We start from the raw sequence: 72,089 nt of genomic DNA, 5'->3' as shown, positions 1-72,089 counted from the left end.
GCTCTAGCCAACTGAGCTACCTGGCCAGGACCTCATCAGACTTTTTGAAATAATTTTTTTGTGCTGGAAAAAAATAGAGCAACATTTAACATACTGAAAGAGTACAATGTGTAAGCCATGTATTTTATATCCATTAAATATTGTTAAATATTAAGGGCAGAGGCAAATTTTTATCAGCATGCAAGAACTCGGGGAATTTTGTTCTTATTTTGTTTCCTCAGGAATCTGCAGCAGAATGCACTGTCAGTCACCAAATGAGTGGAGAATCGTCAGCACGAGCACTGACGTCAGTTGCAGAACTGATACTACGGGAGGAATAAAGGAAGGGAGTAGAGTATATAATGCCTTTATATTCAAACAAGGCAGTGAAGTTATAAAGAATCGGGCATAATGTATAGAACATATTAAAAATACTTTATCATTTCTCAATATTTAACCCTGGTGGGTTTAGTATGATTATTTTAAGACAATTCTGTTTGTAACATTGGATAAAGTAATACAGCAATTATGAGAAATTCTAATTTTATTATCTCCTGTATTTGTGAGAACTGGGATCCTTGATGTGGAAATTCTGGTTACAGTTTAAGTGAAAACAAACAAATATAACCCACACCTATTGTATGTGAGTGTATGCAGATAGTATTCATATGTATGTACACGCATATGTAAATGTCCTCCCTTCTCCAATCCTTCCCACAAGGATACTGGTTATATTGTCCTGACAAGAAATCACAGGATCCAATTGTACATAACTGCTTGTGGAGGACAAATATCCAGGCTCCTTTCCACTACCCACAGTTATCCCCTCATATGAAGTGACAATCGGGCTTTTCATTCCTCAGTGATAACACAGTCTCTGCTCCCCACCTCCTGTGAAGAAATTCTTGGGTGGGGAGCATCTACACATCTCCCGAAAACAGTATGTTTCAGACTTTATGCAGTCTATATTTAGGAAGAAAAAAAATGTCAAACTGCAAAGACAGAGTTCAACTAACACATAAAAGTTATATTACTAGATGAAGTGATTAAGGCCTCAATCTGAAGGCACTGTATCTTGGCTCCTTGACTGGATTTCAGTGCTTCTTTAAGAATAATGGGAAACTCCTGGAGTGAAAGGGAAGATCTGACACAAAGGCAAATAAATTCCTGTGTTACCACTGGAAGATTGAGAATCACGACTCCCCAAATGAAAAGTTTTCCAATTTCACTACATTGAGATCCAGAATATATTGACCACTCCATGTTTCAGAATAAAGCAACCCTTAAACAAATACAATTTGGCAGGTTTGCCAAACTGCCATGTGGCTTTTGAGTTCATAATACCTCAAATGTCCCCAAGCGAATTTTTAGAACACAAGTTATTCCTTCAAAATGCCAAGATTTCATGGGTCATTATCCTCTATTTCAAAAACACAGTTTAAAGCTATTCAAAAATAGAATATCCATCGGTCAGTGCTGAAACTGTAGGAAGACTGAGACTATTGCCTGCCTGTAGAAACCTGTGCCATTCCAGAACGCAAGGGCTGTGGAGCCAGATTCACAGTTCGCGGAAACGTGATAGAGTTGGAAGCTCTTCGGCGGAGACAGACATCAGAGGTCCCTCTGAGACCCAGGCTTGCAGTAAAACTGTCATACTGAAGCATGCTCCTATGTCCCTCTGTCCCTCTAACTGTCCAACGGAACAAAAGAGTTCAGAGCACTGACTTGTTAATTACCTAATTTACTCTTTACTAAATTATTCTGATTAGTAGCATTATTCTTGTTCAATAAAGGAGGAAAAAGTAATTTCTTTAGTCCTGCCTGTCATTTCTCCATCTTCCCATTTCACAAACTCAGTTCAGTTCTGAGAATGCCCTGAATAGGGAGATGTCCGTGGAAGTGTCGTAAAATGAAAACTAAAAATTCTTTTCCCACTTAGTTTTCTATTAGGAAAATTCCCAACCAAAGGAAGAGTGTTTATAGAGTGAACTTCTGGGAACAACAAATATGGAAGATAAAGTTCAGCCTCTTTTCAATTTAAGCTAGAATCAGCCTGTTTTTATTCTGAAGGTAGGTTCAGAAACAGAAACTACTTTGCTGGGTATTGCATGTGTGGAAATGCCGTATAGATTTTGTCTTAACAAATCCTCATGATGGCATTAATATCCCCATTTTACATATGACAATAAAGAACATGCCTACATCCACATACCTGGAATGTGAAAGTACACAAATCAAACCCAGAACTATAGGTTATAATATTTATTTATTTATTTATTTATTTATTTATTTATTTATTTATTTATTTTTTTTTATCCTCACCCGAGGATATTTTTCCATTTTTTGTACAGATAGAGTGGGAGGGAGAGAGAGGAAGGGAGCGAGAGAGAGAAACATCAATGTGAAGGGACACATCGAGTGCCACCCGCACGACCAACCAGGGTCGGGGACAAACTGCAACCGAAGTATGTACCCTTAGCCGGAACCGAACCCGGGTCTCTCCGGACAGCAGGCCGACGCTCTAGCCGCTGAGCCAAACTGGCCAGGGCTATAGGTTATAATTTTTAAAGATAATTGTATCTCACTGATAAAACCTTTGTTCTCTGATCTGTAGGAATATCCTGGGTAGCTGAAGAAGTCCTTAAAATTTCCCTTTTCTGCTGCAGCTAAAGTCAGATCAACTAATCACTTCAAGCTATTGAAAACGGTCCAGATAATCCTCATTAACTAAAAATACAATGAACCAAAACCTCATCTATTTCAAGCTATTTTTCCAAGTGACTTGAATTTTGAGTGTGAATGTTTGGTTTAAAACAGACTCATCAAGCCAAGTTTAAAGAAGTATGTCCAAGAAGCTTTTTGATTCAGCACAATTACAGGTTTGGTTTTTTATTTAATCATTAGAAGGTTTTCATAGATAGTTTTAAGTAATAAAAAAAAAAGTTACACAAAAAATTGTTGCTTCCCAAGCTGAAACATGGTCTTGTGAATCCAGGAGAGTTGAACAAAAAAATTATTCTTGGAGAAAAATATCTGGGAAAGAAAATATGACACATTAAGTCAAATGAGTAAGAAAGGTGAGAATTAAGTGGAATAGAAACCAGGGTCTAAAGACTCACTTCACCTCTGGGTAACCTCACTCCCTCATTTTTAATGGAGTCATGCCTAAGATGTAACAAGGGTTACTTATGACAGGTGTACCACAAACCCAAAGGAGGCTTCTCTCTCTCTCTCTCTCTCTTCAGATGACACACAGAGAGAGTTTTACATACTCTTTTTATTGTTATAATCCAAGATAATATTTTATTATTTACTAAAATCATTTGTTACTTAGGGATATTCCAACTCCCACATAAGATATTATTTCCAGACTTTCAAGGTGGCAGCAGAGTAGTTGGATCTTGCACTCACCTCCTCCCAGGACCAAACCGGAAATACAACAAAATTAAGGAAGAATCACCTCGAATAACCAACTGGGGACTAGCTGAAGAGGAGTCTTATAACCAAGAATTTGCAGAAGCCATGTTGGGACTGCACCTGCATAGCAACTTGCATGTTGTGGTCAAGGCTGAGCCTCACAGTCAGCCAGTCTGAGGGTCAATCCCATGCACAAATGAGCCAACAGCGCCCTGGCCGGTTTGGCTCAGCGGATAGAGCATCGACCTACGGTCCAGGGAGACCCGGGTTGGGTTCCCGCTAAGGGCATGTACCTTGGTTGCAGTTTGTCCCCGGCCCCGGTTGGTCGTGCGGGTGGCAGCCACTCGATGTGTCCCTTTCACGTCGATGTTTCTCTCTCTCTCTCTTCTTCTCTCTCTCTCTCTCCCTCCTTCCCTCTCTCTCTCCCTCCCACTCTATCTGAACAAAAAATGGAAAAATGTCCTCGGGTGAGGATAAAAAAATAAAATAAAATAAAAACAAATGAGCCAATAGCAATCAAGACTCAATTACAAAAGGTAAGCTCACATAACCCACACAAAGGTCATTCCTAGAACACCCACCTCAGGAGATCAAGGAGACCACACCACTGGGTCTCACAGGACACCTACTACATAAGACCAGCCCATAAAGACTGGGAGTCATAGATGATCTAGCTGATACATAGAAACAAATACAAAGAGATAGCCAAATGGGGAGACAAGAAACAGGACCCATATAAAAGAAGAGGAGGAATTTCCCACCCCCAAAAGAGCTAAATGAAATGGAGGCAAATAATTTATCTGCTAGAGAATTCAAAGTAATGGTTATAAGGATGCTCAAGAAACTTAGTGAGAACTTCACAACATGAAAAAAGACATAGAAAACATGAAAAAGGATATAGAAACCATGAAAAAGAACCAGTTAGAAATGAAGGATACCATATCTGACATCAAGAATATACTTGAAAGAATAAAAAGTAAGTTGCATGCTGCAGAGAATCAAATCAGTAATTTAGAAGACACCATAGTAGGGAAAAAAAACCCACGAAAAACAGAATTTAAACAATGAGGATAGTTTAAGGGGCCTATGGGACAACATGAAGTGTAACAACATCTGAATCTTAGGGGTAGCAGAAGGAGAAGAGAGAAAGCAAGATATAGAGACCCTACCTGAAGAAATAATGACTGAAAACTTTCTTAACATGAGGAAGGAACAGGACATATAAGTCCAGGAAGCACAGAGAGTACCATGTAAGATAAACCCAAGAGGCCCACACCAAACCACATCATAACTAAAATGGCAAAGTTTAAAGACAAAGTGAAAATCTTAAAAGCAGCAAGAGAAAAGTAGTTAATTACCTACAAGGGAGCTCCCCTAAAACTGACAGCTGATCTCTCAACAGAAACATTTTAGGCTAGAAGGGATTGGCATAAAATTTTCAAAGTGATGAAAAACAAGGAGCCACAACCAAGGCTACCTTACTCAGCAAGGATAGCATTTCAAATAGAAGGAGAAATAAAGAGCTTCCCAGACATAAAAAAATGAAAGTAGTTTGTTATCACCAAACCAGTATTAGAAGAAATGGTAAAGGGCCTGTTTTAAGAAGTAGGATAAAAAGAAAAAACAAGCAAACAAAAGGAACAAAGTTAAAAGAATAAAATATCAATAAATACGTACCTATCAATAACCACTTTAAATGGAAATAACTGAAATGCTTCAATCAAAAGACATAGGGTAGACAAGTAAATAAGAAAGCATGACCCATACATATTCTGTCTACAAGAGACCCACCGCAGAATGAAAGATACATACAGACTAAGAGTAAAGGGAAGGAAAAAGCTATTTTATGCAGATAGAAATTTTTTAAAAGCTGGGGTAACAATACTTATATCTGACAAAATAGATTTCATTTATTTATTTATTGACAAAATAGATTTTAAAACAAAAGCTGTAGTAAGAGACAAAGAAAATTACTACATGATGATAAAAGGAGCAATATAACAAAGGGATATAACTCTGGCAAACATTTATGCACCTAATATAGGAGCACCTAACTATATAAAGCAAATCATGATGCACATAAAAGGAGAGAGTGACAATAATACAGTCATAGTAGGGGATTTTAACATCCCATTGACATCAATGGATAGATCTTCCAGCCAGAAAATCAACAAGGAGATGGTGGCCTTAAATGACACACTAGATCAGATAGATTTAATTGATAGCTTCAAAGCATTTCACCCCAAAGCAGCAGAATATGCATTCTTTTCAAGCACACATGGAACATTTTCTGGGATAGACCACATGTTAGGTCACAAAACAAGTCTCAATAAATTTAAGAAGATTGAAATCATATCAGGTATCTTCTCTCACCATAATGGTATGAAACTAGAAACCAACCACAGGGAAAAAGCTGAAAAATACACAAAGTCATGGAGGCTAAACAACACGTTACTAAATAGTGAATGGATTAACAATAAGATCAAAGAAGAAATAAAAAGTTACCTTGGAAAAAGTGAAAATGAGAACACAACAACCCAATACCTATGGAACAGAGTGAAAACAGTCTTAAGAGAGAAATTTGTAGCATTATAGGCCTATCTCAGGAAATAAGAAATAACTCAAATAAACAATCTAATTTTACACTTAAAGGAACTAAAAAACAAACAAACAAACAAACAAACAAACAAAGCCTAAAGTGAGTAGAAGGAATAAAATAATAAAAATCAAAGCAGAAATAAACAAAATAGAATTTACAAAACAATACAAAGATCAATGAAACCAAGAACTGTTTCTTTGAAAAGATAAACAAAATTGACAAACCTTTAACCAGGCTCATTAATAAAAAAAAGAGAGAGGACCCAAAAAATCAAATCATAAATGAAAGAGAAGAAGTAACAACTGGACACCAAAGAAATACAAAGGATTATAAGAAAATATTACAGATAACTATGTGCTGAAAAATTGCACAATCAAGAGGAAATGGATGAATTCTTAGAAACATTCAATCTTCTAAAACTGAATCAGGAAGAATCAGAGAATCTGAGTAGATAGATTATAACTAGTGAAACTAAAGCAGTAATAAAAAATAAAGTCTCAACAAATAAAAGTCCTGGACCAAATGGCTTGACAGATGAATTTTACCAAACATTCAAAGAACTAACATCTGTCCTTCTCAAACTATTCCAAAAAATTCAAGAGCAGGGATAACCCTCAAGCTCATCTTATAAGGCCAGTATTATCCTAATTCAAAAACCAGGTAAAGACATTACAAAATAAAAAAATAGGCCAATATCCCTGAGGAACATATATGCTAAAATCCTCAACAAAATATTTGCAAACTGGATTCAGCAGTAAGTTAAAAAGATCATACACCGTAATCAAGTGGGATTTATTCCAGTGATGTGAGGTTGATGCAATATCTGTAAATCAATAAACATGGTACTCCACATACAAAAATTGAAGGATAAAAACCACATGAGCATATCAATAGATGCAGAAAAAGCATTTGACAAAATTCAGCACCCATTTATGATAAAATCTCTCAGTCAAGTGGGATAGAGGCACCATACTTCATCTTAATAAAGGTCATATATGACAAATCCACAGTCAACATCATACTTAATGAACAAAAAGTGAAAGTGTTTTCCTTAAGATCAGAAACAAGACAAGGATGTCTGCTTTCACCACTCTTATTCAGTATAGTACTGAAAGTCCTAGCCACAGCAATTAAACAAGAAGAAGAAATGAAAGGCATTCAAATTGGAAAGGAGGAAGTAAAACTATATTTGTACATGACATGATATTGTACATAGAAAACCCTAAAGACTCCACCAAAAAGCTACTAGATCTAATATATGAATTTAGCAAAGTAGTAGGATACAAAATTAATATTCAGAAATCAATGGCATTGTTACACATCAATAATGAACTATCAGAAAGAGAAACAAAGGAAACAATCCCACTGACTATTGCAACAACAACAAAAAATAAAGTACCTAAAAGGAAATTTAACCAAGGAGGTAAAAGACCTGTACTCAGAAAACTATAGGACATCAGGAAAAGAACTGAGGAAGATACAAACAAGTGGAAGCACATACCTTGTTCATGGATTTCAAGAATTGACATCATTAAAATGTCCACACTACCCAAAGCAACTAGATTGAATTCAAATCCTATTAAAATGCCAATGATATAGTTCACAGATCAAGAACAAATATTCCAAAAATTATATGGAACCAAAAAAGACCCCAAATAGCCTCAGCAATCTTGAGAAAAAAAAAACAAAGTTGGAGGTATCACAATAACTTATAGCAAACTATACTTTAAGACCACTGTAATCAAAACAGGCTGGTACTAGCATAAGAACAGATGTATAGATCAATGAAACAGAACAGAGAGGCCAGAAATCAATCCATGGTCAATTAATATTTGACAAAGGAGGCAAGAGCATACAATGGGTAAAGACAGTCTCTTCAATAAATGGTATTGGGATAATTGAACAGGTACATGCAAATAAATGAAACTAGACCACCAACTCAAAGTGGATAAACTCAAAATGAATAAAATACTTGAATGTAATTTGTGAAACCATAAAAATCCTAGAAGAAAACATAGGTAGTAAAATCTGACATCTCTCATAGCAATATTTTTGCCAATATGTCTCCTAGAGCAAGGGAAATAAACGACAAAATAAGTGGGACTACATCAAACCAAAAAACTTCTGTACAGCAAAGGAAACCATCAACAAAATGAAATGGGAACCCACTGTATGGGAGAACATATTCACCAGTGGTACATCTGGTAAGGGGTTAATTTCCCCTTACAGTCCAAGTGCCCATCAGTAGATGAGTAAAAAAAAGCTGTGGTACATTTACACAGTGGAATACTACGTGGCCTTAAAAAAAAAAAAAGAGGAAATCTTACCTCTTGCAACAGCGTGGATGAACCTAAAAATTATTATGCTAAGTGAAATAAGCCATTCAGAGAAAACCAAATACCATATGATATTACTTATATGTGGAATCTAATGAACAAAATAAACAAAATAGAAACAGAGGCATGGATACATGGAACAGACAGACAGCTGTCAGAGGGGAAGGATGAGGGGAGGACTGGATGAAGAAAGGTGAAGGGATTAGCCAAAAAACATATCGGCATAATCTATAGACATGTGGTGATAGTCGTGGTGACAGTCGAAGTGAACGAAGGCCAGGGGCTGCATTGAGGCAGGCAAAGGGTGGGGGAGGAAATGGGGGACATCTATAACAGTGTCAACAATAGAAATAAAGAAAAAAAGATTATATTATTTCCCTTGCTTTCCCTAAGGTACACATTTCCACACTTTCTCTGGGGAACTATGACTCTAGCATGCTGACTTGTCATAGAAAATACAGTAGAAAGTTTTTAGCTACCATTTGTAACTTAGTTGTATTGATTCATTTCTAGAATAATATTAGGCAGGAGAATGAGGAAAAGGAGGAGGAGGAGGTAGAGGAGGAGGAAAAGGCGGGAGAAGCTGGAGGAAGAAGTGGATGCATGAATTATTACTGCCATCTGGTGGCAAAGATAAAAACTACAAGAATTACACAAATTAGCAATAGTTTGGGAAATTGTTTTATAGAATGTCAAGAAAATATTTAATTCCAGAATGATTACCAGATGTTTTATGTTACTTATTTAACCCAGAACAGTCAAAATTTTAGCTGTTCTAACACATTTTTCCCTCAATGTCCAGAAACATAAAGGTGTTACCATTTTTTAGGTCTATGGACCACAGAAATAGTCTAGTAATTATTGCATCCAATTCACCTCCTCATGGGACACAGCCCCCAAAACTTTTTTTTTTTAATTTTCGTTTTTCTTTGTTGATTTTAGAGAGAGAGAAAGGAAGAGGGACAGAGAGAGAGAAACAGCGATGTGAGAGAGACACATCGAGTGGTTGCCACCCTCACGACCCCAACGGGGGCTGGGGACAAACTGTAACCGAGGTACGTGCCCTTAGCGGGAACCGAACCTGGGTCTCTCTGGTCTGTGGGCCAACTCTCTATCCACTGAGCAAAACACACCAAAACTCTTGATCAGACCTAAAAGTCGACAGTAAGCCTTCAAAGGGAACACCTCATCACCTATTTGCATCTATCAGGATCTTGTGGTGTTTCCCAGGAAGTCGTCAACATGATAAAATCAGGTAAAATTCAGGAGACCATTGTTTAAACAGTGCAGACTTGTAAAGTGACTGATTATAACTGTAGAGAAATTACACTGTCCTATCATATCTAAACATACCATTGTACCAAAGCTTCTATTACACACTAAGCACTATCATCTCCCATTAAGCATGCTAATCAAACTTTCTTCCATTGTACACAGGCACAGAAAATAATTAAAATGTTATTTTTAAGGAAAAGAGCAATTATCCTTCATCTTAGGAAATGACAAGAATTTTCCCAGATTACTGTTTTAAAGGGTAATAACTATAAAATTAGCCCTGGACGGTTTGGCTCAGCCCTGGCCAGTTTGGCTCAGCGGTTAGAGCGTCGGCCCGCGGTCCAGAGAGACCTGGTTCGGTTTCCGCTGAGGGCACGTAGGTTGGTTGCAGTTTGTCCCCGGCCCGGTTGGGGTCGTGCGGGAGGCGGGCACTCAATGTGTCCCTTCCACGTCGATGTTTCTCTCTCTCTCTCTCTCTTCCTCCCACTCTATCTGAACAAAAATGGAAAAATGTCCTCCAGTGAGGATAAAAAAAAAAAAAAAGCTTAAAAAGGGGGGAATCAGTGGGGGAAAAAAAGGAGAAACATCTGTAACAAAAATTAATCAATAAAAATAAAAATAAATAAAATAAAATAATATGTAATGTGTGTGTGTGTGCATGTGTGTGTGTTCCAAGGTGTTATTATTTTCTTAAACACTGCCCCGCTGCAGTGGGCAATGAGGCCCTGAGAACCCCATCCTTGCCATGACCAGGGCAAGGGTTACACACCTCAAAGACCACCCATTAATATTAGAAAAATAAATAAATACAAAATTCTTTAACTTTTAATCCAGCAATCCTACATCTAGGAATCAATCCCAGAGGTACACTAGCAAAAACAAAAAATACACTTTCTCAAGATTATTCATTACAACAGTATTTATAATATCAAAAAGGCTAGAAAAAACTCTAATGTCTATCAAAATAAAACTAATTGGTTAAATAATACATCTTTATATATTCTATAGAGTTTTTTAAAAAGTGAGAAATATCTCCATGTGTTTCTATGGATTATGCAGAATATATTATTGGTAAGAACAATCAAAGTAGAGAAAATTTTCTAGCATATGCTGTTATTTATCAAAAAACAGGATATATATACATGTATATATATTATATGTATATATGGGTCTATACACTTGATATATATACTTATAGTAAACATCAACAGAAGAATAAATCAAAAAGATTTTTAAATATTTACCAGTAGGCTAAGAGGAAATACAGAGTAGAAGGAACAGAGATAAAAGTTAGTCTTCTTAAAATATAGTTTATTTTATAACTTTGTTTTGGGAATAACATGAATACTTTCAATTTTATACATACATAAAATATTTTATATTAGTTATATAAACACGTACCAGTAACTCTGAGACACAGTACTCTTTCTGCAATCCTTAATGGCCTATAATCTAAGGACAAAGAAAAACCTTTGGGGAAAAAACTGTTTCAATAATTTATATTGTTGATGCCTCTTAAATTAAGTGTACAAAATCTGTCAAGTCTTCTTGCCTAAAAAAATTAAACCCAAATCTCATCAAGACACTAAATCTAACTACCGATTTACTGAAATTACAGAAATACATAAAATGATCCCGCAGAGATGCAATCATCAGAATCCAATTTTTTCAAAAAGTAAATTACAAGGCGGGTAAGGGAGGGATAGAATGAGGCCCTGGAGACTAAAAATAATTTGAGTAGCATAAAAGCCAGTTGCGGTGTAAGATTCTTATTTAGAACCTGATTTAAAACAGAAACACATTTGAAATAAGTTGAGACCATGGGAAAAGTTGAACATCAACAAAATAGTTGATAATATTACGAAATAATTGTTAATATTTTAGATGTGATCATGGTATTGTGGCTGGGTTAAGAAAAGTTCCTGTCTTTCATTGATACTGAAGAGCTTGTAAACAACACTGTGTCTGGATATCGACATAAAAGGATGTGGTGCGCTGGAGGACAGTAGGGGCGTAAAAGAAAAAGGTTTAAGCATGAATTGGTACTTGAAACTGGTGATGGGTCTACAACAGACAGTTATGCAGTTCTCTCTAGTTTTGTATACATTTGAAATTTTCCATAAGAAAAAGTAAAACCAAAATTCAAATTCGTACCGTTAGCCAAAGCAGGACTTGTATAACCTGGTCCTACCTCATCACTCTCCACTCAGTCTTTTGTGCCAGCGACCCTGGCTTGCTTTCTTTTCTGTGACTGAACCGAGCTCCTTGTCTGGAGAGAATGTAGCCAAAGAAAGTTTTGAAGCTATAATGGCCCCAAATTTCTCAAAAATTATAAAAGACATTAAACATAGACATGACCGGTTTGGTTCAGCGGTTGGAGCGTTGGCCTGCGGTCCTGAGAGACCCGGGTTCGGTTCCCGCTAAGGGCACGTACCTCGGTTGCACTTTGTCCCCGGCCCTGGTCGGTTGTGCGGGTGGCAGCCACTCGATGTGTCCCTTCACATCGATGTTTCTCTCTCTCTCTGTTCCTCTCTCTCCCTCCCACTCTACCTGAACAAAAAATGGAAAAATGTCCTCGCGTGAGGATAAAAAAAAAACAACAAAAAAAAACATAGACATGAGAAGCTAAAGAAAGCAGTAACTTTCTATCTGTCCTTTTTTTCTACGAATTCTAGATTTCTAAGCTTGTTACAGGCACACTATAGTGTGGATATCGCACACCCCAAGGCCATCCTAAAACTACGGCTGAGCACCTGGTTGGGTTTCAACTGAGGAAATCTCCTCAGTTTCACCCTGACCTATGTTTGCCTCCTCTGAGGGACCCCAGTCCCCAGCATTAATGAGCCCCAGGTTTGAAATTTATAGCAATTGTAGGTTCTGTGTGATGCCTCTAAGGTGCGTGGTGTTGTAGGAAGAATCGCTCTTTCTCATATAATTTAATGTGAAAATGAGAATGGAATATAATGCCATCAACAAACTGTTAGAGATCTGAAGCCACGGTCTTCCCCCAAGGTTTTCACAGCAAGGCATCTGGTCTGAGGGAGATGGCAGGGGACGCTGGCTTCGTCGGGAACAGGGACTGAACAGTGGCCAGCTGAGACACTTCAGGGTGCAGAAGTAAACGTGCTTACACCAAGTAGGAAAGGACAGACAATGAGAAGGGAGAAGGTAATAACCGTGATTTTAAAACGTCGTTTGTCCCTAAGGATTCCTTTATAAGAACACAAAGCCAAGGCTACTTCTGTGTTCAGGGCCAGCTGTAGGAATCTGGCATAAAATAGACAGGATCAGACAGAGGGCACATGGCAACAGGAAGGCAGATGAACGCAGGTACTTATGCAATTTTGCAGCAGCTCCACACACCTTGGCAAGAACTGTTAGTTCCAAAACCCAAGAATAGACTCATGTGTGCTCTTGGCTGGGAAGGGAGAATGTACCTGCCGTGCCAGGGGAGAGCAGGCCCAGAAAAGTGATGAGCAAGGAAATCATTTTCCCTGCCACAGTGGGTCAGAGAACCTTAAAGCGAAGACATTTACGGATTCTGGGGGTACAGCCTAAAGAATATCGTCAATAACACTGTAAACTATGTATGGTGCCAGGTGGGTACTAGATTTATCGAGATGATCACGTAGCAAGTTATATACATGTATAATTACTATATTGTATAACTGGAATGAATATAATAATATATATCAACTGTAATTGAAAAAAATGTTTTAGGCAGAGCTTCTGCAATTTTTAGAACAAAAAAAAAAAAAAATGGGGGGGGGGATTTGAGTATTTGGAAATCAGTCATGACCACCACTGTGCTGTTTTTTTAAAAGACGGGGGCTGTTAACACCATACACTATTCATCCCAGTTATCCAAAACAAATCCCGTTCTTTGAACACACTGTTTCCCAAGCCCTGAGCTAGACACAGGGAATGCAACATGGAACAAAGCAGGTGTGCTTTCTGAGGATAGACAGAGAATCTCTTCCTTCTGTCTCAGCAAGTTGGTCACCAGAGATATTTATCCAGAAGCCAGGAGGACTTGCCAGGCTCACCCCTTCTTGCGTGTTGCACCTGAAATCCCTCCCCTGCAGCCCCCGTGAACCATATTTTAAAGTTGGCTGAGTCGCCCTGGCCAGTTTGGCTCAGCGGTTAGAGCGTCGGCCTGCGGTCCAGAGAGACCCCGGTTCGGTTCCCGCTAAGGGCATGTACCTCGGTTGCAGTTTGTCCCTGGCCCTGGTTGGGTCATGCGGGTGGCAGCCACTCGATGTGTCCCTTTCACTTCGATGTTTCTCTCTCTCTCTCTCTCCCTCCCACTCTATCTGAAAAAAAAAGGAAAAATGTGAGGATTAAAAAAAATCTTTAAAGTTGGCAGAGTCCAGAAGAAATTAGTCCACAGGATCAAAGGGTATGAAGCAAAGTCCTCCAGAAGCCAGAACTCTTTACTCTGCAGAATTTGTGACAGATGACAATGAAAAAAACTAAATACCCAAAAATGCAGTTCTCCAAACAGAACAAAATAGCTAAGTAAAACTCTCCACTTTACTATCACACAGTAGTCACTCTTATTCGAAAATAGACAAGTCAAGGCTGGTATTACCTGTTTCTATCCTGTCTAGGGTAGAAGATAATTGGCACTGTGAAAACAATGTCAGCACCAAAGAAATGAATTAAATCTGCTTTTCCATGTACAGGGGTGGGCAGAAGTAGGTTTACAGTTGTAATACAATAATTAATAAACAACAACACAAGGATAAACTGTGTTTCCCATGCTCACAGCTGTAAAGGTACTGTTGTCCATCCCTGTACATAAAGTAATTTGACTTATAGGAACTGAGAAACTTTTGTCCATGTAAAACTGGCATCAAAATTAAAGGAACTTCTAGACAAAATAGCCACAATATGCAGGTAAAATGAAATAATCAGATTATGGCCATTATTCCAGAACAGATACAAAAATAATTTTTTAAAAAGTAATGAGTATTTAAAATATTAAAACAGAAAAGAGACTTCAAAGATACTTTGAATGATTCTGTTATAAAAATGTGTGATTATTTATGCATGTACTTTTCTTGTATAGCATAACTACTTTAGTTTATTTTTGAACAGATAATAAACATATTTGATTAAAATAAAGTGAACAGCCCTGGCCAGTTGGGCTCAGCGGTACAGCATCGGCCTCCGATCGATAAGTTGCGGGTTTGATTCCGGTCGAGAGCACGGACTTCGGTTGCGGTTTGTCTCTGGACATGGTCGGGGTCGTGCAGGAGGAACCCAGTGAATGTGTCCCTCTCACGTGGGTGTTTCTCTCTCTTTCTCTCTCTCCCTCCCGCTCTATATCTGAAGATAAATATCCTCGGGGGAGGATAATAAATAAATAAATTAATTAATTAATGAAATAAAGTGGACAGTAGAAAACTGGATGTCTTCCTCACTTCTTGTCCCCGAGGTCCCATCCCCAGGGACAACCACTCCAACCGGTTGCCTGAGTGTCTGCGGGAAACAGTGCGGGACAAGCAGCCCTGACGGCAGCATCGGTGTTCATGCTGCTGCCCTACTGGCTGCTGGATCCAGCACCTGTTCTGATTGGTCAGCGAGCATTGTCTTGGCGCAGCATGTGCACGTTACACGTGTTGACCTTGTTTCACAAATACAGCACCGGTCGTATCGATTTCTTTGTTGACTGGATTTATGTGTGATTTTCTACGTGCATTCATGCAGAGCTACCTTGCCCTTTGATGGCCGAATGCTACTCATTAGGTGGCAGGTAATTTTTTATTCACCCAGTCCTCTAGTGATGCACTCCTTGGTTGTGTCTGAATTTTTGCACAATCTGTGCACATACTAGACGTGGAAATGCTGTCTCAAGTGATTCTCACATTTTGCACTTGTGCCAGGATTGCCAACTTGCCCTCCAAAGATGCCGAGCCAACGTCCCCTCCGGTCAGTCATCAGTCCACCTCGATCGCTTTGCCAACACACTGCAGTATCAAAACTTTTAGTATTTTTCATTACAAGATGTGAAACGCACCACTTCATTGAACCTTTCATTTTACTTTCTCTTTCTATGAGCGTATCTGGCATTTAAAAAGGAATATCAGTAAGAGTTTACAACCATAAAATGTTGTCGTCGTCAATTTCCTTGAAACTGTGTCAATCAGAGAGCTGTTTAATCTTAGTCTGGGCCTTTGCCTGAGAGATGACTTAGGGAAACCTCCTTGCTGAGCAGATGAAGCAAACAAGGTACAGCCAGGTGCCGGGGCTGGCCTGGCAGAGACAGGCTGTCGCTGGTCTTTACTCCTTGTTTTACATCATCGCTGCCAAGGAACTAAGTGCCAACACATAATTTTCCGATCATTTTACTATAAAGATCTGAATTATAAGGAAAGAAATAGAATGCCTTTATTACAGTTATGTCCCTCAGAGTCAAATCAAGAAGAAACTTTTTTTTTTTTTTTTTTAAGTGAACTTTAAATCCTGTTTTTCCCATTTCAAAATTCACCCTAACTCCATGTCTCTGTCAGGACTCACTGTATTCTAGATTTTGTTACATCATTGAACAGGCAAAACTAAACCACCAAAGATCAATCATTTCTAATATTCCTGTTTCACCCCATGATAGAAAGTCAAATATGTCTCTGTATAAAATCAGGGTGAGAAATAATTTTAAATATTCAGACTGTTAACACAGACTACTCTCCTAGGAACATGAATACAATGGAGAGTCTATAGTCAAGCAAGTTCGCTGGTACATCTGTGCTGTAATCATTTTCCACTGTCCCCTCATAGGCTATGGTTAGAACGAGGGGGAACGAGGCGGTGCAGGGTCTCCGGAAGTGCAGGTTTATTGGGAATCAGCCTGCTGGACTGCCTCTAAGGAGAGAGTAGCAACTGGCTTGTACAGACCAGGGATTTTTCAATTAAGGGCTTGGGGTGGGGGTGGGGGGGGGGAATCGTTCAGCCGAGGAGACATGGTTGTCTTTGATTGGTCGGGTCTGAGGTCTCCCAAGTTCATGATTGGTTGGGGGCTGGGGCCTCCTGAAACTTGTTTTTCTTGTCGAGCGACCGTTTGCAGTTTGGGGTGGGTTAGGGTGGTTCCATCATTGGGTTTTAGTTTTCTGGAATGAGAGGCTTAGGGAAAGGTTAAATGATAAGAGTGATGGGTTTGGTTTCTTGGAATGAGAGGTTTAGGGCAAGGTTGAATGGTTAAGAGTGATGGGTTTTGGTTTCTTTTGGTTTCTCGGAATGAGAGGTTTAGGGCAGTAATATGGAAGTTAAGAGCTAACAGCTATATTTACCAGAGAGGAGATTTTAAAACCAAATAAGAGACTTCACAATCTACAGAGGGCATTTCCTTACACAATCTAATGTATTCTTGCAATAAGTCTGGGAGGTCCTAGTGGTCATTCCATTTTCCTATGAGAAAACTGGGCACTCCAGAAATGTCCACCAAATGGCAATGGCAAAATCGCATAAAAAACCTGGACAACCAAAAAAGCAATTCCAGCTAAAGTATATTTTCGTCCTGAAAAAAAAAAAAAAAAGTAACCAGGGACAAACTGCCATTTCATACGGCATTTAATTTAAACTCCCACCTCACAGTTTTCAGCTTTTTACCATCTCTCTCTACATACCTTCCTATTTTTTTCCTTCCTATGAATTCAAGCCAGCCCCTCCTGATGACCAATCTGTTTGCTAAACACTGCAATTTTTTCTAAATCTAATCTTCAGTACTCGTGCCATTTCCTCTGCAGGTAAAATGACTATGTTTATTATCTTCCTCGAGGTGGTTAATATGGGTGGACTTTTTCAGTTACCTACAAACTAATGACACTGATTTTCAGAGTCAATCTACCTCACCCTCTTCATGAATGAAGTTAGTCTGTTATCAGCAGCCATCACCCATTTGCAGGAGCCAGAGGCTGTAACACAATCTTTGCATTGTTACAATTGTGTATTTTCTTAGAGAGATGATCATTAAAGTCCGTCTTTTCAGAACAATTTTGATCCTTGAATCCTTCTAGTATTTGGAGTCAGTTATGGACTTTAAAATGGGGCAATAATGATGAAGATTACTATATAAAAATATACTTTGCATCCAGAGCTGATGGCCAAGCATGGTCAGGCTGGTCAAGTAGTCCTGAGGTTCTCAGAACATACGAGGGTGGGGGGGGAGGGGGACAGAATCCCCTCTGTAACTATGATAGCAAATGTGCTAACCAACATCTTAGTTCCTGAAAGCCCGAATGCCTGTAGTATGACTGTTCCTGCAGCTGTGGCCTCCTCTTTGAGCCTGTACCTGCCTCAGACAAACCATCTATTATGCCTGTGATCAGATGAGCATTCCATAGGCAATGGATGGTAGGAGGTTTAGATTGTACAGACTGAGAACCTGAGCACGGCTAGTGTGCAAAAGTGAAACTGAAGGGCTTAAAGGACATTCACTCTGCTGATAGAGTAAACATCCCCTTGTAGAAACTGAGAAGCAGGAATGTGGATAAACATTCTCAATACCCACACCCTGTAGTTTCTGGTTTGTTGGTTTGGTTTGTTTTTTGACATTGAGATTGGGGAAGGGGGTAGAAGTTGGTATTTAAATATATCACTTAATCATTCCCTTGCATATACAAGGAACAGAAAACACAATTCTCTCTTGTATCAGCAGTTGAGTGTTCTCTGAACACAGAGTGAAGAAAAGTCCTCTTTTTGCCCTGAACGAAATGTTGCCTGTGTTCCCTGCCTGTATCTGGTTACTAGAAAAGAAGTCACCCGAAGGTCTTTGCCTGGCACTAGCAGCAGGCTTCTTGCACATCATAACTGCTTCCCAGCGGCTTCTTCAGGGCTTTCTCCTTGGTGCTCGCCAGTCAGGGTGCCCTTTCATGACTGTGCATTGGCCTTGCAGAAGCTATTTTTCTTAGAAGTCAACAATCTAAGGAACCTGGACTAGAATCTCAAGTGCATTCCTCAACATAGCTGTTATAAACCTCCAAACCATTGTCCTTACATAAATTATCATCACAGTTTCTATAAATAACTATAATCTGTTATAGGCATACTATACAAGAGCATTTTACATGGGTTAGCTCTAATGTTCAGAATGTTCCAATTTATAGATGAGTGAACTAAGGTTTAGAAAAATTGAGAAATTCATCTAAAACCACAAAATTAGCAAGTAGCAGAGATCTAGTTAAACCAGGTCTGTCTCAGTCCAAAACTCAGCCTCTTAATAACTCTAAAGAGACTATAAGAAAAACATGAACAATTTTCAATTTATTAAGAGTGACAAGCCCTGGCTGGTCTGGCTCAGCGTTTGGAGCGTCCTCCCGCGTACCAGAGAGTCCCGGGTTTGGTTGCCGCTAAGGGCACATACCCGGCTCCAGTTGGGGGTCCTGTGGGCGGTGGCCACTTGATGTGTCTCTCTCATATCGATGTTTCTCTCTCTCTTCCTTTCTCCCTCTGCTCTATCTGAAGAAAAATGCAAAAATGTCCTCGAATGAGGATTAAAAAAAAAAAGAGTGACAGTAAATAAAGCATAAATTAACAGAAAAATACAAATTGTCAGCATTACTGTTACATTTTCCTATTCCCTTAGCTTCTAGTCATGGCTTATTTGAGGAAAAGGATCGAAAGAGATGAATGAGGTCAGAATGAATGAAATACAGCAAATACTGGGAGTTCTACTTTCATGTTGTGCAAAGCATTTCCAAAGACTTTCCAGTAGGTGGCAGTGTTGAAGAACATTCCTGAGAGCCACAAGTTAACGCCCCTTTTGCTGCTTGAGATTGGGTGTCAAACAAGTCTTTAAACCAGCGGTTCTCAACCTCTGGGTTGCTACAGGGGTCGCCAAAGACCATCGGAAAACACATATTTCCTATGGCAATTCATAACAGTAGCAAAATTACAGTTATGAAGTAACAACAAAAATAATTTTATGATTAAGGGTCACCACAACATGAGAAACTGTACTAAAGGGTTGCGGCAGTAGGAAGGTTGAGAACCACTGCAGGTTTAAACACTGGCCCACATTTGCAACTACAATTATTTCATTTGTTGTCCTTGAAAAGATTCAAGAGCTAAAGCATTACGATTTCCAGATAATTGTTTAATTTGGGCTTCCCACTTCAACATGCATATACAGAACATTGGTTTTTAAGCATTACAGTAAATTTGGTGGATCTTATTTTGGGAGTCCTTCAAATTGTTCCAAATATCAATTCCATCTTGGAAATTTTATGGGCCACACTACAGAGCTGTATTTAAATGGCTATTATGTTGTATTGTGTCTCAAATTGCCAGGCAATGTGTGAAACACAGGGTCAGGTTCTGTTGACTTTGCACAGGAGTAATTAAAAGTGCTTACACTTTGCCTGGACACAAAAAGCTGTCACATCTCCCTAACAGCTAAGGCCTTTTACAAACTGCTCCACAGTCATCATTTCTTTGCAACACCTCGCCCAACCCCACCACCCAGTCTAACAAACCATTTGCCTTTCTGTGAACATCTTTGTGGTTCCCATCTCCATACTTTACAAGCATTCTCCCAGTTAACAAATGTCCTGTGTCATTCTTTCTCGGTCCATGTTTCTACCTTGCTTCAAATGCTGTCCCAAAGCATTCTCCGGGCATCACTTCTCAACTAATTCTATGTTCCTCTTTTGCGTCTTTGCTGTGCATGTTCTCAAAACTTATAAAACCAACTTTGCATAGTCTGTATTTTTATATATGTTTATCCTGCCATTTTTCTTTTTTTTTTTTTTAATCCTCACCCGAGGACATTTTTTTTTGTTCAGATAGAGCGGGAGGGAGAGAGAGGAAGAGAGAGAGAGAGAAACATCGACGTGAAGGGACACATCGAGTGGCTGCCACCCGCACGACCAACCAGGGCCGGGGACAAACTGCAACCGAGGTACGTGCCCCCAGCGGGAACCGAACCCAGGTCTCTCTGTACCGCAGGCCGACGCTCCAACCGCTGAGCCAAACCGGCCAGGGCGATCCTGCCATTTTTCAATGTAATAATTATTCAATACACATAGACAACTTAGTTCTGAGATTACTATACAGAGTCATCTGCAGCCATTTCCATTTCTCATGTTAAATACCTCTAGAATTTGCATTTCTTTCAGAATTGGAATTTCTTCCTAGGAGAGGAATTTACAAGGCACTTTGAATGAAATGTGCATAATATTCACATCCTTTTTTTCTTTTTTTGCTGGTTTTGTGCATGCATCACTATGATATAATATACACACTAAAGAGGGTGCAAATCTCACAGTTGATGAATTCTCACAAAGTAAACACACCTGTGTAGCCAAAACCTAGATCCAGAGATTAAAGATGATCAGAGCCAGCAGCCCCCATCAAGACTCCTTCCAGCCACAATCCCCATCACCACTATCTTGACTTCTAACACCCTAGATTCACATCCTAGTTTAAAATGTATAAATCAGCCCAGCTGGTGTGGCTCAGCAGATTGAGTGTTGTCGCATGGACTGAGAGGTCCTAGTTTGACTGATCGGTCCAGGTTTGATTTCCCATCAGGGCACATATCCAGGTTGTGGGCTTGATCCCCAGTAGGGGGTTTGCAGGAGGCAGCCGTCTTTCTCACATGAAGTCTCTCTCGACTTCCTCTCTCTCTAAAATAATCAATAAAAACATATATTTTTTAAAAAGTATAAATCACCTGCATACTGTTAATAGATGGAAACAGAAAACTGTGTAGAATAAACATAACTAATGATTGTAATTCATCCCCGTTTATTTATGTAATCCTCACAACAACCCTATGAGTTTCATCCTCCCATTTCCCTAATTTTCAGATAAGAGAAACTGAATACTGGGATAAAAAAACATTTTCTTGAGGCCACACAGACAGTTAAAGCCAAAATTGAGATTTAAAATGCGATCTCTCCTACTCTAGCAAGCCAGTTCTTAATCACTGTATTCCACATAAAGGAAAAAACCATTTCAAAAATCAATATAATTAATAAAATGACTTTATTCTTGGGGTTCTTTGGAGGAGGAAAGAAATTAGATTAATAGTAAGATGTGTGTCATAAATATGGGCAAGCAAGGAGGAAATGAAGCTTTTACCAAAGAAAAGAAAGTGTTGGTTAATGAAGATGAAGTTTGTAATATTTTCCCTGTTATATATGGTGTCTTTTAAAATTAAACCTATTGATTATATTATTTTCTTTCTGTCATTTTTATTGCAAGACAAACAGAATCATAATTAAATTGAAGTGTTCTGACATAATTAACTGGCTGAGTAAAGGAAGAACATGAGAATCAATTAATTGCAGAAATAATTATCCTCGCTGTTTCTCTTAGATAACACATTCTCATTTCTCCTTCCCTGTAGGTACACCACGTCAGGAAGAAAAATACAAATTTCCATTAGAAATGGTTCTGTAATTTCTTCTTCAAACTAACAACAAAAAGACTTAAAAAATAGCATTGTAAGAAACTAGGTTTAATCTAGACAGGAAGAAAAATAATTCCTGACCTAATTCATGTATTAGAGTTCTACAAGATTACTTATTTGCTTTTTAAAAATTCTATATATTATTTAATTTATCTTTATTGTTGAAAGTATTACAGATGTCCCTCCCTTTTTCCCCTGTTGACCCCCCCTCCCCACTCCCACTCCTCTCCTGCCTTCCCCACGCTATTGTCTGTGTCCATTGGTTATGCATACATGCATGTAAGTTCTATGGTGTATCTCTTTCCATCCCCATTACCCTCTTCCCTTTGAGGTTTGTCTGTCTGTTCCCTATTTCCATGTCCCTGGCTCTATTTTGTTCATCAGCTTATGTTGTTCATTACATTCCACATATAAGTGAGACTGGATAGTACTAGTCTTTCTCTGACTGGCTTATTTCACTTAGTGTAATACTCTCCAGGTCCCGCCATGTCATCTCAAAGGGTAAGAGATCTTCCTTTCTTACAGCTGCATAGTATTCCATTGTGCAAATGTACCACAGCTTTTTTTTATCCACTTGTCTACTGATGGACACTTGTGCTATCTGCTTTGAAATACATGCTAACAGGCTAAGTTTACACAGCCCACACATAACTAGACATAAAATAGTTACACCCCCCCCCCCCCCCCGGCAGCTAGGAGGGCTGTGGTTCTGTGAAAATGACAGAGGGGTTCTGTGGAACAGTACAGCTCTCCACCTTCAACACCTTCAGATTTGTTGATTTACATGGATTTGTCCGTGGCTGCTAGGTATGGGAATAATATAGTCTGTGAGCCCTGGAAGCCCTACCACCCAATATGGAGCCATCAGAAATTCAATGGCTAGAGATGTCAGATGGATGAACTAGTTCTCACCCACGGGCAGGGGGTTGCTCAGTGTTCGGGCACTGCTGGAATAAATGTCTGAGAGTTCTTTCAACTCTTCCAAAGTTATCTGCATTTTAATAGCTTATAGCTAAAGAAGTATTCATGTTTTGAGTATGGTGTGTGCTTGTGTGTGTGTGTGTGTGTGTGTGTGTGTGTGTGACAGAGAGAGGGGGAAAGGGGGGGGTGGTTGGGGAACTGCTATGGGATACCTGGACTCTCTCCCTTGGCAAAATGCACATGTGCACATACACTCAATTTTATATAAAAATGTAGAGCTCTCATGGGTCTACTGAAAGGTTAAGAAGCCTTATATCAGTGGACAAGATTTTAGGTGGTGTAGAGAGGTAAACTAAAACTTTGCAGGAAATGTGGAATGTAGGAAACAAAGAACAGTCTCTGGTTTAAACACAGACACATGGCCTGAACTCCTGAATTAAGTTAAGGAAGATGATGTGTCTAAAACCCTGTACTTCATACTCTGACGACTCAGCATTACTCATTGCTCCGTAGCTTACCATCTGCCATTCGTGTCTCGGTGTCTTTCCTCTGAATTGCCCTTTTTCTTCTCCTCTCTCTTGTTGAGCTGAGCTTTATTCAACTAAATCTTAGGAGTGCATACAGACTTCCATTTCTCAGGAAGTCTGAACTGACTGCCTAAACCCTCTATACTTATAGGCATGGCCAGATGCCCCAAATATCCCCTGCTCATTAACACATCATTTCAAATCTCTAGACTTGAGAATCTGAACCCAGGAACCATGAGTTATTTACGTTGTGTCCTCAGGTCTTAACACAGTGCCTGGAACTCGAAGTGTTTTCGAATGAATGAATGGATGGATGAATGAATGAATGAATGCTTAAAGTTCAGGCACACTTAAGCTTGTTTTCAGAGCTTGAAACTCTATCGCCGCCTTTGACCGGGCTTGTTTAAAAGGAGTGTGCACCCATGAATAAATTATCCGTCTTTGCTCTCACGTTCAGCGAAGCGTACTCTGAAAGAAAATGGGGCAGCTCCTTCTGGGTGCAGTGAGGTCAGCTTTTGAATTTTATAGCAAACATTTCCCATCTCCTTTTCTTACATGTTTCATTATTATTGTTTAAATAACAACACATGTTATAGTATAAAATTTAAAAATCTACCAAAAGATAGACAATGAAAAGTCACTCTTTCTTCCCACCCCAGGTACTTTCAATTTCCTCCCCCAAAGCAACCACAATTGGCCATATTTATAGTTTAGACACATAAAAATATTTCTCACTACATTTTAAGACATACATTCAAGAGCAAGTATTTGCTGTGGCTAAAATAGTCTCAGTCTTTGACAGCTGCTGAAAGGCAGGAAAAGCATGCTCTGAAGGCCTTTCGTCCTGGACAGACTGAGTCTGAGATGCCCGAAAGGCTTCCAGGCAGATCTATTTAGGAGATGGCTGGAAACAGAGCACTGAGGCTCAGAGAGAGGTCTGAGCAGGACAGGGAGATTGAGGGTGAGAAATGATTGATACCGTTGGAATGGTGTTAATGGCCCAAGCAGCAGGGATAGAGGGAGGGGAGATTTTGGCATCTCCCTGAATTTTAGGAAGCGCCAACATTAAGAACAGATGCTAGAAGATGAGCTAATAACCAAATCCGACGAAGATCAATTAAGGATTGTCTTCATCAGATTGGGCTGCTGTAACAGAACACCATGGACTGGGTAGTTCATAAATACCAGAAATGTGTTACTCACAGTTCTGGAGGCTGATGAGTGCCCACTTGCTAGTTCACTGATGGCTACGGTCTTTTCTCTGTGTCTTCACATGGCGAAGGGACAAGGGAGCTCTCTGGGTGTCTTTTATCAAGACACAAATCGGATTCATGAGGCTCCATGCTCATGCTAATCACCTCCCAAAGTGCCATTTCTAAATATCACCACATTGGAAATTAGGTTTCAACATATGAATTTTGGAGGAGCGCAAACATTTAGTCTATAACAGAGATGAATTAATAATGGTAGATTTTGGAACATCAAAGTAAGAGCAAATTTTGTACCCTGGACACTTTAAATTACACTGATAGGCTCCACAAAGGCCAGCACTGTAAGATACTGAAAAAAGAGGGATTTAAGAAAATGTGAATAGCACAATGAGAGATGCAAATTTTACCCATCAAATATTTATTGAATGGCTATTGCATGCCTGGGATGTGGGAATGTAGCAATGAACAATATAGATTCTTGTTCTGTCCTTTACAGGTTTATATCTTGGTGCAATTGTAACTCTAAGAGAATGCCCTAAGATGACCTTTCCTCCTCACCTTGGTGGAACATTCAAAGTCGAGACATCAGTCTCAGGTTGCCTTGATGTGTAAGCCATCCTCTTGAGTTTAGGAGGATTTGGAAAGCCCTATAAACATCTAGTGTTCAAACCTTGTGCCTAGAAAAAGAACTTAGAATGCAAAAGGGAAAGTTTTCTAAAACACATCAAAGAGGACAAAGATAAATGGGGAGGAGGATAAGAAAGGAAGAAAAAAGCAGCAGCAGGAACAGCAAGAGGGTCAGAGGCCTCCATGTTTTTATACAATCTTCATTCATTCATCTATTTAAAAGTAAAAATAAATCAAGTCATTTCCCGTAATATGCTTTACATTGTTTCTGCACGGAGAATAGAGATGAACAGAGCCTCTAGAGATTTGCAGTTCACAGATAATGAACACACTCTACCTGTTGACCTGAGTAGATACAGAGTGTCACACAAGCCCCCGAAACCCCTTTCACATGCACAAGTGCCCCAACGTTGCGGCCACGTGGATATAAGCACAAGGTGCAAAGGAAGTAGTAAGAGAGAAACTTGGGTTAAGATTTCAGGAATTTTAGGCCAGGGATTATTAGTTGTCTCTTGATTGTAGTTATGGGGCACATCCTGCACATACGTCATCTAATTGAGCTTCACCAACAATCCAATGCCATTTTTATGCCCATTTACAGATGAGAAAGATTCAGAAAGATTGTATTTTCTATGCAATTTGACATCACTAATAATGGGAAATCCTGGGTTCACACCCAGACAGTCTAACTGAGGATGTACACTTATGATCATCATTCTTACTACCTCCTACATTTGCCTGTCACCTTGATCAAAGCATTTGACCTTGGACAGTATGTGCCTTCTTTCAAGAGTAGAGTAAAAGAGGTAAGATTAGGGAGTCAAAGGTAAGCTTTCAGACATTTTAAAGGTTTAGAACAGTTTTCCACAAAATGTGTGCTTTGGAAAACTGTATCAGAGGCACTCAGATATATTTATTAAATATGCCAGCTCTTGAATTTCAACCCCTTAACCACTGAAATGGAATTTTTTGTATGCACTGTTTGAAAAATATTGGTTTCAAATATGACACTTAGAATATTTTTTCAAATCCCACTACTATAATTTCAAAATGATATAGTTTTAAAAGAAAATTCAAAATTTCCCAAAATGCTTCTAAATATATGATGCTGTGAATGTCAGCTTAGATCTTTTTTTTTTTATCCTCAGCTGAGGACATTTTTTCATTTTTTCTTCAGATAGAGTGGGAGGGAGAGGAAGAGAAAGAGAGAGAGAAACATTGATGTGAAAGGGACACATCAAGTGGCTGCCACCCACACAACCCAATCAGGGCAGGGGACAAACTGCAACCGAGGTACATGCCCTTAGCGGGAACTGAACCTGGATCTCTCTGGACCTCAGGCTGATGTTCTAACCGCTGAGCCAAACTGGCCAGGGCTGTCAGCTTAGATCTTAACCATTTGAACCACCTCTTTTATTCTGATATCATAAGAACTTGAGAATTTCCTTCAATACTTGCCATGGAAAGAGGATCTAAGCCACAACAGAGTAAATGATAGCGGGCTTGCAAATGTAAACAATTAGAAAAGTAAACAAAATAGGAAAAGTAATAGTTTTTAGACATTGCAAAACAGGCATGACCATACCACAGTTCCAGAAAAACAGGAAAGACAGTGAGTTTTATCGTTGATCTGACTTTCTTCCTGGAAGCAAAGTGAATGTAGAAGGCACCAAGCAGAGAACGGAAGTCTCTCTGAGCGGACGAGATAGGAACTGGCATTCAGAGAAAAGTTGAGGCAGCTGGAACATGCAGTTCAGATAAGCTATGAGGTCAGCAAAAACAACCGCCTGGGAAATGTAAACTGAATGATTCCCAGAACCTGAATGAAATTTGGTGATACTTGAATTCTGATCATGGTGCAGACATCCTGTTGAAAACCCAGGGTCCCAGTACATTCCCCAGAAGTGTAACACCTTGTTAATACATGTAGAACAAACAGTGTAAAACTACTCTGGAACTGCTCTAACAGAGCTTTGGAACAAACCTCAATAGGATCCACACAAGTAACTTAAATGGCTTCCAAACACACTTCAACACCATTGAATGCAGCAAAATGTCTAGCATCAAAAAATATACATTGACTAGATATGAGAAGAAGTGAGAAACTGTGACCTATAACCAGGAAAAAAATCAATACAAATAGAAAATAAATGACGAAGATGGTTAAACTTTACACTCACACACACATCCATACACACACATCCCTACACACACAAAGATGCAAAGGAAAATATGAACATAAACAAGAGAGCTACTGAAACTATAAAATAACATAATAATGGAATGTCTGATGGTGCAAATATAATTTCTAAAATTTAAAATATACTGAATGTGTTAATAAGCACCCCAGAAAGACCAGAAAAGGTGTTATTGGACAGCCTCCTGAGAAAAAGGGAGAGAGAGGGCTGTTCCCTCCTTGGTTCTTGTCAGTCTCATAAGAAGGAATTCAAGTGAGTGACTCTGGAAGATTGCATTATAGTAAAGACAATTTATTAAAGAAGTAAAGCAAGTAAATCTATTAAACTACATCTGGTCGAGAGCACAGATGAGCTTCTCAGCTCACCTGAGAAGTAAGCCTGGTAGGAGTTCAAGGAGTTATATACCCTTTGTCTATCGGTTTTAAAATTCTTCTGTCAGATAGCTTGGTACAAATTAATTCTCAAGGTCTCGCTTTTACTTTGTTATAGCTTTCCCAGAATTTATGAGAAACGTGGTGATTTTATGTTGACAAGCCCTGAGACTGCTGGCTTCTCTGTTTAAACAGTGAGATAAAAACTCCCTCTGTTCTCCTTTCCAAAAACTCCTGACTTCTTTGAGTTAAATCTCTCTCTTCTTTTTTTCCCTCTTCCCCATTCCTGCCTTAGCAGTTCTAGGGTGATCTACACTGTGTTCTCTGGTTAGGGAGAAGAGGCATTAAAACTCCTTTCCTGCATTCTTTGGTTAGTGAGGAGAGGCAAATAGCCATTTGTTCTCAAGCCTGCGTGGTTGGTAAAGATAAGATCTTGCTGTGAACTAGCTGCAAGCTGTCTAAAAGGTTTGGGCTGGGTTAATTGTCTTGTCTTTATTTCCCTATCCCTCCTGCCCTGGAAGTTTCCTAGTTTCTCACTATCCTGTAACAAATGGTCTTGAAAGCAGATTAGAAACTACAGAAAAAAATTTTAGTAAACTAGAAGACATAACCAAAACAATGCAAACAAGCATAGAGAGAACAACAACAACAACAAAAAGCTGACTAATGTAGATGATCTCAAGCCCTCCTGGGTTTAACTCTTAGCATTACCACTTAGTATTGTCGTGGCCTTAGCCAACTGATTTGACCTCTGTGTGCCTCAAATTCCCAACCTTCAAATAGGGAGAGGAATGGCATATGCATGGAAGGGTTCTCAGAGAATGCAATATGTTAATATATGCTAATGTAGATAAAGTACCTGGCATACACAGTAATCACTCCGTGGATTTTAATAATTTTTATTAAATTCCATACTACTGAGAGAAAAAATTGATTCTGAAAAATTATCCCTAACTGGTGATCTAAGAGTTTTAATACTTAAAACTAGAAAATATAATTGCTAAAAGTAAAACAATTATTATGAATAATAAATAATTTACTTCTGAAAATGAACAGACTGTATTAGAATCTTATTGTACACTAATTAAGTTCAACATTGTCTTTTACTTAGGATGTGGAGAGAAGATGCATATTAAATTATTAATAGTAATTACCTCTGAGAATTGGGAGATGGGGAAACCAAAGACTTTTGCTTCTACGTTGTACATTTTTTTATGTATTTTCAACTCTTTCTAAAATCATGGACTATTTAATAAAATTAAGAAAATTAAAATGAGATGACCTGACAGTATGGTATCAATTAGCCAGAAATTGGTTGTTTTCTTTTGCCTCTGGCTTGATTCTGTTTGCCTTGTTAGATTGTCATCCTTTAATAAGTACTATTAGACAATCATCTCAAGGTCAAAGGCATCAGCATGCTATTAACTAAACTGCCAAAATTATATTAAGTCATTCAAAGCACCCAGTATGGCATCTAGCACATAGCAAGTCTCAATAAATATTAGTTTTTTATGTCCCATTCCCAAATAACACCCATTTCTTTCATTTAACAAACATCAAGATTCTGTATTTTAGCCCTGGCCGGTTTGGCTCAGCGGTTAGAGCGTCGGCCTGCGGTCCGGAGAGACCCGGGTTCGGTTCCCGCTAAGGGCACGTACTTCGGTTGCAATTTGTCCCCGGCCCTGGTTGGTTGTGCGGGTGGCAGCCACACGATGTGTCCCTTCACATTGATGTTTCTCTCTCTCTCTCCCTTCCTCTCTCTCCCTTCCACTCTATCTGTACAAAAAATGGAAAAATATCCTCGGGTGAGGATAAAAAAAAAATTAAAAAAAAAAAAGATTCTGTATTTTAGGCATTGGTTTTGGTACACCATTTTTTTGTTTTGTTTTGTTTTTTAAATATGTTTTTATTGTTTTTTTAGAGAGAGAGGAAGGGAGAGAGAGATAACAACATTGATATGAGAAAGCTACATTAGTAGGCTGCCTCCTGCACAACCCCTACTGGGAATCCAGCCTGAAACCTGGGCACCTCTCAGTCCTTGGGCCAATGCTCAATCCACTGAGCTACACTGGCCGGGCCATAAGTCTTTTCTTTTTTTTTTTATCCTCACCTGAGGACATTTTTCCATTTTTTGTACAGACAGAGTGGGAGGGAGAGAGAGGAAGAGAGAGAGAGGGAAACATCGATGTGAAAGGGACACATCGAGTGGCTGCCACCCGCACAACCAACCAGGGCCGGGGACAAACTGCAACGGAGGTACATGCCCTTAGCGGGAACCGAACCCGGGTCTCTCCGGCTGCAGGTGGATGCTCCAACCGCTGAGCCAAACCGGCCAGGGCCATAAGTCTTTTCTTAAAGGACTCGCTAACAGCTTCAAGAAAGTTGGAGGAATCTCATATAACCAAAAAGGCTTTCCCAACATTTAGCATGTCAGTGAAAAAAAAACAAAACCCTTCACGATCTTTCACCTACTAAATATTCAGTTTCACTATAAATTTCTTTTTTTTGTTCTAATATTTTTATTAATTAATTTATTTTTGTTACAGATATTTCTCCTTTTTCCTCCCAGATACCCTCCTTCCTCTCCCCCTCCACCCCCCCCCCCCAAGAATTGTTGTCTATGTCCATTGGTTATGCATGCATATAAGTGCTTTGGTTATCTCATCCATCCCCCACCCCCACCTCACCTCCCTCCTCTGAGGTTTGTCAGTCTGAACCATACTCTTTTTCAATGTCTCTGGGTCTGTTTTGTTTATCACCTTTTTTTGTTCATTATATTCCATAAATAAGTGAGATCATGCGGTATTTCTTTCTCTGATTGGCTTATTTTGCTCTCCAGGTCCCTCCATGTTGTCTCAAAGGAGGGACGACATGGAGGACCTGGAGAGTATTATACTAAGAATCTTTTTTTCTTACAGCTGCATAGTGTTCCATTGTGTATCTGTACCACAACATTTTTACCCACTCATCTATTTATAGACACTTGGGCTGTTTCCAGATCTTAGCAATGGTAAATACTGCTGCAATGAACATAGGCATACATATATTCTTTCTGATTGGTGTTTCAGGCTTCTTAGGGTATATTCCTAGAAGTGGGAACACTGGGTCAAATGGCAGTTCAATTTTTAATTTTTTGAGGAAACACCATATTCTTTTCCATACTGGCTGCACTAGTCTACATTCCCACCAGCAGTGTACTAGAGTCCCCTTTTCTCCACACCCTCGCCAGCACCTGTTGTTTATTTGTTGATGGCAGCCATTCTGCCAGGTGTGAGGTGATACCTCATAGTTGTTTTAATTTGCATCTCTCTGATGATTAGTGATGAGCATTTTTTTATGTCTCTTGGCCACTTGTATGTCCGGTTTGGAGAGGTGTCTATTTAGGTCCTCTGTTCATTTTATTTTATTTTTTTATTTTAGAAAGGAAGGAAGAGGGAGAGAGAGATAGAAACATCAATGAGAGAGAACATCAGCTGGCCGCTTCCTGCATGCCCTGCACTGGAGATTGGACCCACAACCTGGGTATGTGCCCTGACTGGGAATCAAACCAGTGACCTCTTGGTGCATGGGTCAATGCTCAACCACTGAGCCACACTGCCTGAGCCTCTGTCCATTTTTTAATTGGGTTCTTTGTCTTTTGTTGAGTTGTATGAGCACTCTATATATTTTGAAAATTAATCCCTTATCTGATGTATAATTGGCAATTATGCTCTCCCATATAGTGGGTTACCTTTCCATTTTGATGGTTGTTTCTTTTGCTGTGCAGAAGCTTTTTAGTTTGATGTAGTCCCATGTATTTATTTTTTCCTTTGTTTCTCTTGCCTTAGGCATTGTGTCAGTGAAAATTCTGCTGCATATGATGTCTGAAATTTTGTTGCCTACCTTTTTTTCTAGGATTCTTATAGATTCATGTGTCACATTTAAGTCTTTTATCCATTTTGCATATTCTTGTGTATGGTGTAAGTTGGTGGTCTAGTTTCATTTTTTTGCATGTAGCTGTCCAATTTTCCCAACACCATTTATTAAAGAGGCTGTTTTTACTCCATTGTATGCTCTTGACACCTTTGTCAAATATTAATTGAACATAATGTTTTGGGTCAATTTCTGCATTCTCTGTTCTGTTCCACTGATCTATATGCCTGTTCTTGTGTCAGTACCAGGTTGTTTTGATTACAATGGCTTTTTAGTACAACCTGATATCCAGTATTGTGATCCCTCCTACTTTGTTATTTTTTTTTTTTCAAGATTGCTGCGGCCATTTGGGGCCTTTTTTGGTTCCATATAAACTTTTGAAGTATTTGTTCTAGTTCTGTGAAATATGTCATTGGTATTTTAATGGGAATTGCATTGAATCTATAGATTGCTTTGGGTAGTACAGACATTTTAATCATGTTAATTCTTCCAATCCATAAACACTTTTTTATATCTTCTTCTATTTATTTTTTCAATGTCTTGTAGTTTTCTGCAAATAGGTCCTTTACTTCTTTAGCTAAGTTTATTCCTGAGTATCTTAAATTTTTTTGCCGCAATGGTAAATGGGATTGTTTTTTCATTTTCTCTTTCTGTGAGTTCATTATTGATGTATAACAATGCCATCAACTTCTTGGTGTTAATTTTGTATCCTGCTACTTTGTGAATTCATGTATTAAATCTAGAAGATTTTGATAGCATCTTTAGGGTTTTCAATGTACAATATCATGTCATCTGCAAATAATGGCAGTTTCACTTCCTCCTTTCTAATTTGGATCCCTTTTATTTTTTCTTCATGTCTAATTGCTGTGGCTAAGACTTCACTTTCAACCTATGTGAGTCTTTTGTTGTGAGGTGGGTCTCTTGTAAACACATATATATGATTCATGCTTTCTTATTCAATCAGCTACTCTGTGTCTCTTAATAGGAGCATTCAATCTATTTACATTTAAGGTTATTATTGATATGTACTTATTTATTGCCATTTTTGTTTATTGGGGCTATATTTTTCTTCCTACTTCTTCTACTAATTACAGCAGTCCTTTTAACATTTCTTGCAGTGCTGGTTTGGCACCAATATATTCCCTTAGCCTTTTTTGTCTGGGAAACTCTTTATTTCAGAGCTGCCTTAGGAGTAGGAAGCATATCCTGGGTGAATGAGGTGAAGGCAGCTGAAACTGGCCAAGCATCTGCCTGACCCCAGAGCTGCCTCTGTCGGAAGGACCAAACAGGTCAGACCATTCGGCAGGCCCCTTGTTGCAGGAATAAACTAGGAGCTGCATGCTTCTACAAACACAAGATTAATCACACCTGCTTGCACTTGGCCATGGATCGAACTCTGTAGCAATGAAAGTATTCTCTTTGAAACCAGAAAGGGATTTGACATGGGGCCAACAGAGTTCTAAATTTATAGTGGCCAGATTTAAAGCTCTGAAGCCTGCAGAGAAGAATGCAAAGCTGAACATGTTTCTTCTCTGTAATGAGCGTGATGTTGGACAAACATCTCATGTAGCCACTTGCTATATGATTCATCCACAGGTGAGATAAATACCAGGAAGCGAGTCTTTGTAAAGCTTACTAAAAACAAAGCGTATTCTTCTATTTTGAGTGATAGCTTTGCTGAATAGAGTGGTCTTGGATTCAGATACTTGTATTTATTACCTTGATTACTTCATGCCACTCCCCTCTGGCCTGTAGTGTTTCTGTTGAGAAGTCAGCATATAACCTAATGTGGACTCCTTTGTATTTAACCTGCTGCTTATCTTTTGGTACTTTCAGGATTCTCTGCCTTTTATTTTTGGCATTTTAGTTATTATGTGTCTTGGTGTGGGCCTGTTTGGGTTCTTCTTATTTAGGGCTCTCTGTGCTTCTTATACTTGTATGCCTTTTTCCTTCACCAAGTTAGGGAAGTTTTCTGTCACTATTTCTTCAAATATATTCTCTAACCCTTGATCATTTTCTTCTTCTTCTGGAACTCCCATGATACCGATGTTGTTACATTTCATATTGTCCCACAGTTCTCTTAGGCTGTCTTCCTGTTCTTAATTTGTTTTTTTATTTTGGTTCTCTGATTGGGCCATTTTCTCTATCCTGTCTTCTAATTCACTAATCCAATCCTCAGCCTCCTCTGCTCTGCTGGTTATTCCTTCCAATGGGCTCTTTATTTCTGCTATGTCATTCTTCATTTCCAATTGGTTGATTTTCAACCTCTATATCTTTACTCATGCTGTTGAGTTTCCTTATGATTATTACTCTGAACTCTCCCTCTGATATCTTGCTCAATTCCCTTTCATTTACTTCATCTTCTGTCCAATTATCTTGTTCTTTCACTTGGGATTTGTTGCTTTTTTTCACCATTTTGGCTGTCTCAGTGGGTTTTGGAGCCTGCCAAATTTTTCCTGTGGATGTTGGTGTTCCTTTGATTATGGCTCCCTCTACTGGGTCTGAATTAGTGTGGGAGGGCCCACATTAAATACCACTGTCAAGCCCTGGCCGGTTTGGCTCAGCGGTTAGAGCGTCGGCCTGCGGTCTGGAGAGACCGGGGTTTGGTTCCCGCTAAGGGCACACACTTCTGTTGCAATTTGTCCCCGGCCCTGGTTGGTTGTGTGGGTGGCAGCCACTCGATGTGTCCCTTTCACGTCGATGTTTCTCTCTCTGTCTGTTCCTCTCTCTCCCTCCCACTCTACCTGAACAAAAAATGGAAAAATGTCCTCGGGTGAGGATAAAAAAAAAATTAAAAAATAAATACCATGGTCAAGTCTTATTTTCCTGGGTAGATTTATAACCAAAGGTTCAGTTTTTCTCTAGCTTTTGCAAGCTAGCTATTAGGCTCAGATACTTGATGAGCCTTGGGTTGTAACCTTCAACTAAATGAAAAAATCCCTCAGGTGTTTGGGGTAAAATGATTTCCGGTGGGTGGGGCAGATGCGTGTGGCTATTAATGAGCCTCAATTTGCATTTCTCTGGCCTGGCCTGGCCAAGTGGTGTTAAATTCCTGAGGGAGGGCCTGTTGCTTCTCCTTGGGGCTCTGGGAAGGGGTTCTTTGAGTAAATAGCTATTGTCCTGTGAGGGAATGATTCAGCACAAAACTCACACTGCTGTCCCAGCTCTCCAAGCTCCTGAGTCTCTCTGCACAGTTCTAGTTCAGTCTGCCCTCCCTCTGCTGGAGCCCAAGGTGAGTGGCTGTAATTAATTTAGTGCTCTGTCCTGGCCCTTTGAGCTGTGGAGCCAGTTTGGGATTTTAACCCCAAGGGAGCTGCTCACAACTCAAACAGTTGCAGTATGGGGGCTTCCAGCCTGCCCTCTTGAGCCTCCACAGTTCCTACCAGGCTAGATTTAGTGTCCGCTTTCTGACCATGGTTATACGGGTCCTCTCCAGCTGCTTTCCTGTTGATTTTTCCTGATGATTTTTTTTCTTTTTTAATTTTAGTTGTAATTCCAGTTTTGTCCTGGGAGATGGTTTACGTAGCTTCCATTCACTTCGCTGCCATTTTGGAATCCTCTGTTCTCTGTATTTTTTTATTTAGTTTAGTTTTTTTGTTATTGTTGATTTTTTTTCCCTATAGGCTAAGATCACAGAAAAAAAATGAGACACTAAAATGGAGGCTTTTTGTATTTTATTTATTTTTTCTTCATTGATTTTTACAGAGAAAGAAAGGGAGACACAGAGAGAGATAGAAACATCAATGAGAGAGCCCAACTGGTATGGGTCGATGCTCAACCACTGAGCTACAATGGCAGGGCGGCTATTTGTATTTTAATGCAGACTAGAAAAGCATTCCTTATCATATGTATTTTTGCTGAGGAAGTACCAATGAATGTTTGAAGTGAAGGGCAAATACAGCTTCAGGGAAATCACTTTCAGAAACCCATTAAGCAACCAATTTCAACCACTGGTGATGGATGAGTGGTGAAAATGAATTCCTTTGTGGTGCACAAGAACACTGCAGAAAGTTGCATTTTAACCTGCCTTCAATAATGAGCAAGACTCATAAGTTAGATAATAACTAAATTAAATAAAATCAACAGTCTACAGTCCAAATACCTGAGGCATATATTTTCTGCAACACTTTCTACCCTAAAAGTGAAAGAAATTCCTTGAGTCCATTGACACTTCCTAAAAATCTAGGTAGTGCTTGATATATTTTTTAACATTTATGTTTATTTTCTAAATAGAAAATGATCTGTGCACATTGCCCATGTTCAATGTAAAGAAACACATATTTAAAAAACTCTCAGAGGCACATAAAAACTGGTGAAATTTGAAAGAGGTCCATAGTTTAATTTCCAATCATGTACCAATGTCAGGGTCTTAGCTTTAATAATAGACAATGGTTAAGTAAGGTGTTATTATTGGAGGAAGATGAGTGATGGGTACATGAGAGTTTTCCAGATAATTTTTGCAACTTTATGTGTCAAATTATTTCTAAATAAAAGGTTTTTAAAAAACACCTACACTTTTATTATTTCAATGTTGAAAAATTATGACATTGTGATTTTAAAATGGGCAATAGAATGTATTAATAAAGACGATGTCTGTGGTCAGTGTTTTCCTTACCTGAAAAAGTACAGAGAAGAGGTTCAAAAGCCATTAGCTGGTTTCTCTTAGACCTACCATCTTCCAATTCTTATTTCCTTTTGGTTTTCAGAGAGGTTCTTCCCTTGAGATGCTATGATCTAAAGGGAGAAAGGGCTGAGAGAAGGTCAGAAAGCTCCTAGCTGTTTTCATAAGTAAGGTGATAGTTGCTAAGTAGAAAACAAAACAAATGTACTCTGGTAGATGAGCCGAAAAGGGAAAGTTAAAAAGAAAAACTAGCTAGTGTCTTATTAAAATTTAAAAGGTGTAAGGTGTATATCTTTACCAATAATCAAAGTTATGTAAATTTATAACTAAATACCACTTCCACCTGACAAGCTGGAGAATATAAAATCTTAAGTAAGCTAGGCATGGCTGGGAAAGCATGAAGGGTACAACCTTACTGGGAAAAATTTACTCCGCTTTCGGGCCCAGTAATTTCACTTTCAGGGATCTGAAGGGAGAATAAAAATGCAGATGATGACTCTGCACAGGGATATTTTTGCAATGCTATTTATCATTGTAAAAAGTCTGATGTCTAAAAACATAGGAATGGTTTTAAAAAACTCATGGCATTTCTGAATGATTATTTAGAACCTTCCTGACTTCTTGTAATATTTAAAGTAATGTTTTTAAAAGGGTAAGAGATATTATAAATCTATTTCAAAGATGATCCTGAAATTTTAAAAGTTTGCTTATCAGCTGTGTTATCTTGAACAGAGTATTAACCGTCTGTGACTCAGTTTACTCATCTGTAAAATGAAGATAAGAGTGCCATATAGGCTTGAGATGATAAGTAAGTTGACACAAGTAAAATAATTTATGTAATTGCATGTATCACATGCTGTTGATGTATTTTATGCCTGGTCCATAGTACTTTTTACTATATGCCAGACATGTAATAAATGCATGTGATACATAAGATTAATATATAATATAAATATATGCAATTAATATACAATAACAGTAAGACATGTAATAAAGGAAAGTTCTTTTAATATAAAGAACAAGTTCTGCCCTGGCCAGTTTGGCTCAGCAGTTGGAGCATCGGCCTGTGGACCAGAGAGTCTTGGGTTCGGTTCCCACTAGGGACATGTACCAAAAAAAAAAAAAAAAGAACAAGTTTCTGGACATGATTGCTTTATAGAACTCTGAGAAAACTTTAGGCAAGTGAATCCCAGGGATTTTCAGTTTAAAATCTCAGTGATAACACTTTCCCACCTCACAAATTTGTGTACCTTAAAGGACTACCTGATCAACCATATTTTATTTACTTTTTTTTAATCCTCACCCGAGGACACTTTTTCATTTTTTGTTCAGATAGAGCAGGAGGAAGAGAAACATCGACGTGAGAGGGACACATCGAGTGGCCGCCTCCTGCATGACCTAACCAGGGCCGGGAACAAACAGCAACTGAGGTACGTGCCCTTAGTGGGAACTGAACCTGGGTCTCTCTGGACCGCAGGCCGACACTCTAACCGCTGAGCCAAACCGGCCAGGCCTACTGCTTTTTTGTTGTTGTTGTTGTTTTAATCCTCACTGAGGATATTTTTCCATTTAGGTTCAGATAGAGTGAGAGGGAGAGAGAGAGAGAGAGAGAGAGAGAGAGAGAGAGAGAGAAAGAAACATCGATGTGAGAGAGACACGACCAGGGCCGGGACCGAGGTACGTGTCCTTGACCAGAACTGAACCCCAGACTCTGTGGTTCACAGGCTGACGCTCTAACTGCTGAGCCAAACTGGCCAGGGCTCAACCATATTTTAAACAAGCATAAGAAATGAAGGGAGCCCTGGCCGGTTTGGCTCAGCAGTTAGAGGATTGGCCTGCGGTCTGAAGAGACCCGAGTTCGGTTCCCGTTAAGGGCACGTACCTCGGTTGCAGTTTGTCCCCGGCCCTGGTTGGGTCGTGTGGGTGGCAACCACTCGATGTGTCCCTTTCATGTTGATGTTTCTCTCTCTCTCTCCCTCCCTCTCTATCTAAAAAAATATAAAAAATGTCCTCGTGTAAAGATAAAAAACAAACAAACAAACGAAAAAGAAATGAAGGGAAACAGCAGCTGAGATTCAGGACTGTAGTTCAAGTAGTCAGGAAGAATTATATATATATATCTATAGATATATATCTATATATCTATAGATATATATATATATATATATTTTTTTATCCTTACCAGAGGACATTTTTTCATTTTTTGTTCAGACAGAGCAGGAGGGAGAGAGAGAAACATCAATGTGAAAGGGACACATAGAGTGGCCGCCACCCGCACCACCCAACCAGGGCCGGGGACAAACTGCAACAGAGGTACGTGCCCTTAGCGGGAACCGAACTTGGGTCTCTCTGGACTGCAGGCTGACGCTCTAACCACTGAGCAAAACCAGCCAGGGCAGAATAATCTATATTTTAAATGTGTAGGACCAGGGCACAGAAAAACTTCTTCTCTTCTTCAGGGTCTCTAGAAGAAAAGTATCTGTAACTATAGAACAAAAGCCCTTGGAACCTGAAAGAATTAGAGGCCAAGGTTCTCGGTTCTCGGGGAAGGGCAATGCTGGTGGTCACTGGAGGATTTCACGCAGTGAGGATCTTTGCCATGTCCTGGGGGCATGTGTGCACCTTATCTCTGGTCCCAGAAACAAGCCCAGGCAACGTCAAGCATACCATTGGAAGTTCTGATTTCTGAATGGCTCTGCTGGAGTTAGCCTGCCTGAAAGTTAGGCATCGGACAAAAAATTGTGAACTCTAATCTAGTGTATAATAATTCACTCTGTGAATAGTTTCTTCTTCCTATCATACTAAGAGGACTGAACTCTTATCAAGACAAAGCTCACCCAAGGAGCCTTTCAAAGACTTATCTTCCCCAGTATAAGACAGCAAGGAGACATTCTTCCTTGAATGATACATGTTTAATTACAGAGTTATGCACTGATGTTTTTCAGACACCCAGAGAAAACAGTCTCCAAAGACAAGAGAAATAAAAGTTTATGTGCACACACACTTTGGTTTGAGCCCAGGAATTTGTTACCAACCCCACTCCTTTTTTTTTTGAATTACAATATCCCAGTCTATTTATATATTTATTGGTATGTGCCCCTAGCGGGAATCGAACCCAGGACTCTCTGGTCCACAGGCCCACACTCCAACCAAACTGGCCAGGGCTACACCACTACTTCTAAACACCTATCGTTAGGCTCACTAGCGGCCCTATACTGCCTAATACAAATTAGTCTATATCCAACTAGACTCCAATATGGGTCAATTCAAAACTGCTGTTATGACCCTTTTTAAAAGGGAGCAGCTCAGCCCAGCTGGTGTGGCTCAGGGGACTGAACGTCATCCCATGGACTGAAAGGTCCCTGTTAGATTCCGGGTCAGGCCACATGCCCTGGTTGTGGACTTGATCCCCAGTAGGGGGCGTGCAGAAGGCAGCAGACCAATGTTTCTATCTCCCTCTCCCTCTCTCCAAAAAAATCAATAAAAACATATTTAAAAAATAAAATAAAAAAGATCAGCTCATATATACACAGAAAAAGTACTCCATTTTATAACTATCCAGGGAACAGCTAGACAGTTAAGATCTAATTATCTTGCTTTCTAAGACATTAAAACTTCAGTTCTCTTCTTCCCCACTAATATGGTTTCTCTCCTTGGTTTTATTTATTTATTTTTTCTTGTTGTTAGTGATACCCTCCAACATCAGTTCTCCATGTACAAGCAAATATTGATATTACGGTTTTAACTTAAGTAACAACTCACCTACCAAAACTCAGCTTCAAGGAACTTCAACTATATGAAATATACCTAAGATTGGGAAATAAAAATAAATAAAAAATGCTCTTCCTTCCCCCAGAAAGGTAAGGGAGTCTATGAAAGGTAAGGGAGTCAAGGGCCAGATGCTTCTCACATCCTAACTCAGAAAGTTTATTTGCTCATATTGTGCCCAAGTTTAATAAGTATCTTGCTAAGACGCCAGATAATATTGTTAGCCTAAAAATAAAAACCTAAATTGAGAACAACAAGCATTTATTTGAGACCCAGAAGAATCGCGATTGGGAAGCACTGATTTGGTCCGAAACTCGAGTGTTCCATTAGGAGGCAAAGGAAAAAAGTATTCAGGAGAAAGGGAATGAAAACAATCCCCTTAATAGAAGGAAGACATTTCTATAGGTGCAGATAAGCTAGCATAGTGATGCTAATCTAAGGAATGTTTTTAAGTTTCAGCCCAGTTGTCACAGTATCTGCTCTCTTGTTATCTCTCCAAACAGTCCTTTGGGAGACCAGCTCCCTCGGACCAGCACAAAGGTTATTTTGCCCTATTCTGACATTGGGGGGGGGGGGGGGCGGAGTGAGACATGCTAGGCAGGTCTCTGGCTGCAGCTTCCACTCCACTTTTAAAGTGGCTCCATTTGTTATGTTTTGCACTGTGTTATTTGGAGATATAAAAATCAATTAAAATGTATTTTAAAAATTTACAGTTCTAATAAAATTAGTCAATAGGGTTTTATGACCACAGAAGGAAAAACAAAGCCCACAAAAACAGGCAGAAAAGTAGGCCCTGGCCCATTCTATTCTAAAACTCTATGAATATGGTTTCAAAACCGTTGATCATCTGATTAACGGGACATGATATTTTTAAAGGCACAAGATGTCAGAAAAAAGAAAAAAGAAACACTTGAACAACAGCAGTTTAGGATTCTTTACAATAGAAACAAAGTATCCTACCCTGTGTGGTAGGCTCTATCACCGCACAGAAATATTTTTCTCAGACTCCCATGGGCAGGAAAAGCCCAGACAGAGCAATTGCATATTAACTACATTTATATTCTTCATGCTATTATTTTTATTAACTTGTTTATTATCTAGGATCCTCCACTAGAATATACAGGGTGAGGCAAAAGTAGATGTACCACTGTGAGAATGCAGAACACAGTTTATTCTTGTATTATTGTTTATTAACCGTTGTATTATTTTCCATACAAACAAATGCAAGCCTGCTTTGTCCCACCCTGTATGTGCTTCAATACAGGCCTCTTATCCATGCCTGTCACATATGTCTCAATAAATATCTATTTTAAAAATTATTTTCTCTTTTGATGATTTTTGACATTTGCATTTACAACCAATTTGCTGGGAATTATTTAGCTTTATCTCTAAATGAACTGGTTTAACATTCATTGCCTCTGATGGGTTTTCCAACACCACCAACCAATTCTCTAATTCCCAGCAGACAGAGACTGGGCGGCGTCCTACGCATTTAACTCAGTTCTGATGCAGTCTGCCTGGAGACAGTGTCAGAGCCCACAGGTTAAGGCTTTGGTGACAAAGACTGCCCCTACTTCAGTTACACCAGTCATAAGTCCAGGTTGTTATCTGTGCTTCTGACCAACTAATGACAGACCAGAGGTACCCACGAGTCGGATGAGTTTGCTAGGGCCGCTCACAGAACTCAGAAAAACACTTACATGTGTACCAGTTTATTATAAAGGACATTATAAAGGACACAGGAGAAGAGTCCGATGAAAAGGTCTGCAGGGCGAGGTCTGGAAGGGTCCCAAGCACAGGAGCTTCTGTCCCCTTGGGACAGGGGTGTACCATCCTGGTATGTTTATCAACCCTAAAATTCATCAAATCTTGTTGTTCCAGAGTTTTTATAGAGTTTTAATCTCCAGCACTCCCCCCCCCCCCTTTCCCAGAAGTCAATGGATGGGGCTAAAAGTTCCAGAGCAGGAAGATTTCTTTATGTTTTTTGTTTGTTTGTTTGTTTGTTTTTAACCTTTTAGACAAGGAAGCAATACATTTATGAAGACTTTGAAAAGACAGAGGGCTTTGTGCTAGGGGTAGTAAATGGTGAAGAACTAGGAAGATAAAGATTAGTTTGACAAAATTTCTTTATACAGATTTTCCAGTCCTGTCTCTGGTGACAATGTCTCCTTCCTCCTGTTTCAGGGAAGGTACCTTTCACGTGGAAGATTTATCTCCTATCTCAGGGAAGCGGGGGAGGTACAGGGAACCCAGAGTGACTTTCCTGCTTCTGCTGTTTTCTCGAGCCCTTTGGCTTAAGATATTCAATATGCCAAGGTGCCATAATTTGGAGTAACATGTCGTGAAACCCATCAGGTGAGTATATTGTCTGAATCATTGTATGTATAATTATCTTTCACACGTCACACTTTAAACATGTATTCTGGCCTGGGCATATGATTCTCAAAACCTTTGAGGCAAGTAGTGTGTGCTCCCTTGGCGTTCAGACTCAGAGTTGCTGACGGAGAACTTGCTTTGACCAATCAGATTAGGAACTGATTGAGGCGGGGGATGAAAATGAGGGTAGAAGGAGGAAATAGACATCTCTTCTTATCCCCCCCCCCCCGCCCCAAGAGACACACAGTCATAAGGATGGCAAGAAGAGAAAAAATTGGAGATATTTCTTGCTAGAGTGAGTAGTTAGTCCTGCTTCACCCTGGATTCAAGGTGAATGTAAGAATGCTTTTGAGATGTCCCACCAAAGTCTTCCTCTCTCTCATCACCATGTTTCCATTTGAAACGGGACTGTATCTTCAGGGTCATTCAGAGTTCTCACCAACTGGACTCTATCATCCTGGGAAGTTTGAGGTTAATCAATGCCTCTAGACACACCCTTTTCGTAGTGGCTCTTCTCTGCAAATTTTTATTGTACTTTAACCAAGTCTCTATTACCACTTACCACATTGTACCATAATTGAAAGAGTTTGCCTACTTGTCCTTCTCCTTTGAACTGGGAGCATCTCGGGGCAGTGTTATATACTCATCTTTGTGCCTTGGCCCTGAGATGAAAGTTAATGCAGCAATTACAGTATTAATGGCCATTTAGAACACACACACACACACCCACACAAACTCCCTTGTACATACAGGGAGTTTGTGAGATTCCCATACCTGAAATCAATTTATTAAAACACACACACACACACACACACACACCCCTAGCTGAGTCTTCAGAGTAACTCCAACTGCTCATTCATTCATTCGTTCATTTGCCAGCACTGCGCTGAGGTACCAGTCACTGAGCTGGGTGTTGCCACAGAGATGAATAGCAACTTGCAGCTTTGGAGTTACCAGGGAATATCAGAGAAACTGAGCCTTACCAGTGGCCCCTTGAGACCATACTGATTTGCAGAGAACTTCAGAGGACAAGTACTAGGCCTCATTGGTTTTGTCAGGCAACTAGTAGGCAAATCATGCATATTTGCTGAATTAGGTGGTGACAGGGTGGTGGGGAACCTGTCACTGTTGCATCAAATGAACTTTATAACTGAGACGATGAAAATTTAAATTTCAGTTTTATTTTAAAAAACATTCAGAAGCACCGACACTATTCCGGGGGAACACACCAACATCTTACCTAGAAACAGCGGTCCTCTAAAGTTGACCTGAAAAGAAAAATTGAAATTTATTTCTACTCGGACTACACCTATCGGAACAAGAGCGTGAAAGTCGAGAAGAGGCGAAGACAGTCGGGTTTTAGAAGTAATGCGGCCTCTGTAAACTCCCGCAGGCTGAAAGCTGCGGCAGCCTTGGCCACCCGAAGGTGACCTGCTCGTTTGGGGAGGAGGAGGGCGTGTGCACACTTGAGCCCTTGTCCTTGAAGGGGATTGAGCGAGCGGAGGGGTGGGGTGGGCGGTGCTCGGGTTTCCAATCACAATAGAGAAAGCTAAGAGGCTGCAGAGGGGACGGCCCGCCTCCTCCTCCTCCTTGCGGATCCTGCGCGGAGCAGAGGCACGCAGCAGACATTGTCTTCTCGGCCGCTCGTACTGCGCTCCGGGAAGCCTCCCCCCTGGTAAGTTTTGGCTCAATATCCTGAACCTGGCTCCGCATACCCGGTGGGACGTGCGGGGAGTCTTTGCGTAGCAGGACTGGGGGAAGGACCGAGAAGGACTATGTCCTCCAGGGCCTTTATCCCTGAGCATCCGGGCTCCCGCCCTGACTCGCACCCTGGCTGTGGGGGCGACAGGTCTTGCCCTCGCTAGGGAGCCAGGCGGCGGGAAGGCGCTGCCGCTGAGCCCCCAGGCTTTGTCCGCCGAGCAGCAGGGCTCAGATTCGGCCTGTACTCCTTGGGGGAGAGACTTGCATTTGCTGCTAAAACCCGGGCTCTCGTCCTTGATCGGCTCAGGACGGCCACTTACCCCTGTAGGTACTGGGAGGAGCCCGGACACGTGCCTGAGGAGTAGGGGAGGGAGAAGGAAGCAGGTGATACCCGGAGGCTGGCTTATTGAACCTGGGCATGGAGAAATGCGCTGCTTCTGCGGGGATGCGGGTCAAGGCTGATCTGCAGGTTTGACCCCGCACTCCAGCCTTTACCCCGCTGCTGTAGACGCAGCCCTTACCAGAGCTACACGAGGGTTCATTTCTGGCCTTTTTTCTTGATGCTTTGTTTACTTTGTCAGCTTAGACTTTTTCCATGGAGACCTTCCCCGAGGAGAGCTGTGGTTGTCGCCTCCCCTTGTGACCTGCCGCTCTCTGCTGCCGGGGCTAAGAGGAAGGGGTGGCCCGTGAGCAGCCGCTGTGGAAGCTGCAATTAGGGCGGGGGGGGGGGGGGGGGAAGGCTGGCACTAGAATAGTGGAGTAATTAGATGGCAAAACATGTCTTTTTAAAAAGTTAGAATTGAGAGATATTTCGTAAAGGGTATCTTTATTCCTGAACTTAAGGCGCTGGTTTATTTCTAATAATGAATATAAACAATGGTGTAGGGGTGGTGGGAATGTAAAGGACCAAGAATCAAGTTATTTTTACCTGTTTATCATTCTTTAAAGCCACCAATCTGATCTTGGCATAGTCCTTCATACAATACAAAACATTTTCTTACAACTTTTCATAACTCCTATTAAGGAAATCTTAAAGAAAAACACTTTGTCCAGAAAGATATGAAAGAATCTGTACTGGCTCAAGCCTCTAAATTGTAGTTTCTGATATTCCCAAAATAAATTTTAAAAGCCTGTCTGGAGATATGTCTGAACAACCTATCAGTATTTATGTAGCAACCATTTCTGGATTTTTGTTTTCCACTGCTTGCTGGGTCCTCTATATACCAAAGTGTCTTAAAGCAACTAAGGAAAATAAACGTAATGGAGAAAAACTGTGCATTTGTATTCCTTTTCAACAAGAAAAGAGGCAGCAGTCTTTCTTCTGACTCTGCTCATAATGCAGGACGGGTATGAATTTCATTGTAAGGCCATCTATTTGTGGAGACGGTTGCAAGCTGTTCCATTATTTCTCTAGCATCCACAAGAAACTGCAAATGTGCTCTGTGAAGGCTAAATAACCTCTCAATTTAGTCCCTAAAGATTGGGGGAAATGTTTTTTTTTTGGGGGGGGGGGAGGACTTTAGAACAAAATAGTTGTTACACAGTTGTCTCTAAATTTAAGTACTTTATTCCAACTCAGAGACTTACAAACTCTTAACATATACAATTGTTAAAGTAGGTTTTATTACTTAGTTTACTGAAGACTAGAAACAAAAAATGGGATTGGGAAGCAGGGATACAATTTGAAACAGTACAGTGACCTCCAAGGCCACTGTGACAGTCTAGCATTAGAAGTAAAAGGCAAACACAAATAATGGACATTAGAATGGGTCACAATGGTAAGTGATACTTAAATCTGAAGAAAGGGCTTCTTTATGATCTGTTCCCTCTATATTTAAGAAGGCAGGGTGGTACGATAATTTTTGCCATTTGTTTTAGTTATTCAGAAAGTGTACCTGGAGCATTGTCCCATACAACAAAAGGTTGCAGATTCGATTCGCAGTCAGGGCACATACCTGGGTTGTGGAGTCAGGTGCATGCAGGAGGTAATCGACAGATGTTTCTATCCCTCTCTTCCTTCCCCTCTAAAATCAATGAATATGGCCCTGGCCGGTTTGGCTCAGCAGTTAGAGCATCCACCCGCAGACCAGAGAGTCCCAGGTTCAGTTCCCACTAAGGGCACATACCTCAGTTGCAGTTCATCCCTGGCCCTGGTTGGGGTTGTGCCGGTGGCAACCAATCGATGGGTCTCTCTCACATCGATGTTTCTCTTTCTCTTCTTCCCTCTCTCCCTCCCACTCTACCTGAAGATAAATGCAAAAATGTCCTTGGGTGAGGAAATAAATAAATAAATAAATAAATAAATAAATAAATAAATAAATAAAATCAATTAACTTGTCCTTGGGTGATGATTTTAAAAATTGGCAAAAACAAAACAAGACTTAAGTAGAAGAAAACATAGAAAAAGTCTGTCCCTATCTTCCAAGAATGATAATAGCCATTAGTAGTAGAAATTATATTCATGATTGGCCATTAATTTTTTTTTAGACCAAGCTGAAATATGAGCTAATAGTGAGCCCTAACTTAGTTTACACCATTACATATAAATTCTTTAGAAGGAGAATAGAAACATAGTTAATTTAAATATAAAATATTTTTGTCTTTTAGCCAGTGAATGAATAACCACAAGACAATATTGTTACAACCTGTTAAATACTAATATGGACACATAGGCCGAAGAGAAGAACCCAAATTCTAACAGCTTCATGGAGGTTTTAGCTTGATTGAGTTCTTTATTAAATGGTTCACATGGTTCTTTAAAGTCTATTCTGTGTTCTAGAATATCATTAGGCTCATTTTAAGCTGTATTTTAATTCAGAATTGCAATAGAAATGTTTTCAGGGTCCTTCCCACTTAAGTTTCCTGGGTAACACTTTGATTATTTTCTTGCAGGGCACAATGGCAACTCTTAAGGAAAAACTGATTGCACCGGTTGCAGAAGACAAGGCAGGAATCCCAAACAATAAGATTACTGTCGTGGGTGTTGGACAAGTTGGCATGGCATGTGCCATCAGCATTCTGGGAAAGGTATGTTTCCACAACACCGTATATCATGGACAATTTCAGCATGTGTTCTTTAGGCACTTCAGGATTTTATTGTATCTTTGAGATGTTTTTTAAATCTTGCATAATTTGAAATAAGTTGTGGACATGATACTGAAACTTTATATATATGAGCATGTGTCTCCTGAGAGAATGATAGTCTCCCTATATGATGCAACAAGACTCCCAGTGAACTGAACACTGATATAGTACTGTTATTTAATACACAGTGCCCAGATTTAAAATTCTCCAACTGTCAGTATCCTGCTTTTTTGTAGCTGTTTTTACCCCCAATCCAAGATCATATATTTTATATACTTGTCATGTCTCTTTATTCTTTAATCTAGAACTGTTACTGAGCCTTTCTTTGTCTCTCATATCAGTGACATTTTTGTTTTTCTTTTTTTAATTAATTAATTTATTTTTATCTTCACCGGAGGACATTTTTGCATTCATCTTCAGATAGAGTGGGAGGGAGAGAGGAAGGAAGAGAGAGAGAGAGAGAAACATTGATGTAAGAGAGACACACCAAGTGGTTGCCACCTACATGACCCCAACCGGGGCAAGGACAAATTGCAACCGAGGTACGTGCCCTTAGTGGGAACTGAACCTGGCCTCTCTGGTCCCCCGGCTGATGCTCTAACCACTGAGCAAAACTGGCTGGGGATCAGTGACATTTTTGAAGAGTCCATATCAGTTTTGTAGAATATTCCTCCATTTTTGTTGGTCTGATGTTTTCTTGTAATTAGGTTCAGGTTATACTTTTGGGTGGGGTTCTGACTTGGTGATGTAACATCCTTCCTGGTTCATTATATCAGAAGTCACATGATGTTCAACTTGTCTTATTACTGGTGGTGACTGCAAGATTTCTCCACCACAAAGATCCCTTTACCCTCTACAATTAATAAATAATGTGCACAGTGGTTCTTTGAGGTCATAGAAATAGCCTATTATTCTCCTCAAACTTTCACCCAATAGTTTTATTTTGAAAATTTAAAATTTACAGAAAATTTGCAGGAATAGTAAAAAAAGAAAATGTTTTATATTCGCTTTATCTGGACTTACCAATTCACAGAGTTTTTACATATTTTTCTCTCTCTCTCTTTCCACACGCACACACAGTGGATTCTTTTTTTTTTTTTAACCATTTGAGAATTAAATGCAGACATCATACCCTTTCCTTCTATGTCCATGAGAGTATAATTATTTAAAATAGGACATATTCACATATTACATAATCAATATGATTATCAATATCAGGAGACTTAACACTGACATACTATTAGCAGCTTCCACTTCAGACTATTTTTCCTTTATACGTCCATGGACTTTTGGCTTGCCTCATGTCCCCTTGTGGCTCAATCCACAGCGAACTCCGTTTAGTCTTTCAGGACTTTGGGGAAAGAGCGCTATTCTTATTTACCTCACTGAATTCATTCTTGTTCCTTCTGAAAGCCGCCTCCAATGTAGGAACCAACTACCCTCCCTCCAAAAACAAAAATGCCGCCTTGTCTTCAGAACACACTGTCTCTTTGTATTTACATGAAGGCTGCCTGAATAACTCCTCAGCAAGCATATTTCTGTTTGCAAAGTTTAAATTCTAATTTAACAAATTCTGACTCTCCACTGAGGAAACATGTTCTCAAAGCAATCAACTAAAGTATGTAGTGTATAACAATGAAAATTTTGTTCTTTTGCATTCTTTTTCTAGCTCATTTTAACTGACTGGGCACCTGTGATTTAGGATACCTGCTCCCCAAATTACGGAGAATTTAAATAACCACACTTGAGTGCTCACTGTTCATGCCAGTGAAAATGCAAAGTAGTCCAGCTTACATTTCTTTCATGTAACTTTTATTGAGTGTGTAACATGTTCAAAGGGTTTCGATAGAAATGCTTCATTTTAAACAATAACCAGAAGAAATAGAAACTGTTCCTATCCTTTTAGCAGATGAGGTGAAGTAGCCTGCCCATAGGCACACAGCTGGTAGGGGCAGAGCTGTGTTTTGAACCCAGGACCCTGAACTCATACTATAGTGACTCTGAAATTTCTTTTTGTTCTGTGCTAGCATTTGGGCAGTTAACAACATAAAGATATTAATGCAATACCAGCTAAGGATTTTTCATTCCTCCTGCTAATCTCAAAATTTATATTTTTCAGAAACCTATGTCTGAGCTATCATGAGTCTACTCTATGAGTACTTGTTTTATCTGTAAGTTTAAAATTTACAGTCTTCCTTAGTAAATAATTTAATTGAGACTGTGTCTGCAGTTATATAATACTTTGGCCCAATTCAAGTACTGGAGAGAACAGACCCTGCTGCTGACACAGTAGGAATCTTCCAATTTCAATGCTTGCTGCGAAGGGACTGCCTTGTTCAAAGATCATTTTATTAATTAAAAACGCTTAAATCTGAATTTAATGAGTAAGGATTAAAGTGCTTCAAAATTGTTATTAATATTTGGTAAGGAATATAAACCCCACTAATTTAATAGGGAAGGGAAAAATAACAGTGCCTGCTCTGTTCATTCTCTGTATTTTGCTTCATTTCTCCATGAAACTTCTAGGAGAGCATTGTCATCTATATATTATTGTTGGGAAAAAAAACAAAAAACAAACACTCAGCAAGATTAAGTGGCTTAATTAAGATCACAGCGATAGTGAGTGCCAGATCTGGCCTTTTAAGTTCACCACTGGTGTGCTTTACAGAGGACACACATTGCTTTGGCCCAGAAAACGAGCCAGACGAGGGCCTCAGAGATGGAGATGTTGAGGAGGCCCACACCTCTGTTAGGCCTATGACTGCAACTCAGGATCCCTAGTCCATTACAAAGACTCAATTATTTTCTGTCTGTACTTTTTCCCACTCCCCCACCCTCATTGCCAACCAAATAGCCACAGTGAGCTTTTATAAGAATAGGAGCTCTCCTATTTAAAACTTTTCAATGTCACTGTGCACCTGTGCTACACACACAGAAAACCTGCAAGGCCACAAGGATCTTTCCCTGCCTCTCAGAGCAAAGCAGTGGGGTGCACAGCTCTGGGGGGCTCCAGTGTCAGGAGCACCTGGCAGGGCACTGTGTTGGTACCGTGCCGGACCTCATCTCTTACCTTCTGCACTCTTTCTCCAAAATGTCAGCCTCACTTCTGCTTAAATCTTTTTCATGTGGGATGTGTACCCCAGACCACTGCAGAGATGATTCCTTCCTGTCATTCATATCATGCCTTTGCAGGCAGACCTTCCCCGACTCTCTAATACAAAGTACACTTCCTTCCCAGTAATTTCAACATCACGCTGCCTCTAGTGTTTGCAGTACTTACATCATCAAAATCCTCTTAAATTGTTTGTTTAATTCCTATTGTTTTCTTGATACATTTCATGAGAGCTGGGACCTGGCCAAATTTGTTCATTATTGTATCCCTGATGAGTAGAATGATGCCTGGCACATTCAGTAATAAGCATATATTAAATAAATGAATATTCTTGCTATTACTAATAAACTGCATTTATATTTGGTGAAATTTTGATCATGGCTTTTCCTTTTTCGTGGCTTCTACTGCCAAACATGACTTTTACCCATGACCAGTCACCAAATCTGCATTTAGCTGCCAAGTCCTAGACATGTTGCCAGGGTCACGTATAGCTTTCACGCAAATTCATTCTACCTTGAGCCTCTGTGCCCAGCTGCTTTTGGCCTGCATGTCTACTCTTGATCCAGTCAACTGCAGCTGTGTTCTTGAACAAACACAGCATAAGAAGTCTCTTAGAAGGAGCAATGTAATTTAAGACATTTTTGTAGTGTGTTAAACAAGGTTTCAGTGATGTTTTTAGCTTCCAACTGACCTTGTTTCTTAATAAGTCACTGCTTTTGCAATTAATCCGAGCCTTGCAGTTTCAAATGTTTTAAAATATATTTGTAACTTCACAGATGATAAATTCATAGGCTATACACTAAGTTACTGCAGAAGATGTATTTAAGGCAAACAACAGCATCAGTACCCCGTCGCACGTGCTCCATCTGCCTGCCTACACACTGGGAGGATATCCAGTGGTGCAGATGCGGCTAAATTCAGCGCTGCAATTACTTTTTTAAGTGTTGGATCACTTCCTTCCTTGCCAGCTGAGGATGCACACTCCTCGGCCAATTCTCTACACCCACTGAAACAAAAGACAGGATCTGAGATCCTGTGATATCCTTTTCCACTTAAGCCCCAAATTGTTTTGCCCTGTTGACTTTAACAGCACACATGTGATATTACTAAAATAAGAGGGATGTTCTTTAGGCTCAGTACCAAGACAGAAAGTTATGGCTATTATTAAGTTATATTATACAGTAGGTTGCCAAAGAACATTTCATTATAACATTGATGAGATGCCATAGGAACCGAACTCTTGTTTATATCAACTAGCCTATGGTGAAATTGGGTTTGTTATACATCATTTCGCCACAGTTTCAAGAACCTATCAATGATGTTAAGTGAGGACTTACTGTATAATTTAGGATTTAAAAAACACGAATGAGGGGTTTGTGTGACCTTGTCAGAGGCTGCAAAGGAATACAACCATTTTTAAAAGTGTTAAAGCCCGTTGAAGTAAAAATGGGTGAAAATTAATGCCAGTATTTGATGTACATGGAAATGAGAAAATATTTACTGAGTAATCTCCAACTCTTAAAATGGTAATTTCAGGGATTTGCAAGTCAAGTAATTGCTTGGAACTGAGAACACTATTCAGTCCGAAGGAGGCTTGCATCTCAGACGAACCCTCACAGTTCACTTCGGGAGGCTCGCCAGCCCCTGGGATTCTAGAGACAGGATGGTCCTCATTCCTTGGCTCCGGCAGGGAGCGGGACCTGCTTGGATGGCAGGCAAAAGCAGATCGAGTTTCTTATTGGCCCTCTCACCGCTCTCTGCTTTTTCTCTCTCCACTGGTCAGCAGCTTCCTGACACTACCAGTTCCACCCTAGACTACTGTACCTTCTTTTTCAAAGTTCTTCCTGAACCCCGATTACCAGTAGGCTCCAGCACTGATATATGATATTAAACTAATTATCTTGCTAACAGCCCTAAACACAGCAGAGGCAAAGACTACAATGTTTCAATGGGAAGGATAACTACTTTGTAGACTTTACAAATAATGAATTTCGGTAATATAACCAAATTTAAAGCTGAAAGGTTGCTTAGATGCATCTAGGTTGACACCCTCCCCACTCACTTTTTTTTTTTTTATCCTCACCTGAGGACATTTTTCTATTTTTTAATTCAGATAGAGCAGGAAGGAGAGAGAGAAAGAGAGAGAAACATCGATGTGAAAGGGACACATCGAGTGGCCGCCACCCACACGACCCAACCAGGGCCAGGGACAAACTGCACCCGAGGTACATGCCCTTAGCGGGAACCGAACCCGGGTCTCTGTGGACCGCAGGCTGACGTTCTAACCGCTGAGCCAAACCGGCCAGGGCCCCACTCACTTTTATAAGAAGAAAAGATCAAAGAGTTGCTGAAGAGCATACATGATTTCTGAAAGTGAAAATCCAGAGTTTTGTTATTTTTCTCCCACTAGTCATATAGAGATATAGAGAAATATAAATGTGAAATTATGATACTAGATCAAGATTAAATAGTATAGTTGTTCATTCTTTTATTTTGCATGGGTGGCATACGATGACAATTGGAATAGAAAAGAAAAAAACTCTGAAACTGGGCAAGTTCGGATTGATTATGTTAGGAGAATCTACTAGTCCTGGATCCTCTGTCCATAAAACTCTCTTTCCTTTTCCCTACCAAGATATTCGAGTTGGTCAGAGCCAACCTGAGGATTCCAAACTTCAACCAGGGCTTTAAATCCTACTCTAAAGTGAATTTAAATTCATGATGGTTTAAACCAGATCTGCCCTCAGAAACCCTCCAAACTGGGGGTGACCTCAGCGACACACATTGCCCAGGGTTGTTTCTGGGTCCAGGTGAGTCTCTTTCTGCATCACCATCCAGAATTAATGAAAAGACGTGTGCACCCCAAGGCCACTGTTGAACCAAGTCGGTTTCATCAGGAATCTTTACATCTACATATTCTTGAAGCCATTTGCATTGTGCCAAATTCTAATTGAGTACTCGAAGGTGAAATTCTGAGAACTCAGTGTCTTAAATATTAATAGTTCATTATTCAAGATGTTTTATCATGGATTTGTTTAAAGTTTCCACCTAACTCCATGAGTAAGGTCTTGAGGTTTTTAGACTCTTGGCTTTTAGACATTTAAAGGGTCTCTGGGCTGTTCTATGAGCTGGGCTGTCCCAGAGCAGCTTAGGGGACTAACACCTCTTCTTGTGATTCTAGTCTCTGGCTGATGAGCTTGCTCTTGTGGATGTTTTGGAAGATAAACTCAAAGGAGAAATGATGGATCTGCAGCATGGGAGCTTATTTCTTCAGACACCTAAAATTGTGGCCGATAAAGGTAGTTTCATTTCATGCCCAATGTGGTCTATCTAAAAATACATTGATTTCCTCACTCCCTGATACAACATTAGTCTTCCCAGCGCGGTGAATCTAGTGTTGGCAGTTTTCTTCTTCCTTCTGGTTCCTATTCATTCTTCAGGACAGACACGAGTGTTCCCTCTGTACACCCCCAGGTGACTTCCACACATCTGGTACATAACATCCTAGCAAATTGTATTGTATATCTGTTTATGTGTATCTGAGAAGGGGAAAGTTTTAGACAGGAAAAAAGTATTTGCACAAAGTAATTTATTTGAGTGCCTTAATGAAACTACATAAATTCATGTTCCAGCTGTTAGTTCTGGATTACACGTTTAGGCAGTGGTTTTGCCTGCACAGCACGGTTATGCCTAAAGATATAGAAATAAAAGCAGCTGTTATTAAATGAATTGTGAAGCATTCTGTGTACCGTGAAACTTTGCATGTCTCATCTTCATCTTCACAGCAAACCCATGAGAAGTAGGTCCTATTACCTCCCATATGGAAGAAGAAACTGATAAAATATTAGTAACTGTCAAAAGCTGCCTAGCAGCACAGTTTAATTAGGAGTCATCCAAAGCTGTTGAGTCTAATGATCACATCAAATCATAATGTCTGTTTATTTTGGGAAAGGACACAATTCTTTGAGGAAAAGTAAAACTTTCTCCAGAAAAACGCTCTGATAAAAGTGAATAAGTTTGAGTATTAGAAATGAATTGCTAGCCAAGAATAAACACTTCAGTTCCTTCTTTATCCATCATAGATTGAATTAACATTATGGATCTAAAGGTACCTTTTTAAATCGCCTTTTTTTAATCAAAGGGTTGTTGGACTCACTGTTTATGTTTTGTATTAATTATTACTGACGATCCAGTATTTTCAAAAGTCAATAGCAACTTGAGCTTGTTAGCCAGAAACATAATTTAGGACCTTTTTTATTTTCTTGGGCCGTTCCCTGAGCCAGTTTTATGTTTGGAATGTTTCCATATCCGAGGAAGAAGCCACAGGAACACTGCCGAACCTTATAGTACAGAAGACATAATTCTCATACAAATTCCAGAAGCTGATGAATATTTAGCTAGTTTTAGGGCATATTATACCTGATCTGTTTTGATGAAGAGTTGTATTTATAGTACCTGTTGCCCTCTCTTTCCAGATTACTCTGTGACCGCCAACTCTAAGATCGTGGTGGTCACCGCAGGAGTTCGCCAGCAAGAGGGGGAGAGTCGTCTCAACCTGGTGCAGAGGAATGTTAATGTCTTCAAGTTCATTATTCCTCAGATCATCAAGTACAGTCCTGATTGCATCATAATTGTGGTTTCTAACCCAGGTATTTTAATGCCTTAAAGGATGGGTTAAGTTCAGTGGTTTCGGGTTTTATTTCGTTGTCTGAATTTAAGGAAATCTATTCTGGTGTTCGCTAGCAGAAGCAGTTCACGTGTCTTCTGTTACTGGTTCCAAAAGAGTGGTGTTTGCAAAACAGATGGCACTGTCCCAGGTCAAATGTTTAAAAATGTGAGCAGAGTTATTTATTGATTTATTTTCTTTATTGATTTGAGAGAGAGAGAGGAAGGGAGAGGGAGAGAGAGATAGAAACATTAATAAGAGAGAACATCGACTGGCTGCCTCCTGCATGCCCCTCAATGGGGATTTGGCCCACAACCTGGGCATGTGTCCTGACTGGGAATCACACCGGGGACCTCTTGGTGCATGGGTCGATGCTCAACCACTGAGCCACACCAACTGGGCAGCTGTACCATTTTATATTAACATGAACAGTGTTTGTTCTTTTCTAACCATAATGATCTCGATGTCATTCAAGGCAGTGTCGTCCACGTAAGACCATTTTTGTAGAGTCTAAAAGCTTTTAAAATTTCTATAACTATTATCCTGGGATGCATAATGAAACATTTGAATGTGGCTTCAGTTTGTAAGAAATATTTTAGCAGATTTAACCTGTTTTTTTAATCTCTAAAGCACTTTAAAATCGAATCAGATTGAATTTGAAACAAAGAGTTTAAGAAAATCATTATCTAGTCCTGGTTTAAAAATAGAAATAGACTGTACTAATAGACAAACACATGCTAACACCAAGTGATGTTAAAACTTAATATTTCTGGTTAGAAAGAATTGTGTGTTTTTAGCCTATATAGTCAAAATCCACTCTGTTTCACAATTCTTTTGTCTATAAGCTTATTGTTTATTGGTGAGCATAATAGAAACAATGGTAAGACTGATTATCTCTGATGGTGCATATAGAGAAAGATTGTGAATCAGAGCCAGGGAATCCTTATACTTTATGAAATATTGACAGTTGTGAGCCAGCCAGGACAGGTTGTTTTAGTGTTTTTATTCTCTGTAATCCTGGGTTGCAGCTTTTAAATAGCTTAGTCGTTCATCTGAAAGTTCTCATGGTGGCAGACAGACAGAACAGGAATGACAAATATCTGGCACATAAGACATTGTTGCATCCTCTGTCTAAGGCAGACATTAGTAACTGGTTATACAACTTTCCAGGGATAGCTTCAAAGCCTTAACTCACCGGAGAGTCACTCCTGCCAAAGCCAAGGCGCCAAATTAGAGTTCATAATATCCAGCGCATAATGACCTTAAAATATCTTAGCCAGTGTCTATATATGGGTGTGGAGGTGGAGACTGCAAAATTAACCCCTTGCATTTCTTGTTGCACATGGTCCTACTTTTACATCTTAGCCTGTAAGTACCGTGATTAGCAAGTTACACCTTTCTGCCATCTCAAGGCTGCGCCACCCCAGAATAAAGCCTCTGTCATGGAGGTCTTTTTATTAAATAGTAGGAAATAATATCTTGTACTATAACAGTTATTTACTAAAGAGTGTCTGGGCCTGGGAAAATTTAAAGTAGCATCCCTTGGTAATTCGATAAACAATGGCTTTGGTTTTTAATGAGAGTCATTAACAGTCATGGGATGTTAGAATTAGAAGAAACTTCAGTGATGATCTAATTCAACCCTTTCTCTTCCTCTCCACATACAGTAAATTAATCTGCTAGGTTCTCCTATATTCTCGTTTCACATAATACTATAAATAAAAAACACTATTGCCTTTTTTTGTCTCTCTAATCCCCATTCTCTCAAACACGAAAAGTGAAAATACATCTTTCTAGACACATCTCATTGGGAGAATGAGGAAGTGGGAGAAGAGGAAGCTGGGCACCCACTAGTTTACATAGCAGTTGAAATGTTTCGATTGACTTATATATGTTTTTCTGAAATTTATAGTGGACATTCTCACATACGTTACCTGGAAGCTGAGTGGATTACCCAAGCACCGTGTGATTGGAAGTGGATGTAATCTGGATTCTGCTAGATTTCGCTATCTTATGTCTGAAAAACTTGGCATTCATCCCAGCAGCTGCCATGGATGGATTTTGGGAGAACATGGCGACTCAAGTGGTAAAAAAAAAAATTAAAACAACATAAAAAATAGACAGTATTTACTGTATACTATTTTATGGTATTATTCTTGAGATTCTGAATTTTTGTTTTTAAGTTTTATTTTTATGCATTGTCACGTACCTCACATTACAAATAAGTAATTGGTGGGGGGGTAACTTTGATATAGACTAGGCAAACAATTGAATCCTCATCCATTTTTGTCTGCTGAATTTAGTATTAATTATTCTTGGTTAAATAAATTACTACTATGATAATGTCAAATATCATATTCTAATCCCCTCATTTTTCCTATTTTTGTACTCTTACTGTAAGAGAAAACTTTCTCTTCTCTACTTATTTATTCATTTATTTATATCAACGTAGACTCAGATTTTTATTTTATTCCACAACAGTTCTGCCACCATTGTTGTAATGCACAAGTTGTCTCAGATTTGTCTAGTAGCAGGCTCTTTAGGCTGACCCCTGTGTCTTTTTAACATCACCATTTTTTTAGCTCTTCCTTGCTTTTTGGAACAATAGAGTATACTGGGTTGACCTGTTTCCATACGAATCTCTATTATGTACATGAAATCAAAGAGAAATAAACCATGCATGATTATGTTGACCTCATAGCTTTCAAAGACCATGAAAATGTTCTAGTTTTTTTAAAAATTGGCCTGAATTTGCAAAAGTTGTGGACTAAAAGAGATTTTGCTTGGCCATGAGGGGTTGTGCCCTTCATAGCCACACTAGACTTCACCCCTTGCCTTTGTTCATACTTCCTGAGTTGACAGTGCTTTCCTCCAGACATTCATTTTATTTCTTTTAAAAAAAATTTTTTTTTCTTTATTGATATTAGAGAGAGGAAAGGAAAGGGAGAGAGATGGAAACATCGATGAGCAAGAACATCGAGTGGCTGCCTCTTGTCAATCAGGGCATGCGCCCTGACCGGGAATTGAACTGGCAACTTCTTGGTGCATGGGTTGATGCTCAACCATGAGCCACACCAGCCGGGCTCATATTATTTCTTAAGGATCAGTTCAAATGCCTATATTTCGTACCCCTTTCTGACACTCTTTTCCCCCTACATTAAGTAGACCCTTATTTATGTTTTATTACACTTTCTCCATACTTCTGTGAGAACTTCGCCCATTACTTTAGTTTCTTTTACCGTTTCACCCAGTAGATCCTGAGCTTGTCCATGTCACAGAGCATGTCTTTATTCATCTTTGCATGCCTAGACCTTCAATATATGCTTTTGGCAGGGCAGGTGGTGTTAAGGACAGGCAGGGGCGTTGTTTTGGTGGCTCAAGGCCTCCAGAAGATGTAGCCAGTGATAGGGGCACACCTTGTCCGCTATGCCTCTGGAGGCGTTCTTGCAAGGAAATAATGATCCAGTTAAAACTGGAAAACATGCATTGTGGTTACATGAAGTTTCTTTCAAAAAATAGACTGAACTTGAGGCATGACAAGAGATACTTACCCAAGATTTTTTTTTACCTCGCTCCAGAAAAAATGGGACTTATATTAGAAAAGAATTCCTCAAACCAAAAGTTGAAGATAGTCCCCAACCAGAATCCCTTGTGAATTCACAAACCCAGAGAAAAGCAAGACATTCAGATTCTCTGTCAATATGACACAATTATTCTGTTTTGCACCCAAACAGTTAAAAGATCAGATGTGTGGCTGCTTGAAGGCGAATGTCAGCCTTTAAATATACTGGAGTCAGTTGTCATTGAAGCAGCTTGAGTGGGTAGCTTGCATCAGAGGTGAAATCCAAACTAGGAGAAAAAAAAGGGTTTTTGAAAGTGTCAGAAAGATATAAAATGTTTATTTCAAGTTTTTAATTTTAATGGAATTGTTTTTGCAGTGGCCGTGTGGAGTGGCGTGAATGTGGCCGGCGTTTCTCTGCAGGAACTGAATCCAGAAATGGGGACGGACAATGACAGTGAGAACTGGAAGGAAGTGCACAAGATGGTAGTTGAAAGGTAAGGGGAAGGGGGCCTGATTTCAGACAGGTTTATCTCCACTTAGATACACTTATAAACAATCACATGGCTGCCTGCTCAGATAAACTCTTAGCATAGCAAAAATGCAGCTGTTATCTGCTGAAACAGACAAGATTGACTTGTACTGATCACATTTGCTCTGCCAGTCCCCAAGCAAAAAGCAAATACATTTCTAGAGAAATTCTTTTGAAGAGGTCACAGGAACAACACATCAAATGAACACGTGAGAAGGGCTTTCAGAATGCCGCCTATGGCTAGATAAGTCTGACTTATTTAGAAAGTAAACCTAGACACTACCTGTCTCCTAATTGCCTAAAATAAATACTTGCTGATTGATTGTTGACAGTGTTTAAACTCTGCTATATTTACCTCCATGCTCAGATAGAGATGTTCTCCTTTCCTTCCATTTTCTTTTTCTGGAAACTGTCTCTTAAGAGTAAACATTCTCTTTCTATGACTTTTATGCTTATCATAAAACAAGTTGTCATTTGGCCCTGCATTCAAATCATGGCACTCACACTAAGTAGTCTCAGGGAAGCTGTTTAACCTTTAAAAGTTGTACCTTGGTCTTCTCTGTGAAGTCATATGGTAATAGAATTATTGTACAAATTGAGTAAAAGTACACACCTATGCACATACTTATCACTGATAAGAGTTTTTACAGAGAACGATTGTTAACAAAACTAACTGGTATCTCAAATACGGAATCATTTTATTTAGTTCAACTTTAATGATTATTTTTTCAGGAATTTGACCTGTATAATGAGAAAAATAATCTTTAAAAGTTGAACAGGTCCTTAGAATTTTATTAACATAAACCCTTTATTTCACAAATGAGAAAGTTAGGTTTACCTACTAATATAATTGCTCATGCTCATCTAGTCAGTGATAAGGCACATTAAAATCAAATTTCCTAATATTTAGTTACTCCTGCTACTCTCAAGTACCTATGCCTTTGAGCATTTTGTGGTATACAATTTGTGTTCAGAAAATTTCCAAGCAAAGTATTGTTATCACTTTGCTCTTAAGTTAGCTGGTTGTAGTGTTTTAGGTGACATTGGTAAGTGGGACCTCAAATTCAAGGTATATTTTGTCCTTTGAACATGAAGGCTCTTTTACTTTCATTGTTTCCTGATTTCATTAATATCTTTGGAAATATTCATGCTTATGAATAGGAAGATTGATTGGAAAAGGTACATTTTTACCACTGTCTTTAGATTCACTTATACAACAGTTACATAAATTTATCCAAACATTTACACATCACTTACCATGTAGTGTTTAAATTTTTTAAACATTTTTTATATGTTAACTCATTTAATAAACTAATGAAATAGATACTATTGTCACCCTCATTTTATAGAAGAGGACACTGAGACAAGGAAAGTTAAATAATGTAAACAAGATTGTGCAGTCAGTAAGAGATACCGCAGGAGTCAAACCCAGAGTCTGGTTTGAATAACTATTGAGTCTTATTTCAATTATCTCATATATATATAAATATAAATATATATATATATATATATATATATATATATATATATATTTATTTATTTTATTTTTTTTCTTAGTGCCTATGAAGTCATCAAGCTAAAAGGATACACCAACTGGGCTATTGGATTAAGTGTGGCTGATCTCATTGAATCCATGTTGAAAAATCTATCCAGGATTCATCCAGTGTCAACGATGGTGAAGGTAAGACAAACTGTTACAAAATATAAAATGATTTCTAGTGTTTTATTCTATAAATAGAGTCATTTAAAGAAAGACAAGATAAAGTCTCAGTCCACCGTTATTTCTTCATCTCAAAGTTTTATGGAGACATCTCCTCTTCCTACAGAAGCCCAGGACAATAAAAGTACACACTTGTAGAGGCTAAGAGAGCCAATAAATTCTTATAATTCTTTTTGTATGATATGACAAATTAAATATTAACTCTGAATCTTATTTGGCATATTTTCACAATGGATGGTCATTTAAATAAATGTAAAATAGTTTTGTTTCAAGTTGGTGTATTAAACTATAGATTGCATTTGATGTAGCACTTGATACCTAAACAAATGCAGTTTAATTCAAAAGCTATAAAACGGTTAAGCAGAAATTGATTGTTTCCAAATAAAACGAAAATTGTATTAAAACGTTGTGTAAGGTAACTCATTTTCCACAAGTCAATGGCTAGAGTGAAAATGTAAGGGGGGAAAGGGTTGCAGTATACAAAAGAGATAAATGTTGATGCATTGGGAGTAAAACATGTCAGATTTTCTTAAAAGCAAGTATGGCTAAAGTAGATCAATTGCTGAATCTTGGAGTGCATATATAAGAATTTGTTTTCTCTCTACTTCAGTGTATATAAAAGTTTAAAAATACATTAAAGTAACTTGCTCAATATAATTAAGTAATTTCATTAGTTATGCAGTGAAATTGACCCTATGAATAAATTATTTTATACAAGCTGATCAAGTTTTTAGGAAATTGTGCTATTATTTTCAGCAGCTCTTGGGTATTATAAGAATCTTGCTTTTGAATGGCCTACAATCACTGTTCTGGACCTTGTAGGTTAGCTACCACCTGAAATTCTCTTCCTAACTAAGAACTTTAAGAAACTTAAGATTTCATAAAAGGTAGCCCATTTGGAACTACATTTGAATGCAACTTAATTTGAAGACTTATATATCAAATTCTGTTAAGAGAGAAAGTTGTCAATAAGTTCAATAAAGTATTTATTACTGTCTTATAAATTTCTAGTCTTATCATAGTGTATATTTGTCTATGTATGAAACCTAATTCAAAACATCAGCATTAGGGAAATATGGGTCTGTAAGTGATGAAAATTAAAGAATGAGTTTGTGCTTACACATTTTCTACAATTCTTTCTGTTCAAACATAGAACCGATGATCATTCTTACCTCTGGGTTTTTTGTTTGTTTTTTAATAAATGCTTTTCTTGTCTGGCAGGGGATGTATGGCATTGAGAATGAAGTCTTCCTGAGCCTTCCATGTATCTTGAATGCTCGGGGATTAACCAGTGTTATCAACCAGAAACTGAAGGATGATGAGGTTGCTCAACTCAAGAAGAGCGCAGATACCCTGTGGAACATCCAGAAGGACCTCAAAGACCTGTGACTTCAGGCTCCCAGGCTGTAGAGATTCAGAAACTACAGTGTGATTAACCACGAGCCTTTAGTTCCTGCCCATGTACATGGGTCACAGTTTGCTTCTCTCTTCCTAAATATGTGAATCTGGGCTCACAGAATCAAAACCCATGCTGGGGTTAATGCTTGCAATATGAGTCCTCGAACAAATAAAATTAACTATCGTAGTGTGCTTCTGTTTCTAGAATTCTTCCTTGAATGGTTTCTGAAAGATTGCAGTCAGTTTTGTAAATAATTTTTCTCCTACATCATAAATTTGCCTAAGTTCTGTCATCTACATTTCATCTTCTATACTTCTCCCACCATACAGCACAAAAAGTCTTGTTCACAACATATGCTATGATTTTGTTGTGTTTCTGAAAATCTGATTACCATTTTTTAAGGAACTCGATTTTTTTTTTTCATAGTATAGTTTCCACCATTATCAACATCACCTACCAGAGTGGTATATTTGTTAAAATTGCTGAACCTACATCGACTCGTTATCACCCAAAGTCCATCATTTACTGTACGTTCTGAGTTTGGACAAATGTATAAGGACATGTATCCATCATTACAACAGTATTTTCACTGCCCTAAAACAATCCTGTGATCACAACTGAAGAAGGATCTATAGGCAATGGATGACATTTACAAAGATGTCCATTTTATTTCTCTGTAAGGAAGACCCTTTAAAACAGCTTTCTAAAATTGGAATTAACTTTCTTAGAGTTATTCTACTTGCTAGTGAAAAAAACGGGCTGACTTATCCAGATCCAGGCCACTGGGAGACAGCACAATACAGGGTTTAAGAGGTGAACGTAAGGCATACTTCAACAAATTTCCAATTTATATCTATTTAGGGGTCAGTTTAGCCAGTGTTAAGAACATGAAATTTGTTGCCCTAACCAATTTGGCTCAGTGGTTGGAGCGTCGGCCCGCGGACCAAAGTGTCGTGGGTTCGATTCCAGTCAAGGGTACATACCTCGGTTATAGTTCAGTACCCAGCCCTGGTTAGGGTCATGTGGAAGGCAACCAGTTGATGTGTCTCTCACATCGCTGTTTTCTTGCTCTCTCTCTCTCCCTCACACTATCTGGAGATAAATGGAAAAATATCCTCCAGGGAGGATTAGGAAAAAAAATTAATGAAATTTTTTTACCACTTAAACCTGGATATCAGCGCTGGTTCAGTCATTGATTAAAAGATTTGGAGGTTATGTACTTACCCACTCCTAAGCCTCAATTTTCTCACCTATGAGAGTGATAATAATGGTACCTCTTCAATATGAGTTGTGTAAATTCAATGAGAAAATAAAGCTCATAACCCAACGCTTGGTCATAATAGTAACTGACACTTGAGTGTTTTCTGTTCCAAGTGCTTTACATATATTATCTCATTTAAATCAATATTGGCGCTATTGATATTTGGTGCTGGGTGATTCTATTGAGGATGGCTTGGTGCATTGGAGGCTGTTTAGCAGCATCCCTAGTATCTATCCACTAGATTCCAGTAACGCACCCTAACCCTCACTTATGTAAACCAGAAATGTCTACAGACATGCTAACTGTCTCCTGGGGAGCAAAACTACCCCTGGTTGAGAATTCCTGCTCTAGGGTAAATATTTGAATCCCTTTTTACAGATAAGGAAACTGAAATAGACACTCAGGTCACACAGCCACCAAGTAGCAGAGCTGGGCATGTGGTTTGTTACTCTGTGCACTTAAGCACAGTGTATTACATTGCAGTAAATACTAGTTATTGTTACATTTTTGTATCAGAGTTCAAAAAATAATATTGAAATAATTATTTTATTTAATGGTCCAGCATATTATGAAGATATGAGCCCTGTATTACAGAATAGGAGACTGAGTCGGGGACCTATTAAGTACCTTTCTCAGGTCCTATTTCCAAAGTGACTCCATTTTTGGGATGATGATCATATTTAGATGTAAGGAGAAAGGTTATTTTCACTTACATCTCTAATTCATTGATCCAGTTTCTATATGAATGCCGGTTTGCAAGCCAACATTTATAAGCCAATGGTTTCCAAGCTTGAATTTTCATGGACCAGTTAAAATTGTTCTAACTTTATCATGAATGGGCAAGGAGCTACGGGGCCTCAACCTAAGTTTGCCAACTTTTTATTTTACCAAATAAGGACACAGAGATAAAACCAACCACATATTCTCACCATAATACAGAATTTTCAAGCTTTTCTTCAACTCTAACGGTCCTCTCCTCTTTGTATTTATTTGATTTTCAAGTTCTGTGCAGTGGTAAATTGTTTATAGCAACGTTAGTCTCACATCCTCTGTGTGCAGGTCTAGCAGAAAACTACCCAGTGCTTTTCTGGAAACTCCAGAAATATGTCATTGTGTCTTGTTGGTTCGCATTGAGTCAGACACACACCCCTGAACCTGTCGCCATGGCCTGGGGGTACAGTGAGCTCTCAATAATGATTTTTTTTTTTATGGAAACAGAACCCATGAAATGAGAGTGGTGGAAGGAATGGGTTACAGAAGGAATTTAAAGTATTATTACCAGATATTGCGGGGGGGGGGGGGGATAATAAATATGCTCAAATCCTGACACCCAATCTATGATCCCTTCCATCACCCCATTTTTCTTCCTGGTACTACTGTCCCCCATTCACTGTGTAGTAAATGCTTTTAGTTATATCTGGATTCTGCCTTCATGAAGTTTTTTTTTTCTAACTCAAATATTCAAATACAAGTATTTTGAGTGAAAGCCACTATATTTTAAATCCATGCCTCCAGGGAAATGAAACATACGGAAGTGTAGTAATATGACATCTATATGTTCAATATGGTCGCAGAGAATTACACGTGTGTCCACACTTTACACTTGCAGGGTCATGCCTCTTCAAATCCACGTGATCAGAATGACAGAATCTTTTTTTTTTTTAATCCTCACCCGAGGACATTTTTCCATTTTTTGTTCAGGTAGGGTGGGAGGGAGAGAGAGGAACAGAGAGAGAGAGAAACATCGATGTGAAAGGAACACACACACACACAACCGACAACCGCACAACCGACCAGGGCCGGGGACAAACTGCAACCGAAGTACGTGCCCTTAGCGGGAACCGAACCCGGGCCTCTCAGGACCGCAGGCCGACGCTCTAACCGCTGAGCCAAACCGGTGAGGGCAGAATGACAGATTCTTTACTTAAAATGTAGTGAATAAGGATATAAATGACATGTAGGAAATAACTTTATACATTGTAAAACCCTACACACATAGTAAATGTTTATAATAAAACAGCAGGACAGCGGTAAAATCCCAAGTGTCATGACAGTTCTGAAAAGTAGATCTTTGTGGACTGAGAGACACTGTACAGGCATGATTTGGACAGTAAGATTTAGATCAATGAAAAAGATTATGACTAACCCAAGAGAATGACTAGGAAAAAAAAATGTTCATGTGCCTCACATCCTAAACCAGGACAATTTCTAAACGAATCAAAGATTTAAAAGCAGAAAGAAAAATAAAAAGTAAGTTCTAAAAGAAAATATGGTGCATTTCTTTATTACCTTGAACTTGGGAGGACCTTTCTACCTAAGTCTCCAAATGTAGTCATTGGGGATCTAAAAAAAAAGACTGGTACAATTCAACCACAAAAAAAGAACTGTCTGCCTGAAAAAAAGCAACACAATAGGCAAAGTCAGAAGACAACAACAAACTGGGGATGGGGAGGATACGTGCTCATTTCACAGGCAAAGGGGGAATGTATATGGAATTACTTAGAAAACGATTTTTTAAATGTTATAGGAAAACAATCAAAGGGATGTGAATAGATGATTCACAGAAAAAAACGCAAATTATTATGAAACGTGAAAAAATTCTCAACTTTATTGATAAGAAACACACGTTATAAATATACTGATATACTATTTTTCACCTAATAGAAAAATCCAAATTTTGATAACACATTCTGTTAGCATCACTGTGAGAAAGTGGAACTTATATATTGCTGGAAAGAGCATGCATTGATACAACCCTTATGGAGGGCAATTGAGCAATATCTATGCAACTTATAATAATCTATGCCTTTGATTCAGAAGTTCCATTTTGGGGAATTAATCCTACATACTAATACAAGTATAACATAATGTATGTTTTAGTTTAGCCCGGCAGCACTGTTTATAATTGCAAAAGACAGAAAAGAATTGAGACGCCTATCAATAGACCACACTTATTTGTTCAATTATACTATTCCATAGAGTAGAAAAATAAGCATGCTCTCCATATATCAATACAGAAAGATGTATTGATAAGTGAAAAGAATTGCTTACAAAAGTAGAGAGGCAAAAGAATGTATTTTATATTTTATTGTATGTACATTAAGGAACTGCAAAGCTACAAAAAGCCTATGTACTTTAAAAGTAACAGGTAATGGTTGGGGAAGAAGACCTAAACACATGGGACCTAAACACATGAAAGGAGCATTTTAAGGTATAATCTTTATACTCTATGGCTTATAAAGCAGGTGAATGTATTGTTTATTATAGTTTTTAAAGTAAAAAATGTTAAAAATGGTTTTCGATGTAAAAAATAATAGTAAGAACATTAAATTCTTCAGAAATTTGATAATTTTAATGTTGTCTTCTTGTTTTACTTTATTTTTCCAGCCTCCTACACTGTGGGAAAATAACAAAAAAGCTTTATTCTTTTTTTTTCCCCCCCTTTATCCTCACCCGAGGATATTTTTGCATTTGTTTTCAGACAGAGCGGGTGGGAGAGAGGGAGGAAGAGCGAGAGAGAAACATCAATGTGAGAGAGACACATCAACTGGTTGCCACCCGCACAACCCCAACCCGGGCCGGGGACAAACTGCAACCGAGGTACATGCCCTTAGCAGGAACCGAAGCCGGGACTCCCCGGTCCGCATGCCAACGCTCTAACTACTGAGCAAAACCGGGTAGGGCAAAGCTTTATTTTTTTATGACATGTTCTTTATAAACTTTCTGAATGTTTAGTAATGATTTTTGTTTTCTAGTGTTCTTGCCTGGATCATAAAGTAAAACAATCCATGCCAAACAGGTCATTAGACTGTACATGCTATTGTTTATAGAAGTCAGAGTTTCCAAAGCTTTTTCATAGTCTATTTTCCCTCGAAAAAGTTTGAGATTCTAGCAAATGTTACACTATATAAGATATTTTTATTGTATGCTACGTAATAAGCATTACTGAGAAATAAATTCTGTGTCTCTTTTCAAACTCATGCAACAAAACAGGCTGTTTCTAAATAGACACTGAGTTTCAGGGTCTAGCATTGAGACATGTATTTCCTTATTTCTAGATTATTAATTTGAAACCGATAAAAGCTAATGACGGAAGAACCATCCGTCTCTTTAAATATCCTGCATTTATGTATCTATCTTCAGAAAAAAGAGAATAGACTTTACTATGTTAAGCATTCAAACAAACAAAGAAAACCCAAGAGATTTAACAGGGTGATATGGAGAAAAACACAAATTCTTATATCCTTAGAAGACAGATTTAATTTAGTTTATTTTGAAACAACCAAGAAATGTTATTAGTAGGGATCAGATAAAGACAGATATATAGGTAGTGAAATTATTCTGAGCTGAATCTAGTTTGGGGTGAAAGGAGCTTTCTAAGAAGCATAGAAAACCCTGACATGTAGAAAGGTTAAGTAATACAGTGCACAGGGAATTTTTCTCTCAAGGGGAAACAAATCAATCAGAAGGTGATGATAACTCACTTCCCAGGGTATCTCTTGTTTGTTCTACTTACGTGGTATTTGGTTACCCACATTACACAACACTCATGTTGCTGGGCAAGTGCTCTTACCAATGAAGAACTAGATGATCGCCTGGAAATTGTGACTCCCACCTGATACCAGGCAGCTGGTGCTTTCAATTCATGCAGAACACTTACAGAGACATTTCTAATCAGCTATAGAATTCTGAGAGCAATGCACAGGATATTTTTAACAGTAGACAAGAATAACGCACACATACACACATATATATTTGTCAAGGGCTTTGCAAGGAGACAACATGAGCTTACTTAAAATGTAAAGATTTATTATATTTTTCTCTATTCTTAATAATAGTGTGGGGAAATGAAAGAGAGAACAGTGCGAGCACGATTCTTGATACAAGTAGGCTTTTAATGAATGTTAGTTCAATTGCATTTTAGCAGAACATATTTTTAAGTTAAAAAGGCCCATTTTATAGGTAAATATTATTTTATGTAATATCTATATAGATACATAAGAAGGTGTTTTTAAGATATGTTAATTATGAACACATCGTAAGCTCAATATTATGTTTACATGTCATTAAAAAATTAATTGGCTTTTAAACACTTCCCTCCACTGCATCAACCCATATAATAAGTTGTAATGCTGCAGGAGAAGTCAGTGGGCCTTTATACTCACAGGGATGAGGTTCTTGGGGTACTGCTGACCCAAGCTTTTCCAGAAGCCCCCATGGGAAAATTAAATGTAGAAGACTTCATTTGTGTGGAGTTATATTCCTCGGGTTCCAAAATCCCAGTTACCTTAACCCAGTCCTGGAACAGGGGCAACTGTGGATTCAGCAGAGCTAAAATCAGGGCCAGTGTCGTGAGTTTCTTTCCATGTTACACCCAGGTCCAGTACAGCATCAGGCTAGAATCAATCCATTAACTCATTGCATGAGTCCCACATGGCCAGAAGCCACATGAGCAAATGCAGGACGTGGGAGCCCAGCAAGCTGGGAGTCCGGTGTAGGCAGCAAGAGAGAACCCAGAGAGTAGGAGAGAGACCTTTCTTTGTTCAGGAGATTAAATATTCAAGTTGGGGTGCTTGCAGTGGCCATGCCTGTTCTGACCACTGACTCGCTGCCAGGTGTGACTGACAGGCAGGTAAGCACCTTCCTACATCACTCAGACCTTACTGGGCATATACCTAAACTGCCTTTGTCCAGCCCCTCACCCCATCGATCAAGGGGGAACAGAACTGGAGAGTGTTAAACCGTGGCTTTCTAGAACAGCTGTATAAAAGGCATACCTATATTATTTAGTTTCCCCTTTACTCCTTTCATGTTAAATAATAACCACATTATTACAATGGTATTATTAAGGTTATTTGAATTTTAATAATCAAATGTATTTGGACACTTAAAAACTCTTTTAAATACTAAAAATAAGATCTTCTGAGAAATTGATTTTGCTTCTTATTTTGTGAACACCGAGAATTGGAATAAGAGAAATGCTGTCCTGCTTTATGTGGACTAATAGAAAGCTTAGAGCAAATTTTGAGGCTGATGCAAACTTTAAATGAGTGTTAGTTACTTACGCTATCCAGTTTTAACCTTACTCATGGATGTCCTTTGTCCTTGTATTTGTTATTCTCTTTTCATAAGTATTTCAGAATTGTGCTACCTTCTCACTAGCAAATGGATCATTGTACAATAGATGCTTGAAAAAGCTCTGGAAACTCACTTCTACAAGCAATAACATGTAGATCTTACAATCTAATGATCTGATTGGCATGAATTGCTTTACTTTATGATCCAGACAAGAACATTAGAAACATTTTAAAAACTCATTACTAGAACATTCGGAATGTTTGTAAAGGACATTTCATTTAAAAATAAAGCTGTTTTGTTACTTTCCCACAGTGTAGGAGGCTGAATAAAGGTGAAATGAGAAGATAAAATTATTCTATCAGAATCACCGAACAATGTAATGTCCTTTTATCTTTATATTGAAAGAAATTTTAACTTTAAAAACTTTACTAGCCCAGCCGGTGTGGCTCAGTGGTTGAGGATTGACCCATGCACCAAGAGGTCGCCGGTTGGATTCCCAGTCAGGGCACATGCCCAGGTTGTGGGCCTGATTCCCAGTGGGGGGCATGCAGGAGGTGGCCAATCGATGTTCTCTCTCATCGATGTTTCTATCTCTCTCTCCCTCTCCCCTCCTCTAGCTCTCTCTCTAATATCAATAAAGAAAAAAAAAAAACTTTAATAAAAAATACAATTTTTTCTTTAATTATGAAATTTTCAGGGAAACTGAAGTTAAGGGCATAAACTAAGTGTGTTCACATTCCTTTGGTAAAAATTTAGTTGCATGTTTATACCTGGTCTCCAGAAACCTGGAAATGTGTTCTCAGCCAGCTGGCCAGATCCAAGGAAGAAGGGAAACAACAGTTTAGTACACAATCTAAAAAGTAAGTGTTCTTAAAATTTGCTTTTATTCACAAATTAAACTTTTACATTTGCAAGCAAAGCTAGTATTTCTAAGTATCATTTCTAAAAATATGAAAGATGTTAATATGTCCTGTGGATAGTAGAAAGAGCAGCATTACCATCATCATTTATTCATTTACTCGTCATTGATTTATTCATTCATTTGTGGTTTTAACTAGGCAGTTACACACAGATTTGGTAGAACAGGGACCTCATTTTAAAAAATTGCCGTGGATCACATATCTAAAACAAGCAACCTCGAGAATCAAATCCATGCTCTTAATCATTAAAATAATGATATGCTGAAGCATATATTTGCCTCCCATGCATACTTATCTTCACTGCACTGTTAGAAGGACCTCCTAAAGCAAATAACAGAACATTTTTGCCATCTGTTAACTAGCACATAGACTTGGAGGAAAATCTCTTGGCATTTTCTAAAATCCCTCTCTTCTTATCAATCCGCCAACCTAAATCAACACTGAAGAATTTTATAATCACTAATCGAGAAAGTGGTTTCACAGTGTTCCTTGGGAGCCATTGCACTGTTATAAGAACAACTTGATTTCTAGTCAAAGTTTATGTGAGTTGCCAACTGCAAAAATATTTCTTCTCTTCCAAGTGTAATGATTGAGAAATAAGCCAGTGATCTTATGAAAGACACGATTAGAAACAACTTTAAATGTGAATATAATCTAACACTGTGTTAAGAACTGATCTTTCCACACAATTGTGCTTATAATAGGACTGTTACTATGACTTTTCTATTTGACCTGACACCATTGCATCCAGGATTCTTGTTTAATGAGAACATGTTTTTATGACTTCTGCAAACAAAAGTGGAGATTTATTAGGCTGACAGAACAAAATAAAATTTTTAAAAAAAGCATATTCTTGTCTACCAACCAAATGGGGAGAAGATATTTGCAAACAACAGTTCTGACAAGGGGTTAATATCCAAAATATATAAAGAACTCATACAACTGAACACCAAACAAACAATCCCATTAAAAAACTGGGCAGAGGACCTGAAGAGACACATCTCCTAAGAAAACATACAAATGGCCAACAAATATATGAAAAGATGGTGTGGACTAATCTCACTAGCTATTAGGGGAATGCAAATCAGAACCACAATGAGATTCCACCTCCCCCCTCTAGAATGGCTATTATCAAAAAGACAAGTAATAACAAGTGTTGACGAGGTTGTAGGGAAAAAGGAACCCTCACTCACTGCTGATGAGTATGTAAACTAGTACAGCCACTATGGGAAACAGTTGTGGAGGCTCCTTAAAAAATTAAGAATAGAGCTACTGCCCTGGCCGGTCTGGCTCAGCAGTTAGAGCGTCGGACCACGGACCAGAGACTCACAGGTTTGATTCCAGTCAAGGGCACATACCTCGCTTGCAATTCAGTCTTGGCCTTGCTTGGTTGGGGTCGTGCAGGAGGCAAACAATCGATGTGTCTCTCTCACATAGACCTTTTTTTTCTCTCTCTCTCTCTCCCACTATATCTGAAGATAAATGGAAAAATATCCTCAGATGAGGA

At 39.0% G+C, this 72,089-nt stretch overlaps 1 protein-coding gene across 1 annotated transcript; it reads left to right on the top strand.

Annotated features, from left to right (window-relative positions):
* Positions 1–44,111: 44,111 nt before the first annotated feature.
* On the top strand, positions 44,112–62,514 carry LDHB (lactate dehydrogenase B). Its single transcript, XM_036251290.1, has 8 exons — positions 44,112–44,225; positions 47,144–47,278; positions 53,629–53,746; positions 54,923–55,096; positions 57,026–57,199; positions 59,052–59,169; positions 60,762–60,885; positions 62,146–62,514. The coding sequence occupies exons 2-8, from the start codon at positions 47,150–47,152 to the stop codon at positions 62,311–62,313; spliced, it is 1,005 nt and encodes a 334-aa protein (XP_036107183.1). The 5' UTR covers positions 44,112–44,225; positions 47,144–47,149; the 3' UTR covers positions 62,314–62,514.
* Positions 62,515–72,089: the final 9,575 nt, after the last annotated feature.

The sequence above is a fragment of the Molossus molossus genome, unplaced genomic scaffold (genome assembly GCF_014108415.1).
Source record: "Molossus molossus isolate mMolMol1 unplaced genomic scaffold, mMolMol1.p scaffold_m16_p_10, whole genome shotgun sequence".
In the NCBI taxonomy this organism is placed as follows: Eukaryota; Metazoa; Chordata; class Mammalia; order Chiroptera; family Molossidae; genus Molossus; species Molossus molossus.
This window is presented reverse-complemented; position numbering and strand designations above follow the sequence as displayed.

Excerpts from the sequence above, each read along its gene's own strand:
- LDHB (XM_036251290.1), top strand. The coding sequence starts at position 47,150 with ATGGCAACTCTTAAGGAAAAACTGATTGCACCGGTTGCAGAAGACAAG. Across the intron at positions 55,097-57,025 it reads AATTGTGGTTTCTAACCCAG|TGGACATTCTCACATACGTT; the intron begins GTATTTTAATGC and ends TGAAATTTATAG. Across the intron at positions 57,200-59,051 it reads AGAACATGGCGACTCAAGTG|TGGCCGTGTGGAGTGGCGTG; the intron begins GTAAAAAAAAAA and ends TTGTTTTTGCAG.